Source organism: Callospermophilus lateralis, chromosome 18, assembly GCF_048772815.1.
Source record: "Callospermophilus lateralis isolate mCalLat2 chromosome 18, mCalLat2.hap1, whole genome shotgun sequence".
Taxonomy (NCBI): Eukaryota; Metazoa; Chordata; class Mammalia; order Rodentia; family Sciuridae; genus Callospermophilus; species Callospermophilus lateralis.
Window position 1 is genome coordinate 10193277 of NC_135322.1, and position 70178 is coordinate 10263454.

The following is a 70178-nucleotide window of genomic DNA, read 5'->3' on the forward strand; positions in this document are numbered from 1 at the left end:
GTCACTTACAAAGCAGGCACCAGTCAGGTCTCAGAACAGGGACAACCCAAAATAGAAAAAAAAATGTCCCTTTACAGGCTTTAAGAAACTAGATCTAAGGTTCAGTTCAAGGCCCATTTCCTACTGAGCAGTGGTGACTTCCTGTGTTGACTAAGCAGAGAGGAGACCAGGGAACTTTCTGGCTCCAGCCGTCGTGGACTCTTGGCATGCTGCAGCTGGGAGACGGAAACCTTGAGCCTTGTGCATCCCTGCTTTCTGCACAGCCCACTTGGCCCTGTTCTGTGAAAGCAAAGGCATCTGGGGCCTGTGCACAGAGCCCCCTTAAGGAGACTGCTCTAGCTGAGCAGAAACCCTTGTAGGACCTGGAGAGACGGGGCAACCTGAATGCCCTGCACGTTCCTACTGGGGAAAGAAGAGCAGAAAAATAACTTGGAGGTCTAGTTTATTGGCAACTTAGGATGCAAAGTATTTTATTTTTAAACACCTAAAATTTGAAGACAAGAAGCCTAGGTTAAATAATGAGGTTCCCAAAGCTGAGTGTGCTCACTTGGAGCTCCATTTTTCTGCTTGAAATACAAAAACAACCCCTAAAGCTCCCAGGTGGAACACAAGTGCCCCATGGCCTGTGACTGGGTGAGCTCACGAGTCTCAGTTGGCGACATCCCTTTTTCTCCTTGGCCAGGGCTTGGAAAGCTCGACGCAGGGTCCTGGTCTACTCGGCCGACCCGCTCCCGAACGTCTCCTCGGAGGCGTCACCATGTACAGGAAGCCATCCTCGTCCTTCTCCCTCTCGTACACCTCCGACACGGGCGTGGACACGCTCATCTTCACCAAGAGGAAGAAGGCCGGGTTTGCGTTGAGGTGCAGGCGCCTCCTGATTATCTTGATGAGCTCGCTCATGTTGACGTGGTCGGGCACAAGGAACTTGGTCTTGTCCAGCACAGGCAGCTGCTTCTCACCCTTGTATCTTTCTATTATCACCGGGATCTTGGTGGGATGCTGCTCACCAATGAGTTGCGCGTCTTCTACTTTTTGTTCGAAGGTGCGGCGCTGCTTGAAGGTCTTCTCCGACGGCATGATGCTGGAGGTCCCGGGCTTGGCGGCTGGGGTCCAACTCTGGCGACGGCGACCCGCATTCTTATTAGTATTCTGTTCTGAGCTCCCACCAGAATTGCCCAGTGAGCTGTATTTATTACATTCTAGACTTTTTCTAGCCTGCTCCTCAAAATTTCCAAACTCTTCCTGCAACCAAAGGCTCTTCCACATCATTGGGAATATAGCAATAGCAAAGATCATCCCAGTTTGAGGTACAAATTTTCTGTTAGCTTTCTGTTGCCATAACAAATATCTAAGACAGCCAACTTACAAAGAAAAAAAAAGGGTATGTTTGCTTGAAAGTTTTAGAGATATCATAACACAACTGGTTGGTTCCATTGTTTGGGGGCTTGTGGTGAGATAACACATTATGGCAGAGAAAAACTGTTCTCCTCAGAGCTGGGATGTGAAAGAAAAAGACACTAGAGTCCCACCATTCCCTTTAGGACCATGCCCCAATGATCTCCCACTGGCACCAGCTGTTAAATGTTCCACCACTTCTCAATAATGCCAAACTGGGGTCAAGCCTTTACTACATCGGCCTTTGGGAAACATTCCAGATTCAAACTATAGATGCAGGACAGAGGCACATTTGTGTACGTGCTGTGCAGGTGGAGTTGGAGGATCAGCCTCACTTCCTTCCTGGAGCCTTAGGACTCACAACAAACTTCTTTTGGATGTCAAATGCCCAGGACAGCAGGATTCAGTGTGTCACCACGTGGGAATCCAAGGAGGTCTCCAAGAACAGAAGACCCCTCTACTCAAAAAGAAGCTGTTGCTGTATGGGGATCTGAGGTGGTCTCCAGGAATGAAGGAGACCTCTGCTAGGACCCTCCATGTCTAGGACCACAATCCAAAGAATTGAAGGACACATCAGGCATGAGTCACACAGCAAGGGAAGCTTGAAAAGGAAGTTCCCAGAGACCCAAGTGCTCAGAGGTGGAGATTTTGGGAAGTGATTACAGCACTGAACCTTGATACACATCTTGAAAATCAGGATCAGGTTCTTGCTTCCCTGGTGTTGAAGATTAAACACCTGAGAAATGCTGGGTCAAGCTCAGAAAGTAAGTTTTCTTTAAGAAACAGAACAGAGAGAGACAGACAGATAGAAACACAGACTCCTCTGGAGAGGAGGGGACCCAGAGCTGGTGCTGGAGGGATTGGGGGTGTTCTACCCCTTTTAGATTGTAGATTTTCTTTCTTCTCATGCCCCCTCCTCCTCTTATCATGCCTACATGACCAAAAGGTGGGGAAGGGCTGTCCAGGGGGTGCTCATTAGCAACACCTTGCACTGAAAGAAACAATTCCCTGGAGGCAGAGGTAACCTTGGTAACAAGTTGTGAGGAGGGGGAAGTGCTCTGGAGGTATTAGCATTTTATTTCCTTTTGAATTAGCCCCCCAACTTTCCAACCCAATCATCCATTACCTACACTATCTGTTCTTTGCCCTGGTCTCAACATCATCAGTGTTAGTCCACTGATAGCTGAATGGACTACTGGGAGGTGGAACCCAGTTGGAGGAAGTAGGTTCCTAGGGTCATGCCCCAGAAGAGTTTGTCTTCTCTCTGGCCCCTTCCTCTCTTTTTCTGCTTCCATGATGTCGTGAGCTGAGAGCTTTCCTCGACCGCACCCTTCCATAGCTGCCTTGGAGCCAACTGTGTACTGAATCCTCCGAAACTATGAGTCAAAATAAATCTTTCCTCCTCTAAGTTGTTTCTGTCAGATATTTTGGTCACAGTAATACAAAGCTGGTGAACACAATGACAACTTTTTTTTTTCTTTTAAGACTCCAAGGCATGTGAGTGCTTTTATTTCGATGGAAAACACCAGGTAAGTAGTTCAAGAGGAACCTAGAGGGAAACTTCTAAAGTGTAAGTAGTGAAGAGAGTCAGCTCAGCAAGCCAGCTCCTGGCTGTGGTCTCATTCATTCATCAAATATTTACTGAGTATCTGTGCTGTTTCTGTCACTGGACTGGTCCATAAAAATGGACTGGGCACCATTCCTTCAAGGACTCACCATCTAGAGGGAGCTACAGAAGTCATGGAAATAAATACAGGATAAACTATATCATTTCCAACAGGGAAGTTATGTTCCAAATTGAATCATGTGCAATGAAAGTTTACTATAGCAAGTCCTTGAAGCTGTCACCAAGGAAAAACCTAAATAAACCCTATAGTTTCACTCTTTAAGTAAATTGTTTGTCTCACTAACTTAAAAATCACTAATTTTGGAGGTGACACAGCCAAGCAATACATTATCAGTCTCCCACTAGTTTGCAGTAGATCACTCCCTGGACATGTGGGTCACCATGCTGATGGTCGCCTAGGCCATGCTTCAGGCACTGGAAGTCCACTCTTGTTGAAAACACTGACTCATCACTTGGACCTAAAGATGCCCCATGTTGACTGGAACAGGATGAAGGACTTGGCATCTCTATCTTCACACCATGTCTGTCTCCTTTGTTGCCTTAACTTTTGGGTCAGATTCTACTTGGACCCATTAAATGTTTGAGAAATGTTTTTTGTCCAAAACTATAATGTAGAATTAACTTGATCTAAACTTTCTTTCTCTCCACTCCCTTCCCCTCTTCATAGAAAAAGACACCCGCTACCATAACGAAAAACACAACAATGAGAGAAGTGAAAATAGGTAGCAGCCAAATTCCAGGAAACTCTCTGCCTGTTCCCAGAAAAGAAAAAAACTATTCCTGCTCTTTCTCAGCCCATCACTGTTCCTATCCTACATCTGTAGCCCTCAATCCCCTGGAGTGGAGAAACTGATTTGTGAGCAAAGCTCCCTCTTCATTTTTAATCACTGAATAAAGGCTTCCTCCCTGCCAAAGACAGGATTGAACCCAGCGGGGGCTAATCATCAAGCCACATCCCAGCCCTTTACATTTTTATTTTGAGAGACAGAGTCTTGCCAAATTGTTTAGAGCCTTGCTAAGTTGCTGAGTCTGGACTTGAACTTGCAATTCAGCCTGCCTCAAAATCTGCCTCAGCCTCCCAAGTCATTAGGATTACAGGTGCACACCACCATGCCAGGTTGAATAAGGCCTTCCCTTCCCCACAACACTCATCTCTCAGACATTGGTCTTTCCAAAGAATGAACCTCTCAACCTGGAATCTTTATTCCCCTTCCTTGAATGCAGCATAATTAATTTTGTAGGTCAGAAGCACAGCTCAGGAGGCTGAGGCAAGAGGACCACAAGTTCAAGGCCAGCCTGGACAACTTAGTGAGACCCTTTCTTGAAGGATAAGGGAAAAACAACCCCCAGGGAGAAAAGTAGAACAATGGGTCCCAGGGAAAGAAGGAAAATAATGGGCTCTGGACTTTCACTATTTCCCAGCAACAACGGCTCTGAAGCTCCTGACTTCCTGTTCTACACCTGTCTCCCTGATGCCCAACCAACAGGCTCTGGCCTTGACTAAGTGTCTCTGATTAAGGCTGAGTACACCTTGAGCCATGATGATTAAGTCTCTCTTAATTCTACAGAAATCAGACCTCTATTGTAACCAGGTGCCATTTCCTCCTGAAAATGTGCCCCTCTGCTGGTTAATAAAGCAATGCTGGTCTGTTGAGGTCTGTCTCTATTTCTTTTGCTTTTGCTTTCACTTCTCAAGAAATAATAATAATAATAATAATTTTAAAAAGGGATGAGGGTGTGAGTCAGTGGCTAAGCACCCCTGAGTTCAATCCCTGGTACCAAAAGGAAAAGTCAGAGATGGAGAAGGAAAGGGCAAAGATGACAAAGAAGCAGAGGCATATTATCTCTCTCTTTCTCTCTCTCTCCCTCTCTCTCTCTCTCTCTCTCTCTCTCTCTCTCTCTCCCCTACCCCTACCCCATCTCTCTCTTAAAGAGAGAAAAAATACAATTAAAAACTTGGATGAACCTCAAATGTCAGGAAAGGCACATGAAAACAATTCTTAAAATCAAACAGAAGTGGACAAAATAAAATAAAATGTGACAAATCAAATTTTCAAGTAGCACTTTTGGGTCAAGGTCAGGAGCTGTGACTGAGATGTCCTGAGAGGTCGCTGTGTGGACCCAAGTACAGAAACAACCCCCCAAACCCCTAGCGTGGCTGATCTGGTGGCTCAGGCTGCGGTGCTGCACAGTCGGGCTGCCCTGGCTCGTGGGAACCCGTCTTGTGTTTGGAACTCCCAAATTTGGAGAAAGAAAGATTAAAAGAGCAAGCTAGATCATTTCAGCAAAAATAGGTACACAAGGTAGGCACAGGTGTTTGTGCCTGTAATCCCAGCAACTCAGGAGGCTGAAGTAGGAGGATCACAAGTTCAATGCCAGCTTCAGCAACTTAAAGTCCTAAACAGTTTCCACATATCCTCACTCTGCTTCTTCTAACTTTTAAAAATATTTTTAGTTGTAGATGGACACAATACCTTTGTTTTATTTCTTTATTTGTATGCTGTGCTAAGGAGAGACCCAGTGCCTCACACATGCTAGGAAAGCACTCTACCACTGACCCACAACTCCAGCCCATGCTTCTTCTAATTTTACCATGTCATCTAACCATGCTATGTTTATCAAAACTCTAAAATTAATATCTGAAACTAAACTACAAAGTTTATTCAGAACTTTACCAGTTTTTCCAATAATTTCCTTCTTCTATTGAATCCAGGATGCACATTTCATTTAGGTTTCATCTCTCCTTTACCTCCTCCAACTTGTAACAATTTCTTGATCTTTCCTTGTTTTTCATGACTTGGCACTTTTGGGGGGGCGTGTACTGGGGTTTGGACTCAGGGGCACTCACCACTGAACAATACCCCTAGTCTTATTTTGTATTTTATTTAGAAACAGGGTCTCACTGAGTTGCTTAGTGCCTTTCCATTGCTGAGGTGGCTTTTAACTAGCGATCCTCCACTCTCAGCCTCCCTAGCCACTGGGATTACAGGCGTGGCCCAGGGAGCCTGTCGAGCTTTACATTTTTGCAGAGTACACTGTTACAGATTTTTTTTCCTGTTCTGTTCCATCGAAAGGACACTAAAGTTTATTCAACCTGTTGGAGAGGATTAAGAATAAGCCAAAGTCAATAGAGACTTGTATTGATCACTGAAATATCCACTTGACTCCAGGACTGTGTTTCTATGGCTGAATGACACTTATATCTTATTCATTGGCCTGCTGAACTGTTCCTTTTTCAGAAACATAAACACTATCCAAAATTTTTCTGACATCCTTGCTTTTCACTGTTGTGGCTTGCTGAATTAAAGCCGCTGAATTTGAAACAAGTTCAATATCACTTTCTTCAAGGATTAATTCATCTTTCTGAGCTTAAGACACTGAACAAGCAACACCTGTCCTCATCCAAACCATGCAGATGTATTTGTCACCCAAGAAATTTCAGATTTCGGAGGAAATCCTGTTTCTGGCTGCTCTGTGACACGAAACCAAGAAAGAAGACAGGCAGCTTCTCCACAGGGTCCTGCCTACCCAGAATAGAATATCTCAGAGAGTGGGAGAAGACCCCATACGGTGGATTTTCACAGAAATCACCTGCGACCACTGTGCAGATTTCAGAGCCTCTGGGCTCAAGTAAGTCTCCAGACTTTGGACCCAAAGCCCACAGTTCTAGCTCACAAGCGGCTCACAAGCAGCTTAGCAGAACCACCTATCAGCACCTCTGCAGACTCCAGACTGTACTACGCTCCCATGCAGGTCACACGGCTGCTATCTATACGCAGAACAAGGCCATCGCTCAGCTCCCCCCACATCACCAGACACCCCAGCGCTGGAAGCAGACTGACTCCATCTTGGAAAACCTTTCTCAACATTTTGTGGTGGGCCTGGCTATCAGAATGGATCTCCATTTGGGCAAGTACCTAATTTCTAATCCCACACCCCTCCCCAAAGGTGAGAACTTGGCACAGTGGCCACCCAACACAAGAACAGCTCTCAGTTGGACAGAAGTGCAGTGCGCACATGGTGCCATCCACCTGGTGTGAGCCTGGGGGTGAGAGGTCCCGCAGTTGGGACCTGATAAGTAAGAGAGGGGAGGGGACTAAAGTCTGGAGCATAACAGAGAGACCAGGATCTGGGAAATCTCCAGGCAAGAGAGGGAGACGATACCGGGGGCTCAAGTCAGAGGAGTGGTCACAAAAAAAGACCCATGAGATGCATTTTCCCTTCTGGGAATGGTGAGCGGTACTCCCCACTTCCAGATGCTCCACAACAGGTCCAGTCTTCTCACCTGGTTACCTACACCATTCTGAGGGCAGAGACACCAGCTTAAAACAGACAACTCCACCTACTGGATGAGAAGAGAAGTAGGAAAAGAGAGATCTTGGAACCCTACAAGAGCACTACAAATCTATAGGGTAAAAACAATAATACACCAGATCCATGAAGCTGGAAAGGAAGACACATGAGCAACATAAAAAGACAAAGGAAGAAAATACCACAAACAAATCAAGACAACACATCATTAGAAGCATTGGCAGATACAGCAGAAAAAAATGACAGAAAGATTTCAGGATATACATGGTTAAAATGTTTTGGGATCTCAAAGAAGACATAAGAGAATAAATACAGGCAGTGAAAGATCACTTCAACAATGAGCTACATACACAAATCCAAGAGGCAAAAGATCACCTCAACAGGGAGACAGAGGTTCTACAAAAAACCAAACAGAAATCCTTGAAATGAAAAAAATAATAAACCAAATTAAAAACTCAAATGAAAGCATCACAAACAGAGTAGACCACTTAGAAGGTAGGACATCAGACAATGAAGATCAAATAAATCATCTTGAAAACAACATAGACCACACAGTGAAAATGATAAAAAACCACAAGCAGAACATTCAAGAAATATGGGATAACATAAAAAGACCAAATTTAAGAGTTATTGAGATAGAGGAAGGCACAGAGGTGCAAACCAAAGGAATGAACAATCTAGTCAACAAAATAATATCAGAAAACTTTCCAAACATAAAGAATGAATTGGAAATCCAAACTCAGGAAACCTACAGGACACTGAGTATACAAAATTACAACAGATCCACACCAAGGCACATTATAATGAAAATGCCCAACACAGAGAATAAGGAGAGAATTTTAAAAGCCACAATCAGATTATATATAAGGGAAAACCAATTAGGATAATGGCAGATTTTTCAACACAGACCCTGAAAGCTAGAAGATCCTGGAACAACATATATCAAACTCTGAAAGATAATGAGTGCCAACCAAGAATCTTCTATCCAGCAAAATTAAGCCTTATATTTGAAGATGAAATAAAAACCTTCCATGATAAACAAAAGTTAAAAAAAAATTATAGCTAGAAAACTGGCACTATAAGACATCCTAGGCAAAATATTTCATGAAGAGGAAATGAAAAACAGCAATGAAAATCAGCAGAGAGAGGTAGTACACTAAAGAAAAAACTAATCAAAGAGGAAAACCAACTCAAGTAAAATAACAAAAATAAACAAATATGGCTGGAAATACAAACCATGTCTCAATAGTAACCCTGAATGTTAATGGCTTAAACTCACCAATCAAAAGACATAGGCTAGCAGATTGGATTTAAAAAAAAAGATCCAACAAGATGCTGCCTCCAGGAAGCTCGTCTGATAGGAAAAGACATACACAGACTGAAGGTGAAAGGTTAGGAAAAATCATACCACTCACATGGACTACAAAAGCAAGCAGGGGTCTCCATACTCATATCAAATAAAGTAGACTTCAAGCCAAAGTTAATCAAATGGGATAAAGAAGGACACTCATACTGCTCAAGGGAACCATATACCAATGCCGCAGTCTGGCTGGGCACAATTCAGGAGCCACTTGTCAAAAGAAACAAACTTTATTTTTAGAACACACACACCACACCACACAGCTCTTCAGGGAAACCTTCAGAGCCCAACTGCCACCACCGGCCTCCCACAAGCCTCTCCACCTCCCCCACTCCTCCTGCTCTTGAGGCCGATTGACTGGGTCGGGTGGGCGGAGCCAAAAAAGTCCCCTAATGAGCAGCTCCATGGTCTGAAAGGGCAGGGAAACAGCCCAATGAGCATCACTGCAGAGGAGCCAATCAGTTGGCAGCTAGAAGTTTGCTGGAGCCTCTGTGAGCCAATCATCAGCTGGCAGCTGGAAGTTTGCTGGGCCCCTTTCGGCTGTAGCTCTCAACATCTCCCCCTCTCTGTTTAAACAACAAGCATGTGGCTTAGGGACTGTGCCTGCCTTAGGTTGTCCAATAGTACATATGGTTCTTACCCATCATCGGATGAGCTGACCTCAAGGCGTCAGCCTCCTGACTTAGGTTGGTACCATTGCAATTGGATCTTACCCATCATTGACTATCAGTCCAGCATATAGCCACACCTGTGGATAGGTCTTTGTACCAGCGGTGGGGTGAGGTTCTTTGCCTCACCTCTGTTGGCCCCCAAATTTTAGCTGAACGACCATGACAAGCAGAAGGGAGGAAGATACACCAAGCCAATTGATGGCTCCTTTTGGAAAAATTATACCACCAATGACACCATCAGCAAAAATACCCCAACACTACCACAAGTTGCTGCACCAACAGATAGTTCACAATGCATACAAGTGAGTTCACAATGCATACAAGTGATACATAGTCCAGGCAAGTTCTGCAAGCAGTTCAGTGATGGCTATTGCAGAAGCTGTAGATTGGTTTTATCTTTGTCTTCACCGGCACTGGGATGAAGATAGGAATTCTGGCAATAATGGCTAAAGAAAAAAAAAATATGTAACATTCCAGAAGGCACTAAAAGAAAATAATTTTTCTGAACAATTTACATTATCTTGAACAGAATTATTAAATATAATGAAAAGGAAAGGTGAAAGTAAACAAACAGATCTGTTAACCTCCTTTTTTGTTCACATATTAAAACAATCTTCAACAGCTGTTTACCCAATTTAAATTAAACCATTTAAATCACGTGAATAAAAAAAAATATTTGGATACATTTTTTCATGAGCGCTCATCATATATGATATATGGACATATGTACATACAAACATACAACACAAAACACAAGTGTGCACACATAATATAATACATACAACACATAACATAATAGTAAAGGCCTTATAACTTTTTACAGGTGAAATCTCCACTGCAATGTTTAAAAACTCTATAGTCAAAAAATAGAACTGATCAGCAAAACATTAACCTAGGTCTGTATGAGCTCAAAAAAAAAAAAAAAAAAAAAAAACAATAGAACTTCATGATGTGGGAAAGGGTAATAATAAAATAGATATTGAAAAAAGCATCCTGGTTCTGTCGCAGATGTAAGGATAGCCAAACTGGAGTTTTGGATATTAGCCATTATGGATTTGAGCCAAATCATCTTCTTTTTGGTCTGTAGAAATCACTTTAGTTAATCTATATGGAATCCAAATCGGCTGCTGTTCTCCCTGTGGAAACACATAAACAGACCCCCAACTCCAGACAATCACTGGGTCAGGACCTTAGTTAATTTCTCTGGAATCCAAATCAGCCCCCTGTCCATTTTTTGGCAATGGAGCCCGATGCCTTTCTCCACGATATCGTGGATAGACACCTGGTCCTTGTTCTTTTTTTGATAATGGAGTACCCTCTATGGTGTTTTGAGAACGGCATTCATTAGCCCAATGTCTCCCTCTATGGCATCGTGGGCAAATACCCGGTATTCTACTCCTTTGATACCTAGTTTTGTTAAACCCTCCTCCTATGGGGCAATTCCTTTTAAAATGTCCTGTTTGTTCACAATTGTAGCATGTTTTTGGCCTGGCATCTAAAACCTGTTGTACTACAGCTGCCATGACTTGCCCTTGTTCATTAATGTCTCTACATAATTTAATATATGTGTTTAAATCTTCATGTTTCCATGGTCTAATGACTTCTCTGCACCAACGATTCGCTTGCTCATAAGCCAGTTGTTTTATTAATGGCATTGCTTGTTCTGTATTCCCAAAAACTCTGGTAGCTGTTTGAATAAGCCTATCTACAAATTCAGCGTAAGGTTCATTAGCTCCTTGTATTACCTTAGATAATTGACCTTGTAAACCTCCATGTCCTTGTAAAGTCTTTCATGCCCTAACCACATCTACAGCAATTTGTATGTATACGCCAGGATCATATGCAATTTGTTGCTGCTGATCCTCATAAGGTCCCTTTCCTAACAACATATCTAGATTTCTCTGAGGATAACCAGCTGCTGCATTTCGCCTAGCCGACTCCTTGCAAAATTCCTCATTGGCAACCCTCCATAACAGATATTGTCCTCCATTTAGCACAGCTTTACACATATTAGCCCAATCTGCTGGCGTCATGTTCAAGTTGGTAATGGATTCGACCAAGCTTACAGTGAAGGGTGCTTGAGGACCATAGGCTGTTACAGCCTCTTTTAGCTGCTTCACTTTTTTGAAATTTAAAGCATGGTGAATTCGCTGCCCTCCTGCCTGCTCAAATACAGGGCATGTTAATATTTGAGATTCCATCTCAGGATCCCAACTATCAACTGCGGGGGTTGGGGGCCTCCCAGCATATGGAGGTGGTGCTGTTGGGTTGGACACTTATGCCCTCTGGTGATAGAAAGGTGTTAGTAGCAGTCTCCTGTTGTAACTTTTCCCCTGATGGCTTTTTCTGCTCTAAACTTTCTTCCTCTGTCTGACTAGCTCGAGAGACCTTCTCTTTTCCTTGAATCTTTTCCTCTGTCTGACTAATTTGAGAGACCTTCTCTTTTACTTGAATCTTTTCCTCTGAATGACTAACTTGAGAGACTTTCTCTTTTACTTGAATCAATATGTCTTCTCCTTCCGCTACCATTGTCCAAACTGAAGGCTTTGGACTAAGCAAACAAGATACGAACGTCCACAATGGCAATGTGCCAACTGGCAGAATCCCTGGGCTTTTCTTTTCTATTCTTTTTAAATCTTCACCATGATGGTTCTATTGTGATATATTTAACAACTCCTCCTTAAAAAGCCATGGGCTACATTTTTGTATTGTATCAACGTATGCCCTGACTGCTCTTGATTTTACTGGGATGCCTCTTCCTCTAACAGTTTACTTAACACTCTTTCGGTTGGTTTTTTACTAATTTCTGATCCCATATTTCCACTATAATACAACCCAACAAGATAACGCCAAACAAAACCAAGACAGAATGAAACAAAAATGGAACAACACAAAATCATTATATCAGCCTTTCTATCCTCCTGAAATGTCCATCCGTCCTTTCTCCCTATCTGTTCCTCAGACGCAAATAGTTTTTTCTCAGATGTGAGCGGTTTTTCTTCCGTCTCACTCATCTCCAGGGACAGGCAACTTAAAACAAAAGCGAAACAAAACAAAAGAAGAATCTTAAAGTGGCTACCCATCCTCTCTCCCTGCCCTCAGGGGCGAGCAGTTTATTTTATCACTTACCCTCAGTCGCTCCCCATGCGGCCCACCAAATGCCACAGTCTGGCTGGGCACAATTCAGGAGCCACTTGTCAAAAGAAATGAACTTTATTTTTAGAACCACACACCAAACCACACAGCTCTTCAGGAAAACCTTCAGAGCCCAACTGCCACCACCAGCTTCCCACAAGCCTCTCCACCTCCTCCACTCCTCCTGCTCTTGAGGCCAATTGGCTGGGTCGCGTGGGCAGAGCCAAAAAAGTCCCCCAATGAGCAGCTCCATGGTCTGAAAGGGCGGGGAAACAGCCCAATGAGCATCACCACAGAGGAGTCAATCAGTTGGCAGCTAGAAGTTTGCTGGGGCCGCTGTGAGCCAATCATCAGCTGGCAGCTGGAAGTTTGCTGGCAGCTGGAAGTTTGCTGGGGCCCCTTCAGCTGTGGCTCTCAACACACCAACAAGACATAACAATCATAAATACATATGCCCCAAACAATGGTGCAGCTATGTTCATCAAACAAACTCTTCTCAAGTTCAAGAGTCAAATAGACCACAACACAATAATCTTGGGTGACTTTAACAAACCTCTCTCACCACTGGATAGATCTTCCAAATAAAAGTTGAATAAAGAAACTATAGAACTCAATAATACAATCAATAACTTAGACTTAACTGACATATATAGAATATTTCAACCTGCATCAAGCAGATACACTTTCTTCTCAGCAGCACATGGATCCTTCTCTAAAATAGACCATATACTATGACATAAAGCAAATCTTAACAAACACAAAAAAGTAGAGATACTATCATGCATTTTATCAGATAATAATGGAATGAAACTGGAAATCAACAACAAAATAAAAATAAAAATTTCTCCACCACCTGGAGACTAAACAATATGATACTGAATGAACAATGGGTCACAGAAGACATCAAGGAGGAGATTAAAAAATTCTTAGAAGTAAATGAGAACACAGACACAACATATCAAAATCTCTGGGACACTATTAAAGCAGTATGGAGATTCCTTGAAAATCTGGGAATGGAACCACCATTTGACCCAGCTATCCCTCTCCTTGGACTATACCCAAAGGACTTAAAATCAGCATACTACATGGACACAGCCACATCAATGTTTTTAGCAGCACAATTCACAATAGCTAAACTGTGGAACCAACCTAGATGCCCTTCAGTAGATGAGTAGCTAAAATAAATGTGGCATATATACACAATGAAATTTTACTCCGCAAAAAAAGAGAATAAAATCATGGCATTTGCAGGTAAATGGATGGCTTTGGAGAAGATAATGCTAAGTGAAGTTAGCCAATCCCAAAAAAACAAACATCAAATGTTTTCTCTGATATAAGGAGGCTGACTTATAGTGAGGTAGGGAAGGGGGACATGGGAGGAATAAATGAATTCTAGATAGGGCAGAGGATGGTACATGTATGAAGACACGAATTGGGTTTCAACCTACTTTATATACAAACAGAGATAGGAAAAATTGTGGTATATATGTGTAATAAGAATTGTAATGCAAAAAAGTACATGTATAAAGATGTGGATTGTCATGAACATACTTTATATACAAAGATATGAAAAATTATGCTCTATATGTATAATAAGAATTGTAATACATTCCACTGCCATGTATTTTAAAAAAATAAAAGCACTTTAAAAAAAACAGCAAATGACACTAAAAATAATAATAATAAAATAAAACGTGATAACACACACAAAAAAAAAGAAAAAAGAAATTTCAGATTTCAACAAGAGACCCATTCTCCCTGATAACAATGTTGATGGGGAAGTAAGCATACACAGACCTCATCTTGTAACGGAAGCCCAGTGTAACACCCTTGATCAGGTTCTGACTACTCATCACGAAAACAATGACCAATCCTTTCTATTTCCCCACCATTTGTCAACCCATAATCTCTTCTTTTTCTTTCCAAGGAGGCTGAGTTCTACATTGATATAATTAAACCACTCCAGAGGGTTCCTCTTCGGCCCTTCACAATAACTGTGTGTCCCTTCAAAGACATGTGGACATTTTCTGGAATGTCAACAGTCTGATTGCTGAAAACGGTTTTCATTTTCACAGTAGACGCAGCAAAGAGCCAGAGTGGTTTTTGTTGTTGTTGTTGCTGTTTTGGTAGCAGGGATTGAACCCAGGGGCACTTAACCACTGAGCCACATCCCAGCTCTTTTTTTATTTTTTATTTTGAAGCAAAGTTGCTTAGAGCCTCACTAAATTGCTGAGGCTGGCTTTGAACTGGAGATCCTCCTGCCTCAGCGTCCTGAGCAGTTGAGATTACATGCATGCACCACCACGCCCGGCACAGAATGTATTTTGTAGAATAGCTCATAATTGAAGTTTGTCTGATAATTTCCCAATGAGACTGGAATTGTGCATTAGAGAGAAAACATGAAAAATCTAAAGTGTCATTTTCCTCTGTCGTATCAAGCTACACAGACAGCATCAACATCAGTTGGCATGTCACCTTGATGGCTTGGTTAATGTGCCAGTTAAGCCTACTATTTCTTTTCCCTTTTCATACTCTAATTTTTGAAGTTAGTCCTTGAATAAACAAACAATAGCTCAGCTAGCATTCAGGAGCCTGCATTGGACCCCAGCACCACAAAAGCAAATAACAGTAAAACTGACAAAAACAGCAGATCTGGGGACTTTAAGAAATAAAGCTAAGTCTGGGTGTAGCTCAGGGGCAGAGGGCCATGGGCAAGCCCCCGGCTCAACCCACAGTGCCCCCACCCACTGAAAGGAAAAAACCCACAGATACTCCAAATCACCAGAATCAGGAGAAGCTGATTGCGGTCTCCACCGAATACGTCTCCTCCTCCCAGTGTCCCCATTTCCACCCTTGTCTACTTAATTTTGCTGTCTAGGACTCTGGGTGGTTGCAATGAAGCACAAAGTAGCTCAAAATAAGGCTTCCTCAGAGGAAGGAGCTGCCTTGGAGGAAGACTCGGAGCCCAGGCTGCAGTGGTTAGTCCCCACCCCCACCCCCCCCCTTCTGCCTCAGTTTTGGTCTCATTCATTTTTCCAAAGAAGGTTTCTCTGAGTGCCCAGCCCTGTGGAGGGCAGTTCTGGGGACACAGCCATGACCAAGGTACTACTGGCTCTGTCCTCAGGGGGCACTTATGGGGGAAGACAAACTGGTCCCCAGACAGTGATAGGCTAGAGTGCTCAGGACTGGGATGGAGGAGGCATATGGAGGGGGGTGGGGGCAGCCTGAAGACCAGGAGGGCTTCCTGGAGGACAGGAGGGGTCTTCCCAGCTGATGTTTGAAGAACAGCAGGAAGGAGTGGGCAGGAGCATTTCACACAGGAGGAACACACATGCGGTAACCCAGAATGGACAGGAAGTGGGGAGTGTCTTCTGAAGCTCAGGTATGACCATGGTCCCCCACTTGAAAACCTTCTTTGGCTCCCCAGTGGCCTGCTTAGCACAAAATCCAAAGTCTTCAGCTTGACATTCATTCATTTGTTCGTTTGTTCAACATTCACCTCTGTAAGCTGACAGTGGGTGTTACCCAGGACCTGTGCAGGGGACAGAGCAGTAACAGAAATCCCAGCCCAGACCTGGATACATTAGAATTGGGGACAGGGAGAAGGAATCACAATTACAAGCCCCCAACCCCTGTGGAGAAAGGCGGGCGAGCAGGCAGATGCACGCAGACCAAGATTCTTCACAGGCACCCAGGAGACTTGGACAGACACTGGTTTAAACCCCAGCTGTGACCTTGTATCACTTGAGCCAAGTGACATCAGCTACCAAGCCTCAATTTCCTCATCTGGGAAACAGGAATAATTTTCTCCCTTTATAACCTCTCCCTGACTCCCACACCCTGGTCCCCTTGATGACCCCTGAACACACTAGCCAAGTGCCAAACCCAGGGCCTCTGCAAGGCTCCTCTCTCATGCCCTTTAAGATTCTCCCTGGGGCCAGGGCTATAGTTCAGGGGTTGAGCATTTGCATACCATGTATGAGGCACTTGGTTCAATCTATAGCACCACATATAAATAAATTAAATAAAAATATTTTTAAAAAATTCTCCTCCAATGTCACCTCCTCCAAGAGGCCTCCCCCATCCACCCTATCATCCTATTCCTCTTTATTTTTATTCATTGATTTACTGGGTACTGGAGGTTGAATTTAGGGGCACTTGACCACTGAGCCTATTTTATACTTTTTTTAAATACAGGTCTCACTGAGTTGCTTAGTGACTCGCCATTACTGAGGCTGACTTTAAACTTACAATCCTCCTATCTCAGCCCCCAAGTCACTCAGTCAGCCTTCCAAGCTGCAGAGATTGCAGGTAAGTGCCACTGCACCCCGCCCACCCCCCTTTATTTTTCCTCCATAGCTCAGCCTATTTTTCTGCATCTGTCTATATTATTTGCTATTTAACTGAACTCTGAGGGGGCAGGGATTTTTGCCCATATTCATGGGTGCATCTTCAGCACCTCTAAAAATGCTAGACACACATCAGGTATTCAGTAATTATTTGTTGAACGAGCAAATATTTTCCCACCTCTCTGAGCCCCACAATCTCCATCTCTCCACTTACAGCTCTTCAGTGAACTGTTATGAGAGAATTAAAAATAATTAAAAATGACAGCCCAGGGGCTGGGGCTCAGTGGTAGAGCACTTGCCTAGCACGTGTGAGGCGCTGGGTTCGATCCTCAGCACCACATACAAATAAATAAATAATATAAAGAGATTGTGTCCAGGTATAACTAAAAAATTAAAAATAATAATTAAAAAAAAAGCAGCCAAGCAATCCCAGGGACTCAGGAGGCTGAGGCAGGGGGATGACAAATTCAAGGCCAGTCTGGGAAATTTAGCGAGACTTTGTAACAAACTTAAAATAATAATAATGACTGGATGTAGCTTAGCGGGCAGTGCCCTTGGGTTCAACCTCCAGTATTCAACAATAAAATAAGTGAGCGCTCACTGTGTACCTGTTCTAGTGTCTTCACCTGTGTTGGGTGTCATCCTCGGGCGGTCTCCTAACAGGGGCTCTACAATAATCTTCCTTTTTGTGAAATGGGGGAAACAGACCACTGGGCTGGCATCACTTGCCCACAGCCACACAGTGGAGGCGGCAGAGCCAGGAGGGGACCCAGCCCCATGGCTGCAGCGGCCACCCATGGTCCCCACCCCGTGTAACACCTTACTCTCGTTTTCTCCCTTCTGCAGCTGCAGGTCTCCCGATTCACTGTGTGAAGTGTCCCTCCTCTCTCTACAGCCCTGGGATAAGACAAAAGGGATGAGACCCGCGAAGTGGCACACACACCTGTAATCCCTGAGCTCCCCAGGCTCAGAGGAGGGTCACAAATTCAAAGCCAGCCTCAGCAACTGAGCAAGACCCTGTCTCTAAACAAAACAGAAAAAAGACTGGGGATGTGGCTCACGGTTAAGCACCCCTGGGTTCAATCCTCAGTACAAAAAAAAGAAAAAAGAAAGAAAGAGTGAAGGAAATGGATGACTGCCATCAATGAGAAAGTTCTTTTCTTGGCCTCAGTTTTTTCCTCTGTAGGATGGGACTATTACAGCACCACAAGTTTGTCACAATGAGACTGCACAGGCCAGCCACAGGGACAAGGACAATAACGATCGTGATCACCTTTGGGGTCTTCATCTCCCTGTCTGGGTCTCTGCAAGTCTCCCCCTCCTTTTAGGATTTCTAACCTCAGCCCCTCCCACGCCTCTCTGAACCCTAGGGGCTATTTTCAGCTGGCGTCAGGCCCAGAGCAAACTCAAGTAAACAGACAGCGTGGGCGGCCGGCAGTGGGCGACTCTGGACCGGGGCGCAGTCAGCAGTAAACACCTGGCTGATGAGTTTCTGGCCAGGACCCTCTGGGTTCCCAGAGCTGCGGGCCCAGCAGAAAGAGCACTGTGGAGAGGCTGGTCCAATTAACTCCCCCAGAAAAACATCGGAGAGGGAGGCAGGGCAGAGGACCCCCAGAACAGAGTCTGGAAGTAAACAATCAGGGGGGAAGAAATGGAAGAGAAAGGGGGGTGGGGGAGGAAACCCACGGGGAGGGCCCGGAAAATGGGATTCTCCAGTCTGTGCCCTTGTTCAGGGGAGTCGGGACCTCAAACCTGCCCCCCACCTTCCATCAGTCTTCCCAGCACAGCTTCAGTAATGGTCACTGGGTCGCAGGGTCCAGGCCCTAGGCACCAGGTAGCTCAACCCTGAGTTGAAGAGGCCACTGCTATGACCTTAAACTGAGTGCTTGGCATGGGGCACCCATGCCTGTCTGGGTCCCCTTCATTCTTCCACACTGCAGACCATGGTCGCTTCCTTCAAGGACATCCATCAGTGACCAACAGCTCTCCTTTCTCTCGGTAAAAGCTGTGTGGCTCAGATACCACCCGCTCCCTGGTGTCCCACCTCAGTCTCTGCCTGTAGGTGGCAGGACCCTCCAAGCTCTGCTGCTGTCCCTTGATGACTTACATTTGGCTCACAGCAGGCACCCAGGGGACAGGAGGATGCCTGGGTTTGGGGACAGACAGCTCTGGCTGCACCCCATCACTTACTGACCATGTATGACTTGGGACAAGCTCTCTGTGCAATGGGACTTTTAATAGACCCTCCTTCCCAGGGTCTGGGGAAGGGGTGTTCAAAGAGAGCCCTGGGCATGGGACTGGCCCTGAGGAGACCTTCAGCAAGGGAGTCCCTAGGCTTATTGCATTAATTGTGTCTGAGTCAAAATCATTGCCTTTCATGAGCACCTGGCCCAGGCCAGGCTCTGTGCAGTCCATGCTCTGGGGCAGGTGCTGACATCATCTTGGAACAACACACGAGGAAACTGAGGCTGGACAGAGTTAAATAACCAGCTGTTCAGAGCTGCAGGGAGTAGCCAGGGTTGCACCTGGGCCTGCTTCCTGAGCACTTATTGATGATGCTCTCTGTCCCCTCTCCAAACTATGGGAAATTTGTGCTCAACTCACGGCCAGGGTCCTCTGCCCCTTCTAACATCAATTCCCAGTGTCTCTGGAGGTAAGACATAGTTGTCAATCCCAACTCTGCCTCTTCCCTACTGTGTGACCTTAAGTACATTCTTTAACCTCACAGTCTCTTTTTCTCCTTTATAAAATGTAAATAATTGTTGTCACCTCCTTGACATTCAAAGAGATCATGTGCTCTGAGCACTGAAGCATGTGCCCAATAAATATTCCTTGACTAAGTGTCTCCTTGACTAAGGGTCTGGAGGTGTGGCTCAGTGGTAAAGTGCATGCTTAGCATGGGCAAGGCCCTATGTTCAATCTCCAGCACACATATTCACAAGCACACGCACACACACACACACACACACACACGAAGTATTTGAAAATGTAACTCAGTGGTCTACTACTTGCCTAGCATGCTCAAGGCCCTGGGTTTCATTCCCAGCATAGCAAGAGGGGAAAGTGGCTTCCACTTTAGGATTGATAAAAAGGTTTAAGAAGGACTTGCTTTGGAGTTCCCCAGGCCCACTCCTGCCAATTGCATGCTGTGTGACCATGGGCCAATGAGATTCCCTTTCAGAGCCTCAGTCAGCATCCATAAAACAAGATCATGACTGTGGCCCTCATGGAAATATTGTGAGGACTAAGTCAGATCATGCAGGTGACTGTGCCGCCCAGTGTCTGGCTCACAGTAAGGGACAGTTATAAAGAATAGCAATGGGGGGCTGGGGATGTGGCTCAAGCGGTAGCGCGCTCGCCTGACATGCGTGCGGCCCGGGTTCGATCCTCAGCACCACGTACAAACAAAAGATGTTGTGCCCGCCGATAACTAAAAAATAAATATTAAAATTCTCTCTCTCTACCTCTCTCTCTCTTAAAAAAAAAAAAAAAGTCTATCTTTCCTTCCTTCCTTTCTTAAAAAAAAAAAAAAAAAAAAAGAATAGCAATGGCTCTGGAGTATTCAGAGGGAGCACCCTCCAGCCTTGGAGAAAGGAGGATGGCGAGGGCATTTAAAACCATATATCCTAATTGAACAGACAGGGAAACTGAGGCCCAGGGAGTGGAAGGGCCTTTGCAGAGGACTCACAGCACCTTGGAGGCAGCAGGACCTGTAAATGACCTCCTTCTGGACCTCCTTGGGAGACCAGAGTCAAATGGGGGTCATAGGCAGGAGTGGGCCCTTTAAATACTAAGCTCCACCTTTGCTTAGAAGGGGCTCTGGAGAGTATAAAAGGGGGTGCGGCTCCTTTGCTCCACAAAACACTGCTGCTCCTGCCCACAGGTCCTCAGGCCCAGCCCCCCTCCAGCCGGCCCCTGCCATGGAGCTGCCACCCTTTGACATGTGGAAGGACTACCTCAACCTGAACCAGGTGGTGCTGACTCTGACCCAGAGCAGGAGCCAGAGGCTGGAGGCAGAGGAGCTTGAGGAGCAGGGACCTGGCCCCCAGCTGGGGCAGGATCAGGGGCTGGGGACTGCCCTCTGCAACTTCTGCAAGCACAACGGGGAGTCCCGCCACGTCTACTCCTCACACCAGCTGAAGACAGCCGAGGGCGTGGTGCTGTGTCCCATCCTGAGGCACTACGTGTGTCCCCTGTGTGGCGCCACCGGGGGCCAGGCCCACACTCTCAAGTATTGCCCTCTCAATGGCAACCAGCAGTCCCTCTACCGCCGCAGTGGACGCAACTCAGCCGGCCGCAAGGTCAAGCGCTGAGGACCATGAGGTGCCCACCGCCCGCACCCCGCACCCCTCCGGATCAGTCCCACCCAGTCCCTCCACCCTCCCTCCCACTCCCACAGCCCTGGGATCCCTGGACCCCGCACTCCATCCCTGCTGGATCCCCAAATAACGGAGGCTGCTGGCAGCCAGGCCGGGCATCCCAGGGCTTCTGGTGCGCAGGAGCCCTGCGCTGAGCACTCCCGCCCCCATGGCTGTCTCTGGGCCACAGGTCACAGAACTTCTGTCCTTCTGGGGCCTGCTGGTAGCACTAGCCCTGCTCCTTTGACTTCTCAGCCCCAGGCCTGGGGGAACCCCGGATCCCTGGCCCCACAGGACCCCGTGTGCTTCTCCAAGCTGGCCTCAGAATTTGGAGTGGGTGACAAGCTGGCCCGAGGCTCCCACCGAGAACTTGAGAATGGGCGCTGGCTCCACACCCACCTTCCCTGGTCCTTCAGCACCTGCAGACCCACGGAGGCAGCAGGGACCACGCTGTTCATTCCTCCCTGCCTTCAGGGTCCCAGGTCAGGAGCCCAGACAGGGGACCGGACCACACTGGAGGGAGCCTGTGTCTTCCCAGGCTACCCGAGTGCGGCCTTGTGGTGAGTGGACACTCTCCAGCTCCCTTGTTGTTCTGCCTTCTTTAACCCATTTCACTCTGCTGCTGTCCCCAACTCCAGTTCCCCCCGCATGACCTTCCCGCAGTGAGATGCATCTCCCTGCCACCTCCTCCCCATGCCGAAATCATGAGAGGTGACTTTTTCATCCTCCAACAGTTAAATTTGCGAAGCTCCCACAGGAAAGAGTCTGCGTGCCTGGATGGGAATGGCAACTACCTAGATTTTGTTTTATTTTAGTAATATTTTTTTAGTTGTAGATGGACATAATACCTTTATTTATTTATTTTTATGTGGTGCTGAGGGTGGAACCCAGGGCCTCCCACATGCCAGGCAAGTGCAAGGGGAAAGAGAGAGAGAGAGAGAGAGAGAGAGAGAGAGAGAGCGCCCTGGTCACATTTTAAGTTGGTTGCTTATTTATTTATTAATTATTTATTTATTTTACACAAATGCAGCCCAACAAATTGATTGCTTTTGGACTCAGAATGGAGGGCCTGGGCATTGAGCTTTGGTGAATAAAGGTCCTTTTGACTTGTCCTTGAAGTCCTTGTGTTTCTGCCTTGTCTCCTGGCCCTGCCCTTGGAGATGGGGAAGGGTGCCCAGGAGCTGTATTTGCCCCAAATCCCAGGAAACAGCAGGTGGGGTGGGAAGGGATGCAGGGCTCCTCTCCAGCCCTGTCCACAGGTGTCCAGTTCCCAGGTTCCTCCACAGCCTCCACCTTGACCTCATATTCCCTTTCCATGCCCTGTCCATGGATTCCCATCCCACCCTGCAAGACTTGACTTTTGGGTAGTTCTGGAGAAGTATTGGAAAATATGGTCCCTCCCAGGAAACACACACACCAGCATAAAATTCTGCGTGTAGTATCACGGGGTTTTTATTCCATTGTTGCACAATTATTTATTGAGTACCTCTTAGGTGCCACTGTTCTGGGCACTGGGGAAACAGTGGGATCAAAATAGACAAGGTCCCTGCCCTCGTGGAGCTGACATTCTAGTGGAGGGTGCTAAAGTAATGTTTAGAGGGTGAGAAGCCCAGTGAAGGACAACAAGGTTGGGTAGCAGAGGGAGAGTGGAAGAGGCTGGTGGTCAGGGGGGTGACATCTGAACAGAGTCCAAATGAAAGGTGGGACCAACAGAGTATCTGGAGGAGGGCATTCCTGGCAGAGGGAGAGCAAGTTCAAAGGTCCTGAGGTGGCACTGGGAACCTGGTGTGTTTGCAGAATGTGCAGGAAGCTGGCTAGGACAGAAGATCAGAGAGGAGGAGAGTTCAGGATGTCGCCAACCCTGGGGAGAACCTGGCCTTTAGTGTTCATTCTCAAGATGCTTAAATCCACCCGTAGACTCTGTGGATTCTTCATCCAGACACTGGTTACAGGGAGAACCAAAGACCTCAGCTAAGTCCTCCACTCACAGCTCCTCTGAATACGCAGCTCTGCCCCCAGGAGCCTGACTCCCAGGTGGAACCAAACAGTGGGGGAAAATAAAAGAAGCCCCAGTTCAGAGCTGGGGTGCCAGCATGGCAGGCAGGGGGAGTCCTACACAAGAGCACCCAGCAGGGGTCCTGCTGTTCCTGCTCTGCCCACTGGAAGAAGGGCACCCCTTTCTGATTCACATCTAGGGTGCATCAGACAGAGGCCGATGGCCTCTCAACTGAGTGACAGTTTAAAGGGACAGAATCTGTGACCAAGTATGGGCAGCAGTTATGGAAAGCAATGGATGGTGTCCTCAGTACTCAGGAGAACTACTTAGTACTCAGTACTCAGTACTCGGGAGAACTACTCATGCTCAGTTCTCAAGAAAATGCTCAGAATTGGAGGGGTGTAGATCTGGAAAAGTGAGAGAGGGCAGATGCTGAGTCAGCTGGGGAAGTGGAGGATACAGTGTCTGGGGACATCCAAGGTGAAGTTCCTGAAGGCTACTGGACACCCTGGGGGCTCAGAGGCAAGGGCTGGAAACAGATAAATCACGATCATCAAATTTTTCATTAATGAATTGAGTCATTTATTCAACAGCTAATAAGTGTCAGAACTAGAACTAAGGACGCTCAGGGAGCTGAGGAACCAAGGCCCTAGCCTCTGCCCCCACACTCCCAGGGAGCCTGCAGCCCAGCAATTTGTCTCCTAGGGCTGCTGTCACAAAGTGCCACAAGCCCAGTGGTTCCAAACAAAGGAAATGGCCAGGCACAGTGGCGCATCCATCATCCCAGAGACTACAGTTCAAGGCCAGCTCAGCAACTTTGGGAGACCCTCAGCAACTTAGTGAGACCCTGTCTTAAAAGAAAAAAGAAAAAGGGCTGGAGATGTAGCTCAGCAGTGGAGTGCCCTTGGGGTCAATTTCCAGTGGAAGAAAGAAGAAACCAACAAACAAATGGACGCCTGGGTCCCGGAGGCGGGGCTCCTGAGGTCAGGATGTGGCAGGACCTCGCCCCAGCAGAGGACCTTGCTGGAGGCCTCCAGCTCCCACGAGCCCTGGCCCTTCCCTGGCTTGAGGCTGCACTGCTCCCGCCTCTGCCTCTCAGCCCTCTGCCCCTGAGCACCTCTGTCCTCTTCCTACAAGGACACTCATCATGTGGGATCAAGGGCCCACCCTACTGCAGCATGACCTCACCTCAACTAAGGACATCTCCAATGACCTATTTTCAGAGAAGGTCACATACTGAAGGGCTGGGGGTTGGGACACAAGCAGCAACAGCCATTACACTCAGTGAGCAGCCCACAACCACCACATCCTAGGTGAAACCACACCTTCATCTGGTTCTTGGGCTAGGGACCTGGGTGTCCCCTATACTTCCCCTCCCCTCCCCTCCCCTCCCCTCCCAGTGCTCTGAATCCTGCCTCTCAAACCGTCTCTCCAGTTCATTCCCAACCATGCCACTGTCTGCCCTGATCTAGTCTCTCCCTTCCCTGTCCCCAGGTCCCTCCTCACCCCTGCCCCAGATGTCCCCTGACTGCCCACTCCTCTGGCTCTCTCCTGACACTCAGCCCCTGTCCTTCCCTGCTCAACCCTGCTTACAGCTCATGTTCAACCTTCTTTAAAACATTGCCCACAATGCCCTGTGGGGACCCTGATCTCATGACACATGGCGGGACCTCACCTAAAATCAGCTGGCCACTGCTCACAAAAGCAGGACCAGAGAAACACACCCCAGGGCCTGCCTCACTCCAGTTTCATCACCAGCAATCTCAGGTTGGCTCTACTTGTCAACATTTCCCCGTCCCCAATGAGACCCTGAAGACTCCCAAGTTTATATCTCTTGTCCCCTAAGCCAGCATCTCCCTGTCACCCGTGACCCAGCTTCCTGCTCTACTGAGACCACAACAGAGAATGTTCTGTCTCCTGACCCTACAGCTCTCCACATGCCTGCAGCAGCCCTGCATCCCCTCCCCTGCCGCTGCAGGACCCAGGCCCCTTAGTCCCCTTCCACTTGTGCTCTGGGTCCCACCTGCCTCAATCTCCTGTTTTATGGCACAGAAACATACTGTCAGATTTCCTTTATTAAATAAGCCTGATGTGACCCCAAACTCCCTTCCAGATATGACCCATGTCTCTGCTTGAATGCTAGAGAGGACCGTCTTCACTAAACCTTCTCCTGAACACACTCAATTAGCCATCACCCTCACCACACCACCCAAAATGCTTTCCCCCCACTTCAGCACTGGGGATTGACCCCAGGGGTGCTCTACCACCACTGAGCTCCAATCCCAGTCTTCCTTTTTGTTTTTTAATTTTGAGACAGGGTCTTGCTAGCCTCAAACTTGTCATCCTCCTGCCTCAGCGTCCTGAGTAAATGGTTACAGGAGTGCATCACTGTGCCCAGCAAAAGTGCTCTTTCAAGACTAGACAATGATCCCAGTGACTTGGGAAGCTGAGACATGAGGATCTTGAATTCAAAGCCAGCCTCAACAAAAGCGAGGTGCTAAGCAACTCAGTGAGACCCTGTCTCTAAATAAAATGCAAACAGGGCTGGAGATGTGGCTCAGTGATTGAGTGCTACTGAGTTCAATCCCAGGTACACCCCTAAAAAAAAAAAAAAAAAAAAAAAAGGACTGTACAACTAGACTGATGATACAGCTCAGTGGAAAAGCACTTCCCTAGATTGTGTGTGGACCGGATTTTGATCCCAGCACTACAAATGAATAAAGACAGATCACTGACAATCTCCATATCTGCTAGCTCCGGTAGACAGTTCTCAGTTTACACTGGGCTTGGCCTCTGGGCAGCATTTGGCACCCTGAGTCTTTCCCTCATCCTCGAATTCACCCTTCACTTGGCCTCTGGGCCACCACACAGCCCTGCTCCTCCCTGGTACCTTTGCTGATTCCTGCCCTTACCTTCCAAGTAGGAATGTGCAGCCTCAGGCTTCAGAACTCTTCTCTATCTACACCGGTTTCCTTAGGAACCCCTCTTAGTCACACATAATTAAATGTCACTTGCTCACTGACGACTACCAAATTTATATCTCAAGCCTGGGTGTTGGTCCCCAAGTCCAGACTCAAATATCTAACATTCACACTTAACAGCAACTTGTAGAAGGCAGTTCTCCCCCTCAATGAGGAGGAAGAAAGAGACAGTGTTTCTCACCTGTGTTCCCATGTTGCTCAGAAAACAGCTGACAGATGGTGGCCAGGTGAGTCAAAAGCCACCCCCTTCCTGCCTCCGACCCCAGCTCCCCAGAGTGAACCGCAGGCTTTGATAGAAGAATGATCCATTCAGAATCTGCGCTGCCCACAGTCGTTTGATGTGGGCTGTTGCCTGGCACCTCTCTCCCTCTCTGTTTTCTTTTTGAAGGTGTGTCCTTGGTACAGGGGGTAGACCAGATGTCATTTAGCAGCTGTTAGTGTGATATGTAAGTTTCACCACTTTAATCAACTACATGTGTTCCCTCCCCTGTACTCTGTCCAGGAGCCCACAGATGAGGGGCAGCCCTGATGCAGGCAACAGCCCTGTGGGAGAGGAACTGTCACTAAGTCCCAATGCACAGATGGGGAAACCAGCCTCTTGTACTTGCAGACACACCGGCCTCCTCTCCTCCGTGCCTCTGCTCGCGCGGGGCCATCTGCTGGAGCAGCCTCCACTCCTCACCCTGCCCCTGAGGGACTGAAATACTGTGGACAGCAGCATCAACCCGGTAACCCTCGGCTCTTGGTATTTCACACTGTGGTCCTCACCACTGTTGACAGGAGCAGACTGCTCCCTCGGGGAGGCGGACCCTCTGCAAAATCACAGAAGGCGCACTGCCAGGCCGAGGCTGCTCTCTGCACCAGCGGGTGTTGGACAGAGCTGCGGGGAGGACAGTGCCTACGGCGCGCTCTGGCGGTGGAAGAAGGAACTGCAGGGAACCACGAGGCTTCTTTTCCCCAGAGCCAAGCCCAAGCCCAGGGTCAGAATTGATGATAGAGCCTCCCTGGGACCTTGTCACCTGCCACTACCACGCTAACCGCGCCATTCACGTGAAATGTAGCGTATTTGTTTGAACACTTACTAGTTTTTTTCATTTATTGCCTGTCTTCCCCACTGCTACCTGTGAGTACAGAAACTTCAATAAGTAATGGAATGGAATAGAAGTCACATCAATTCTGCCTTTAGACTCAAGCCTGAGTGTCCCCCACAGAGCAAGGAGTCCTTACCAGCAAGGAGATAAGCCCGTCCCGTTTCTGTTTCCTTCCTCCCTCCCTCGCTTCCTTCCTTCCTTGTTTTTTAATGTGGTGCTGAGAATCCGACCCAGTGCCTCACAGTCCTAGGCAAACACTCCACCATTAAGCCACAACCCCAGCCCCAGTCCCTTTCTGGATCTGCAGATCCCGGAATTGCCCATACAGACAGCCCCAAGCCTCCTTCCAGAACCTGCACCAGCCTCTTCCCCGAATCTGTGATGGAAGAGGGTCAGGTGTGATTCCTAAACCCAAAGGGCACCTGTCACTGGGGCTATGCCCAGAACTGGTGCAAGTTGTGGTGTGCCCAGGAGCCCCTCACCTCCACTGTGGGGAAGGATGCCAAGGATTTAGGGACAAAGAGGACTGCAAGTTGGGAGCCAGCAGCTGCCTCTGGGCAAAATTTTAAATTGTCTAAGAATTCTAAATGCCAACAAGTTCTTCTAGCCTCTGGCTCTTCTAAGGAACTGAAAAGGGTGCTGCCTACAGTGGGGGGCTGGGAGCACCTGGGAAGAGAGATTACCTGAGTTAGCTCAGGTGAGGGCAGGTGAGAGGGCAGTTCTCCCCCTCAATGAGGAGGAAGAAAGAAACGGTGTTTCTCACCTGTGTTCCCACATTGCTCAGAAAAGAGCTGACAGATGGTGGCCAGGTGAGTCAACAAAAGCTACCCCAGCTCCAGAGTGAGCCACAGGCTTTGATAGAAGAGTGATCCATTCAGAATCTGCGCTGTCCAGTCGTTTGATGTGGGCTGTTGTCTGGCACCTGTGTTTTGTCTTTTTGAAGGTGTGTTGGTGCAGGGGGTAGATCAGATGTCGTTTAGCAGCTGTTAGCTTGATGTGTAAGTGTCACCACTTTAATCAATTACATGTGTTCCCTCCCTGTACTCTTGTCCAGGAGCCCACAGATGAGAGGCAGCCCTGATGCAGGCAACAGTCCTGTGGGGGAGGGACTGTCGCTAAGTCCCAATGCACAGATGGGGAAACTGAGAACAGATCTGTGTGTGTGACTCACCTGCACAAATCACCACCTAGGATGTGCACTAGGGACCGGGGATATGATGGTGAGGGGGAAATGGCCATCCCCTCTTTGTCTTTAACTGGGACAGTGATACATCTGGGACTATCTGAGACAGTCAAACTTGACCAATGACCCAGAATAGGTATTCATAGCTTCCTCCTTTGCTCTCAGAGTTGGCATTTGGACAATAAATTAAATGATGGCCCTATGTATAGACCTCATTAGACACTAGGAAAGATAGAAATTGACCAAAGAAGAAAACAGGCAAATAAAAAGCTACAGTTGTGATAAAAGTAAGAGAGGAAGTGGTGTGGAGAAAACAGAGGGATTTTTTTCCTACTCTGACATACTGGAAAGGAGCATGTCCCCTTCAGGAGGGAACATGGAAGGAACATAGGTCACAACTAGGATGGGGGAGGAGGAGGAGAGCTTAGGGACATCAAAAAAAAATCAAGATGCCACTTTGTAGTTAAATGTCATCTTCATTTAATATTATTTCTATCATTTCTTTTTTTTTTTACTTTTTTTTTTTGAGAGAGAGAGAGAGAGAGAGAGAGAGAGAATTTTTCTTAATATTTATTTTTTAGTCTCGGCGGACACAACATCTCTGCTTGTATGTGGTGCTGAGGATCGAACCCGGGCCGCACGCATGCCAGGCAAGCGCGCTACCGCTGGAGCCACATCCCCAGCCCTTCTATCATTTCTGATACAACAAAGAAAACAAATGTTTTTACCAACTCCGGGAGAATCTGAGTTCTCACATGAGCTAAACTAATGACAACATGTGAGGTAAAGGCAGCTGGTGGGCTAGAGATTTTAAAATTCAACTTTCTAAAACATACAGGAAGCAAATCTAATTTCCTCTCAACAAAAACATACACAGTAATATAGACTCAGGATTAAATGCAATATATAAAAATTACCCATTGAAGCTGCAGTAAATGCCTATAAGGCATGCTTCCTTTTAGGCTGGCAGAATACAGAATAAATCAAACTCTTTAACAAGGGGAGACTTCACCCCACCTGGCTCATGTTCATATTCTTAGGACCCATGAGGAATCTGATATGCTAACGTCCCTGTCTTTTTACAAAAAGCTAGCTCAGTGTTTTGTAATCTTAAAGTTGAGGTACAAAGTTCCTGATTTCTCAAGTTTCCCCTATTTAGAATTTGTACAGGGTATGTACAAAGTCCCCGTGGTTACAGGGCAGACCACATATATTCAAGTGTAACAAGGACAGGATGGCTGGGGGTCTCAGGCACGGCTGCGGTAAGAGCAGTCTATGCTGTCAGTCATGGCAAAGAGCTCCGGATTTATCCTACAGATCCTGAGAAATCACAAGAGAGTGTGAGACATTTTGAAAATGACTTTCAGAAAAGACTTGACCAGATCTGAACTTTGGCCTCATAGGGCAAGAGTGCATACTGGGAGATCATTGAGGAGCAGGGAGAGAAATACAAGTGAGAGGAGATGGTGACTAGACAGAGTGGAGGAAGTGGAACATACAGAAGCAGTCCAATGCCTAAGATATTTGGAGGAAACAGCAATGTGACTTGGAGGAGGATTGTATATTCATTCAACCATCCAGTAACTATTTGTTGAGCACCTGCTATGTGCAGGGTATTGTGTTAGGTGCTAAAGGTACAAAAGGAGAAAGAATAGAAATTGATCAAGGAAGGTGCTATGGTTTCTGTAACAGATAGATGCTGATATTATTCCCTTGTATAGGGACCCCTGAAAGAAGACTAATTTGAAGGAGAATATCTCCAGTCATCATCTGCTGGAGGTGGTGGGATGTCAAGTAGGCAGGTGGACATACAGATCCAGAACTCAGCTGAGGCTAGACATAAAAATCTCACAGTTGCAGGGTGTGATGGCACATGCCTGCAATCCCAGCAGATCAGGAGGCTGGGACAGGAGGACCTCGAGTCCAAGACCAGCCTCAGCAACTTAGTGAGGCCCTAAGCAAGTTAGTGAGACCCTGTCTCCAAAAAAGGGGGAGGGGGGATTGGGATATGGCTCAGTGGTAAAGCACCCCTGGGTTAAATCTCTCAGTACCAAAAAAATTAAAAATAAATAAAATAAACCTTAGAGTCATCTGCATCTCAGTGGTAGCTGAAGTCAGAATGTAGATAAGATCCCCCTGCAGCAGAAGAAGAGTATATGATCCAGGGCAGAAAAAAAGTCTGAAAAAAAGGAAAAAAAAAAAAAAAAAAAAGACCACACAGAAGTCGAAGGAAAACCAAGACAGTCTTGCATCACAGAAACTAGAGAAGTGACCATTTCAAGAAGGAGGGGGTCAAATATGTGAAATGTTGCCCAAGGTCATCCTGCTAATAAGTGGGAGGAATGAAATTTAAAACCAAGTCCAGCTATATAATAATGATGCTGGAGTAAATGGTCAGCCATTTAGAAACAAAGTTAGACCCCTACCTCACACCACATGGAAACATAAATGAGAGCAGAGTTCTAAAGGTAAAATGCAGAATAACAATATTTTTTAAAACAGAAAAAGTTTTATAATCATGATGTGAAAAGTCTTCTTAAGATAGGAAACATAGAAATCATAAAAGAAATTTGATTTTTAAAACAGACTGGAGGAAAAGATTTGACAGACAACCCAATAGAAAAATTATTAAGAGATGAATAGACAGTTCATAAAACATGGATACGAACAGCCAGAAATACATTAAAAAGACAAATGCCTCTCTAATGTGGAAGAAAATGCAAATAAACTTTGAGATATCATTCCTTGGATTGGTAAAGCATGTATTTCCGTTGCTGGGGAAAAGAAATACAAAACCCTTTTTGGAGATGGCATTGGCAGTATCTATGGAACTTTTACATGTGTTCTATTTGTTGATTTAGATGCTCATACATGGGGGGATTCACTTCGTGAAAATTAATTAGCATGTGCAATCAATTCTATTAATTCTATTAAATCTGTAAAAAGTGCATTTATACATTTTTCTATAAGTATATTATTCTTTATTGCTTCTAAAAAGAACCGAGACACATAAAACACACATATTTGATAACTCAGTAATCTTAGTGATGGTATTCTTTGTTTCACAAATTGATAACAAAAAGACAACCAGATTTTTTTAATGGGCAATGAATATAAACAGGTATTGACAGAAGGGCAAATCCAAAGGGACAGCACACAGAAAACTCCTCAATCTCCTGGTTGGTCATAAAAATGTCAGTTGAAGTTCCAAAGGGATATCACTTTGTGTCTATAAATTTGAGAAATAATAGCACCTGCTTTAAGGGTGGGGATGAGAAAGCACCGATACATCAATGGTGGAAATGTGAATTGCTAATAGTCTTTGGGGGAAAGCAATGTAGTAAAATCTATTAAATATGTACTTTTGATTTAACAAGTCTGTCTTTATAATATTTATAAATGCTCAGTGTATAGGGACACTGAACAGCACAACGTGGAAAAAGGACCAGAGAACCTTCCAAAAAAGAGTACATCAACAGTGCTGCACTACACCAGGAAATACTGTGCAACTCTAGGAGGAATTCATGAACAATGGCCACTTTGCCCTGGAGGATACACGTGAAATACCAGGTGACAAAAGGTAAACAGAGGCTGGGCGTGGTGGCACATACCTATAATCCCAGCAACTGGGGAAGCTGAGGCAGGAGGATCACAAGCTCAAAGAGCAGCTCAGGAACTTAGCCAGACCCTGTGTCAAATTAAAATTTTAAAAAGGGCTCAGGATGTGGCTTAGTGGGTAGCACTCCTGGGTTCAATCTCCAGCACCACAAAAAGGAGGGGGGAAGCTGATGCATCTGATTTTGATTTGGTTGGTTTTGATGCCCTTATATAAGCTTACAGGAAGTAGAATTGATTAAGAACCCTATATCTGGAGGCAGGAAGCTGGGGGCCACCATCTCCTCCCTGGGTGTGGTAACCTGCACTCCTGTTTCCTCACCTGTAAAAGATGGTAAAATAATATGTACCTCACAAGCCTCTTGTGAGCATGGGACAATATCTGTGGTGCTTAGAGTTGTCGTGCTTAGAGCTGCCTGGTGTGTCATTTTGGTGCTATCATGACTGTGAATATAATTTACATGAGCATGGAAAATGTGCAGGAAAAAGTGCACCCTCATCTCTCATTGGGGACCTCAGGTGCAGAGCTGGAGGGGGCAATTAACCTTTGCAGAATTCAATTTGTTACAACTAGTGTGTTTCTTGAAAGGTTTTTTTTGTTTTTTGTTTTTTGTTTTTTTTTTAATATGGGGACTGGGGGTTGAACGCAGAGACCCTCTACCACTGACTGAGCCTTTTTATTTTAAAAGCCCCAGGCCTTTTTATTTTGCTTTGAGACAGGGTCTCGCCAACTTGCTGAGGCTAGCCTCAGACATAATTGCCTCAGCGCCCCCAAGTTGCTGGGATTACAGACGGCACTTTTTAAACTTTTTAAGGATTCATTAAAGTGGAAGGAAAACAGGAAGAGGAAGCCAGACAGTCTGCCCATGTGCTCCAGGGAAGGCCTGGGAAAGGAGATGCGGGCAGGGCAGGAGCCTGGGGAAAGCCCTCTGCCCCACAGGAGATCTGAAGCCACTCAGAGGCCAAGGCAAGCGGCTGCTGCTTTCTGGATTCAGTTGACTCCTCTCCAGGATGGAGCTCCCAGTGGCACCCATGAAAGGCATGGTGCCTACTACCAAGGGCAGACCTGAGTAGTCCCAGTGATGTTTATGTGTCACTGTGTGCCAGACACCCAAGAGCCCTATCCTGCTCAACCCAGTTAATTCCTCCCCAATACTCTGCGCTGAGACCCTCACCTTATCATCCCCACATTGCAGCTGGGGAAACTGAAACACAGAAAGATTATGTCACTTGCCAGGGCTCACACACCAGAAAATGCCCAGAATTCCAAGGCGGGCAGCTTGGTCCTGAATTCTAGTTCGGGACCACTGGGCTCTAGGGACTGCCTGTATGTTTTGTTAATTTTCCCTCTTCCAACCTCATTTTATTCAGCTGTGACCATTACTCACCTCTTTGGATGGCTGCAAGGGTTAAATGCGCCTTGGGCCTGTGAGAAGCATTTTTTTAAAATGGGAACCTTTGTTAGCTCAGGCTTGCAAAAAGGAGATGGGCCAAGGCCCTGGGCCCCTCTCCATCCTGTGCAAGTTCCTGGTAAGTTATCCAATACCCGCCCCTAGCGAAGCGCCCAGGGCTCTGCGCCCATCCCCATCTGACCCAGATTCACCGCTGGACCACACCGCATCCTGTGGGGCCCTACCAAAGGAGGAAGTTGGAAACTGGGGTCCCGCGTGATTGACCCAGGAAGTCCTGCAGGGGTGTGAGGCAAGCACTTCCCAGCTGCTGTGCTCCAGCAGATAAAGGTGGCCCGCCCGCTGCCAGGTCCTAGCCCGCTCTGCGCGCCCCGCCCGCCATGTCCCGCCCCTGTGCGCTGCTCGCCTGGGCCCTCCTCGCCCTCCTCGGACTAGGAGCAGCTCAAAATAAAGAAACCCCAGCCTGCTGCGGCCCCATCGTGCCCCGGAGTGAGTGGGGGGCCCGGCCGTCGGAGTGCTCCCAGCCCCTGAAACAGCCTGTGCGCTACGTGGTGATATCGCACACTGCAGGCAGCAACTGCGACACCCCGGTCTCCTGCCGGCAGCAGGCCCAGAACGTACAGCACTACCACGTCAGCACGAGGCGCTGGTGCGACGTGGCGTACAAGTGAGTGCGCAGGGAGGCAAGGCTGAACCCGGACCGTAGGGGACAGGGGTGCAGTCGTGAGCCCACGGACCTGGTTATAGATCTGGTCCTGGAGCCACCTGGCTGACACCTCCGCAGCTGACTGGAACTCGCAGGGGTTGTGGTTTCTCCCAGGGTCACCACCCAGGACTGGACAGGTGCAGACAGCAGCAGATGTCTGAGGACCTCAGGTCCTGGCTTTGATGGGGCAGACAGACTGTCTCACGCACCAGAGATCCTCTCCACCTCCTCCAAGGAATCCCTTCACAATGACTGGCGCCTTGTCAGGAGGCTGGAGTGTAAGGCCAGGCTGGGCTTAGTGCTGCCTGAGACCGGGAGCAGGTCCCTCCCAGCCAGGACAGGTCCTCTCCCCTTCAGCCCCCCTCTCTGTAGTGAACTGGCCTTGGGCCTGATGCTCGGGAAGTACTTAGCATGTCGCAAGAGCCCAAAACCCATGTGCTATGAACATTAAGCACCTACTGTGGTCTGTCTTGTGCAAAAGCTGGAGCCAGACTCCCCAGGGGCCCCTTCAGAAGGCTGGCTGGAGGAAAGGACCTGAGAGGATGGCTCTGGGATGGGGGGCTGGGGGAAGCTGCAGGGGGAACAGGGGCAAATGCTTTGAAGCCCAGTGAGCAGATTACACCTGAATGGCAGAATGGCGGGACACTGGAAGGGGCCTGGTGGGCCAGTGAGGACTTTGGTTTTTACTCTGAGAGGGAACCACGGAGGGGAGGGGGTGTTCTGAAAAGCAGGAGCCTAGTCAGGCTGCCTCTGGCGGCTGTGGGGAGAAGACCATCCTGGAGTGAGAACAGAAACAGGGCAGGGGGTGGGGTAAGCAGCTATGAGAGGTGGGCATGACCCCCAGCTCTCTTAACAGGGAAGGGTCTCATACAAGGGCTCCCAGAGAGGGAACATTGGAACCTCTAGATTCTCAGGCCAAGGTGAGCACCGTAATCACCTGCAGAACTTCCTGGGAATGCGGATTCTCAGGCCCCTCCCTGGAGCCTACTCCAATAGATGCCACTCAGAAGTTTAGGAGCCACAAGGGTATCCCCAGCCCTTCCCACTTGAGATTTTATCATCTGAATGCTCCAGCTTCAAGGTTTTGTTTCCAAGGATCAGGGGCTTCGATCCTAAGTATTTCTGAGGTCAGGAAGCTAAGCCAGGGCTATAGCCTCTGGTCTAAACGGCCCTTTGCAAATGCACACACTGACACCTGCTCCTCAGATTTGAAGATTCAGCATCTGATTCTGAGGTTCTGAATGCCCCCTCCCTTGCCACATCACCTTCTCTCTCAGCCTAGCTCCCCACCTGGAAATCGGGCTCTTGACTGTACCCACCTGACAAGGGTGGCTGAGGTTTAAATTAGATGCATCCAGGCAATACACACACAGAGCCCCAGCACAGGGCCAGCGCCAGGGTTGTGACAGAACCATCACGGGCCCAGTCCCCACAGCATCATCATTTCTAGTCTCTGCAAAGGCAGATTCTGTGAGATGGCTTCATAAGGGGCAGATCCAGGAGTTGGATTCAGAAGTTCCAACATTCTGTGTATCATGTGATACACAGTCATCATTCAGTGACTCTGTGACCCAGAGAGCTGAGTCCGAAGATAATGCAGTTCCAAGGTGTGACCTTCCAGTTAATTTCCTGGTGCCGGTCAGACTTGCTCAGTCAAGACATGTTGAATGAGTGAATCTTTAGGATCTGCTGCCAGGATTGGAAACCCCAAAGAAGCAGATGTGATCCCAACCCTTGAGCCCCTGATTCCGAGGGGCAAGTGCCTATAGGGGCAGGACCCTGTGAAAATCACGTGGCTTTCTAAGTCTTTGCTCTTCGGCTTAATGTGGCAAAGACACCTCAGAGGGTGGTCTTGTGAGGGTTCAGCAAAGTAAGGGTTCAACAAATCCAAAAGGCAGGCAGGAAGAACAAGGAATAAGACCATGAGGATGGGCATCCTGGAGACCCAAGCAAAACTCTGGCTCTGCCTGACTGTGACCTTGGACAGGAGTGCCCACTCCCCCAAATCTCTTTATAATGTGGGGTGGCAGTGACCCATGGATTGTATGGGAATTAAAAAAAAAAAAAAAAGGTACACGCAGAGCTGTGCTTGGCATGTGGCAGGGGCCACAGTGATTGTTCTTGTGGAAAACTAATTGGAGGGGGTGCTGGAAATTGCACGTGCTGTGGCAGGAACAGGGTAGGATGAATGGAGGAGGGAAGCCCTTCCTCCTCATCAAGTCTGACCACCCCACGCAGCTTTCTGATTGGAGAAGATGGGCTCGTATATGAGGGCCGCGGCTGGAACATCAAGGGAGAACACACAGGCCCCACCTGGAACCCCATTTCCATTGGCATCACCTTCATGGGCAACTACATGGGTGAGTCACTGTCCAGAGGCTGGCATGGGCTCAGGGAATGGGGCAGCAGGTGGAAGGCGGCTGAGAGGTTCTGCCACTTACAAGGTCTGTGACCTCGGGTAAAGGATTCCATTTCCTGAGCCTCATCTCCTCCTTGAGTAACAATGGGAGCCGCAGGGTGGGAAGGAGGAGTAGCTGATCTACACACCCAGTCCAGATGTGGGTGCTGGCTATCAGCATGGGCAGAACACAGAGGAGGGAGAATAAGCAAAAATGATTAGGGCAGCCAGTGCTTGCTAAGGCTTCTAGGGATGTTCCTTGGGTTTTCCATAAAGTAGCTGCCATTACCATCTCCTTTCATGAAGGAGCAAACAGGCCAGAGAGGGCCCGATTCACCCTACCTCGTACTATACTACTTCTGTCCTTCAAGGAAGCCCCAGACTAACTTCTGCATCTATCCTTCCAGAGCGAGTGCCCCCACCACGGGCCATCCGGGCAGCCCAGAGTCTGATGGCCTGTGGTGTGGCTATAGGAGCCCTGAGACCTGACTATGAGATCAAAGGACACCGGGATGTGCAGCAGACATTCTCTCCAGGTGACCAGCTCTATGCAATCATCCAGAACTGGCCACACTACCGCGAGTGAGGCCCTGCTTGTCAGCCCCCTGCCCCATGCCTCTCTCCCCAAGAGCTGGGAAAACCCCTGCCTCCTCCTCCTCCAATAAAGATGCAGCTTGAGAGGCTGAGGCAGGAGGATCACAAGTTCAAGACCAGCCTGGGCAACTTAATGAGATCCTGTCTCAAAATAAAATAAAAAGGCCTGGGGATATAGCTCAGTGGGAGAACACCCCTAGGTTCAATCCCCAGTACCTCCACATATATAAATAAATAAATGCAACTCCAACTGTGTTCCTGAACTGGCCCCCCCACATGCCCTGCTCCTCCCTCCCACGAGGTCCCAGCATCACCCTTCCTCCCAGCACTCTGTCCTTGATGGTGCTCAGAACCCAGAGGCCCCGACCCTGAACCAAGACCCCGGAGATCCCAGCTCGGAAGCAATATCACAGCTCAGAACCCAGAGGTCTCAGGTCAGAGCCCAGGAATCAGCACCAAGTAGGTTCAGATGTCACCACCAGCAGCTCAGGGGGCTTCCCAGGCAGTGGACCATGCTGCAAGACACCCCTTCCCCACCACACCACCAAAGACATCCTGTGCAGAACATCCTGCACAGGAGCTGGACAGCTTGCTCCCACTCCTCAGGTCTCCCCTTGCATTGCTTGAGAGAAGGTAGAAGTTCTTCCTGAGCTTGAGCCCCCATCTGCCTCCAGACATGCCCAGAAATACCCACAGATCCCAATTACACACCCATCCTCCCCCTTTCTCATTACTCCACCCCCACCCTTCAGTCATAAGTTGAGGGGTCCCAAGGACAAACAAGTTTATTTACAAAACACACATACCCTATCTCCCAGCATGCACTGCCTGGAGAGTGGGTGGGGTCAGGGCTTCACAAACCTAAGACCTCAGGAGCACCTGGAGGGGTGGAGCCTGGGTGGGGCTGGAAGGCCACCCTGGCCCTACCCCACACCATACCCACTGGTGAATGGCGGTGGAGGGGTAGTACCACCTCTCCATGGTCATGACCGGGTGTCTAGTCGGTTCATGTATTCTTGCAAGGCCTTCAGGCGGGCATCTATTTCAGCCATATCAGCCGCCTGGTGGTCCGAGCTGTACTCTGTGAGAGCAGGCATGGGTAGGGGGGGCTATGAAGGGCCTGCAGCCAGAGGGAGCTCAGGGCCCATGCGCTGCCCTCAGTCCCTTCCCTGCAGGATCTGGGGCTGGTGCGCTCACCTTTGATGGGGACCCAGCCCCCTGAATTGGCCAGGCGTCTCCGATGATTGCTGTGTTCCTGAGAGGTGCACTTCTGGTGATGGGAAAACAAGAAAGCAACAAAGGGGATCAGGCACCTTCCCTCTGTTCTTGCCCCCACCCCAACCCAAATATCACTGGAATTTCTAAACCCAAGGACCTCAGGGGAAATAAGGGCTGACACCTACTGGGCACCAAAATATCCTCCTGTGTCATCACAAGGACCCTTTAAGGGAACCATCCTTGAATAAGAAAGTTCAACCCAGAGATAAGTAATGAGTATTTCCAGTCATTCAGGTAGAAAGAGCCAGGTGTGAAGACCTGGCAATTTGGGCCTAGATCCTGTATCCCCCACTATTTCTCTCCAATCCCACAGTGGCAAAACACCCTGTTTTTAGAGACCTTTCAGAATCACCTCTGCAACCTGATCCCAAGGAGGGAATCATGGGAAACTGGGACAGCTGGCTGCCAGGAGCTTAATGCTAATCACCTCTCCTACTCCAAGGCCTGGGAGAGACACTCACCATATTGGACGCACTCCACGGTGTAGGGCTGGGTGGTTTCCCACGGCCGCGGCGAAGGCTGAGAGAGGAAGGTAATCAAGGACCAACGTGGGGTCCTTGCTACAACCCACCTGCTCCGCCTTTGAAGTTTTAAGAACCACCACCCCCCAGCCTCCATCACCCAATTTCCCTGCAAAAGAAGGTTTCCAGTCTCCCCAAACACCCTTTCGAGATGATCCTACCAGGATCCAAGTTTTACCCTCTGGAGAGTGACTCAGAGAAATCTTCGAACTCGCTGCAGGAGCTGGCAGAGGAGCAGCGGCTGCGGAAACTGTCCACTAGAGCGAGAGGCAGGTGTGAGTCCCCTGCGATCGCCAGCCCCGCCCCGCCCGCCCCCAGCTCCAGGCCGGTTACCCGAGGAGCTGCGGTTCCGGGAGCGGTTAGCTGCGTCCCCACGGCCAGTCACGGCAGCTGGGGGCCGGGTCTGACGAGACCATGAGATGGAAGGGCCATCCCCGCTCCCTCCACTACCCAATCGGTTCCGCTGCTGCTGCTGTTGCCTGAAAAAAAAACGAAGAGGAGACGCCCCGCTGTGCGCCCAACTAATGCAGGAAGGGCGTCGCTGCGCTCCGAGGAGTCGCTGCCAGAGCCGATGATCCACCAGAGGTAACTTGTCCTGGGAGAGGAAAAAGATGCGGGGACCCAGACCAAGTGGAGGGTGCGGGGAGGGAACAAGTAAGCAGTTCAGTAAGGGGCCAGGAGAGGAGGTGGGGTCAGGTGAGAAGTGGGAACGGGGAAGGGGAAGAGGAGACATGCTGCAGGTGACAGGAGACGGAGGCTGACAGGAGGCGGGGACACCAGTGGCAAGAGAGCAAGCACAGGTTAGGGAACCAGTACCGGAGGGGAATAAGGGCAGGGAAGAGAGAATGCGCACTAACTTCATTCTGATCTCTTTCTGCTTCTTCTCCTTTGCTTTCACAAAGGCCGTGGGGTCGAAACGGGTCACACGACCACCTAGGACAGTGTGGGCAAGTGGGGAGAGGAGACTGAATCAGGCTCTCGCAACGGTAGTCGGTTCCGCCTCCCCCCAAGGCAGGGCAGGGCAGGGCAGGGCAGGGCAGGGCAGGATGGGTGGAGAGAGACCTGTGGGCGAAGGCGAGGGCCGGGCAGGTCGGCCTCGACCTCGGATCCCACGGCCGCTCTCCCGGGATGAGGAACGGGCGGCGGCGCGGCCACGAGACGTGGAGCGCTCCCGGGACGATGAAGCCCGGCCTTCCCGGGCTGGGGGAGGCACCGCGGGTGAAGACCGCCTCCTGAGAGCACAGGATGGGCTATTAGTTTCCGCAGGCCAAGACAACCCCAGCCTTTCTCTGAATCCCCAGGCCTATCCCCACCAATTCCTGCAAGTTCACGCTGACCCACCGGGCACTCTCCGCCGCGCTCCGCCTCTCCCAACCCCACAGACTCCTGTCACTTCCCTACATAACATTCACGACTCTTTTTCCCAGGCCCCCCACAGACCCCCGAAAACCCTTCCCAATATTCTTCCACCCACCCCTATAAATGCTGGCACTATCTTCCTGATCCCACAGGTGAGCCACACCTGGTCGCTCCGCACAATCCCTTGGCCCTTCCCCTCAAGTCCTGCCCATCTCCCCACAGGCCCCGCCCACCACTTCCACTAGTATTACGAATCCCTCCCTAAGCCCCACGTTTAGGGCCCTCCTACCCGACAAGCCACGCCCACCGCCAGACCCCTGGCTGAGGTCCCTCACCCCCTTTTGTACAAGGCCAGCTCGCAGTTCAGCGTCTTCAGCCGGGATCTCAGGCTCCGCTCCGACGCCTTCACCTCCTCGAGCTGCAGGAAGTGGAGGGGAGCGGCGTGGTCCAGGATGAGGCCAGCGTCCGCGCCCTGCGGGCCATACCCGCCGGCCACCCGGCCCCCTCACCTCCTTAGCCAGGCGGCGGCAGTCCTGGCTGCGGCGGCCGGCTCCCCTGTGACCCAGGCCGCGCTCCTGCCGCAGCTCTAGCTCCAGGCCGCGCACCAGCCCGCGCAGCGCCTCTGCCTCCTGGCGCGCCGCCCGCCCGGCCATCGCCTCCTCACGAGACCGGCCCAGCTGTGCTTCCAGCTCCCGCTTCTCAGATGCCAGGCGAGACACCCTGCGGGGAGCAGGTGGCGAGGGCTGAAGGCGCACGGCCCCTCCAATCCTGCTTCTCCACCGGGGCTGGGCATGGCCAAACCTTTCACCTCCCCACCAAGTGGGAACGGGATCCCATCAGTCCCAGCTGCCCCCCGGGTGGAGTGGTTAAGGTGGTTATCTCCGGGGGAAGGGACACAGTCACATCACCCTCATTCATCCCACGAGACAGGCACGACCCCATCTCTCACACACACACTCATGAGGGGTGGGAACATGGTGTTTGCGTTCTGATTTTTAAAGATTTCATCCGTCTGGCCATCTCTACACCATGAAAGCCTGGCCCTGAGTCCTTACTCTGGCCTCCAGGCCCTTCCCAGCCAGGTCTTCCCGCTGCCTCTCACCAGAGGATTTTATGAAATGCAAATCTGACCAGGTCACTACGATCAGATCAAAACGCCTCTTTGAGAAAATGACATATACATAAGGCTCTTTGTTGTGACTCTACTTATAACAGAGAAAAGAGTAGAAATAACCAAAAAGCCCATCAACAGAACCAGCTGAATTTCTGTGGTACTTCCAGTCAGAGTGCCAACAACTGTGGAAAGGAATGAATGAGGAGGACCTGTCTTCTGTCCCCAGGTGGTCACCAGGATACATTGTAAATCAGCACAGAAGAGTGTGTTGGGCAAGTCCCTTTTTATAAAAGAACATAATTATAAATTACAGATATGTTCATATTTTCAAAATAGAATAACTAAAAAGCTTTAAAATGGGGAAGGACTAGCTGGGGATGTAGCCGTGATAAAAGTACTTACCTAGCAAGTGTGGGCCCTGGGTTCAATCCCCAGCACCATAAAAAAAAAGCAGGGGGAGGAGGATTGATTACCCGTGGAAAAAGGAGGAAGAATAGGGATAGAAACTGGACCTCTCTGAATGGAACCCCCTTTTTCACTCTGACTCTGGAACTATGAAAATATTGTATATAAAGAGTTACAAGCTCTGTTGCCCAAGCTGGCCTTAAACTCCTGGGTCATTTCAACATGAAGGGTTCCTACTGGCCAAAGACAAGACATTATCTACATCACAAAGAATAAATGCAGGGCTGGGGTTGTGGCTCAGTGGTTGTGGCTCACTTGCCTAGCATGTGTGAGGCACTGGGTTCGATTCTCAGCACCACATATAAATAAATGAATAAAATAAAGGTCTATCAACATCTAAAAAAAAAACATTTTAAAAAAGAATAAATGCAATGAATGAATCTGTGGCAGGCTAAATAGTGCCCCCCTCCCTGAAAAAAAAGATATCCCCGTCCTTTTCCCTGGAACCTGTGACTCTTAGCTGATATGGCAACAAGGCACTTACGAGTCTGATAAATTAAGGATCTTGAGATGAGATTTTCCTGGTTTATCAGGGTAGACCCTAAATGTAATCCCAAGTATCCTGATTCAGAATCAGAGAAATGAGACACAGAAGAGGAAAGGACAGTGTGACCACAGGCAGAGACTGGAGTGAGGTGGTCATAAGCCAAAGAATTTCAGCAGACAGCAGAAGCTGGAAGAGGCAACAGAGTCCCCCAGTGTCTCTGGAGGGAGCCCAGCCCTGCCGATGTCTTGACCTCAGTCCAGTGAAAGTGGTTTCAGAACTCTGGCCTCCAGAACTGGGAGACAACAAATTTCGGTGTTTTAAAGCCACCAATTTTGTGGAACTTTGTCACAGAAACCATAGGAAACCAACACAAGATCAATTAAGTTGAAGTTCACAGAGTTTATAATGATACAAGAACAAAACTCACTGATCTCCATGGTGAATGAGAAGGAACCAATACGTTATTCTGATGAAAGTTAAATAAAAGAAAGAGTTAAGCATTAATCATGCCTTTCCTGTACAAAATGTACCTGGGGGAAACCAAAAGAGAGAATGTTTTTCTTTATTGAAAACCTGAAGCTAACAAAAGCAGAAAGAACTATGGAATTAGATCACCACTTATGATCCTGTAGTGAAAAATCAATCCAGCCAACAATCATCAATATCTGTCAAAGCTACACATTAACTCCGTTGTTCTCACTCTGCCTGAAAACTAAAATCAATTAGGAAGATGAAACATTCAGATGACCACATTTTTGGCAAAATGTTGACGTTCCCCTTTGCGATCCAAAAGGCTGGGGCGCCACCTTGTGGCCATTCTGGAAAGTGCATGTGCACACACAACCGTACCCAGGAAAGAACTGAAGCTTCTCCTGCTTCCCACCCTGGCCTCCCCACTGTGGCTTTCCTCCCTCCCCATCCAGCTGTGCACGGCCACAGGTCTCCCCGCCCCATAAGCTCCCATTCCTGGCAAAAGAGAGGACCAATCTGCTCTGTGAGCACTTGGCGCTCAGTCCTGGGCTAGCAGCTGTCAACAGGGCACACCAGCCGGGAGGAAGGGCTTGGCACTGGCTGCCTCTCTGAGGTCTAGCCTGGCCGCATCACTCACTGTGTGACCTGGGGAAAGTCCCCTAACTTCTCTGGGACTCTGTAAAGTGAGAACGACAGCAGTGCCCACCTGCCTACCTCATAGGGCAGCTTTGAGAATAAAATTAATTCCCCACAAAGCCTTGAGCAGGGTCCCTGGCACGCAGTAAATGCGCAGTAGACATAGTCTCTGGTACTATTATTCTTATTATTACATCATGTTTCCACCAGCACCAGGACTGCACGCGCTGTTCCCTCTGTCTAGAACACTCTTGCCCAACTCCTCCTAACCCACCCCAAAGCCAGTCAGGCCCTGCCCTCCTCACCCCATCTCTGCTTCGGGAGACAGCCTGGGTGGCCATGTGATTAGCATTCACTTGCGCTGGGCTGGGTACCACATGAGGGGCAGGGAGGGGCAGAGACACCTGGTGAAGGTGGACTTAAGTGACGCTCGGCCTGCCTGCACACCTGCCGCTTCCTCTGCCAACAGGAGGGACGAGGACCCCCTTCAGGACCAGCCCCACCCACTCTGAGCCTTCAGTGTCCACAGACAGCTCTGCCTCCCTCACTGGCTGGAAGTCCAAGAGGGAAAGGCCAGTTTGTCGTGGTCACCCCTGTGCCCCCAGCACCACCCAGCACAAGGCAGGGTCACAGGAGAGCTCAGGATGAACAGGATGGATGAGAGATGGCACGGAGGCCCCAGCCCCCACCCCCAGCCCTGGCCTCCCACCCCTCCCAGACTCACTGCTCCCGCAGGTGCCAGATCTCAGTCTCCCGGGAGTCCCGAGCATCCTGGCCGTCCAGCCCTCGGAGGCGGCCCAGCTCCTCCTTCAGTGAGCGGATGATGCCCTGCAGGACCACAGGGTCTGGCTTGCCCTGGTACGGAAGGGGCAGCGGGTAGTGAATCCTGAGGAGGGGGATTAGAACCAGGGCATCTCAGAGGCTGAGCAGCTGCCTGAGGGTGAAACCAGGTTCTGAGAGCCAGAGTCAAAACACAACCCATGCCCCATGCCCTGCCCTGCCCCAGGCCCCTTGTACCAGCTACCCCTAGGGGCCTCTTCCACACACTTCTGAGACCACAGGGACTAGGCCCTGGAGCAGTGTCAGGCAACTTCTTGTTGCACACTGCTGGCAGAGAGGACATGTGACCAGCCAAGCAGTCCTAATTCAGACTCCACAGAGAGAGGTTCCGGTTGCCTGAGCTGGTCACAGTCACCCCTTGGCTGAGGAAAAGGACTGCAGGTTGGTTAACTGCCCCGCCGTCTACAATTCACAGAGGACTGGCCCCTTCCCTCTAGAACATCCGGCAGCCATTACCAAGAGGGGCAGACACTGCCCTCAGCTACTCCAGAATCATTCCCAGTTCCCTTCTCCCTGTCAGAACAGCTACAAAGCCATACACTCACTTTCCCAGCAATCCTCTACAAATGGCCAAATATTATGGGAAATCTGTTAGGAGTCTTGAGGCCATATTTTTGTTTTCCTGATAAACCAGCAGATTCAATTAGCAAACTCAGCGCTGTCCCTTTTCTCCCTGCTTTAATACAGACGTAATGCCTGGAGATACAGCAGCTATTTTGTGACTATAAGAGATAAATATGAGGTCAAAATGCCAATACCTTAAGAATGACAAAGGAAAAAATAAAACAAAAACAGCCTGAGTTCCTAATGGAACTGTTGATTGGCAGTCATCTAGACATTTTGTTATGTGATAAACTATTGCTTGTTGAAAGCATTGGCAATGGAGCCAAGCACAATGGTGTATGCCTGTAATCCCAGTGATTTGGGAGGCTGAGGCAGGAGGATGGCAAGTTTGAAGCCAGCCTCAGCAACTTAGAGAGACCCTGCCTCAAAATTAAATTAGAAGGGCTACAGAAGTAAGCAGTGGTAAAGCAACCCTGGGTTCAATCCTCAGTATCTTGAAATAAATAAACAAACACTAGTAATGGTTATTCGGCTACTTGTAGCCAAACACAATAATAAATAATGTAAACCCAACACCCAAGACTCCGAAGGCAAAGCATAAATAACACCCCCGCATGATCCAGGCTCCAAGGGGTTCTTCCCCCAGCCCTGCCTGCCGGCCCCTTGTGCCCACCTGTCAAACTCCACAGAATAGATAAGGATCAGGTAGCGCTTGGAGTTGAGCTGGTTCGATCTGGGGGCCAAGGTGCTCGGGCGCCCCCCCAGCTTGCGGTTCCGCAGGGACTCCAGGTCTGTGTAGGTCAGAAGGTCTAGGGTGACCGATTCACTGCTCTATTGGAGAGGAAGGAAGAAGCTGCCCCAGGGCTGGCAGGGCCACCCCAGAGCACACAACCCACACTCCCAGGACCACCTCTCCCCAGGCAGCTGGACTACCCTGTGCTGAGGCTGCCGGACAGGATCTGGGCATGCTGATCTGGGCATGCGCACAGGACAGGACTGGCGAAAGAAGCTACAAAGAACCTTCATACTCAACCCCTGGGGGTGGCTTAGGTCTGTGGCTCTCTCCGTGTTGTCTGCAGGACCTGGGGGCCCTCCAGGGAGCCCATGAGGCCAAAACTCTTTTCATAATGATGCAAAGACTTGGTGTGCTTTCTATTTCTTCTGGGTTGATATTCATGCTAATGATGCAAAGGTAACGGTGGCTTTGGGAAACTGCTGCCACCTTGGCGAAATCAAACCAGCTGCACCAGCAGTCCCCAGCTTCTCCATGCCAGGCAGCCTCATCGGGCTGGGATGAGGAGGAAGAAATCAGCAAGCGAACCAACAAATTCAACACAAGAGGTGAAACAGGAACGTTCATATGGAAGCAGTGAAACTGCTCCATTTGTTGACCTGAGACCCCCAAGTGCTGGTCTCTTCACTCTTTTGTACAAGAAATCGGGCAGGAGCCACCAGGTGCCCCTGCTGCATACCCAAGCCTGACAGTGGCCTGCGGAAAGCCCTTGTGCAACCACGTTTCAAACCAAATAAGCCACTTTTTCATGGAATAGTATTTTTACTTGAAAGAATTGACAGACAAAACTATGGTTCTTCAGAGCTGGGCACTTGGCAGGCATTTTTTCCAAAATGAACACAGTGAGCCTCTCTGCAAGGAAAACAGTATCCGAGTTGGTTGCCAATGATAAACTTCAAGCTTTGCACTTGGAATTCGAATTAGAATTTTGGAAATTTTGCCCTTGCACTGTGCTTGAGGGCTTTTCCCTGTTCCAAGACTCAGCCTGTGAGATCAGTGGGGATATTACTGAATGTCACTCCTGGCTTTCGATCATGAAATGGGTCAACATTTGAAAGGTCTGTGCAACTCAATGAAGCAATATTTTCCAAATGACCAATGTGTGATATTACAAACTCACTTAAAAAGCCATGCAGAGTACAAGATGCACCCTGGGGTTTGCTGCGGGAAGAGGGCCTTTGGTTTGGGTTTTCTTTATTCTGCAGTGCTGGAAACCAAACCAGGGCCTTGCACATGCTGCTTGAGCACTCTGCTCCTGAGCTCCAGCCCCAGCCTCAATTAACAGGTCTGAATCTTTTTAAAGCAACAACACAAGTTCGCTGATGAGATTTCAGATTCCACACTGCAACTAACCTTCAAGAAACTACACTTGTCCAGTTTTAGTGTAAACAAAGATGAATAATCACAACTATTTGAAAAAGCTATTAAAATACTACCTTTTCTGACTATGTACCTGTGTAAGGCAGGATTTTTCTATATATTCTTCAACCAAAACATAGCACAAAAGACTAAATACAGGAGCATGTGAGAATCCAAAATTTTCTATCATGAAGCCAGACATTAAACAGATTTGCAAAAATGTAATTTTTCTTTTAGAAAATTTATTTTTCATTAAAATGATATTTAGGTTAACATAAAGGTTTGCTATTGCTATTTCTAAATGAACTCATAAACTCCTTTAAATTTGTTTTAATCCCTAATATGGTAAATAAATATTAATAGATAGAATCTATATAAACAAAAGCTCTTTAGTGTCCTCCACAGTTTTTAAGAGTATAAAGGGGTCATAAGACCAAACAGTTTGAGAACCACAGGGTTATATACATCATGATGCATGCGTACAATATTAAGCAACCACTAACAAGGATGATAAATTCAAAAGTTGATAATAATAAAAAACTGTATCTGTATACCTGTTATGATTAGCCAACATTTTACATATAGTAACTCATCATCTTCACAATATTATGAAATGGGAACTACTATTATTCCCAGTTTATAGGCATTGAGGGGGAAGTGACTGGCTGAGTTCCCATCTAGGAAGTGGCAATAATAAGTCTGAATTCAAAGAAAAATGTTACAGTCTGGACGGAGAATAAAAAGGGAATTATAAAGGACTCTGAGTCATGCTCAAATATCTTCACAGTTTTATGAGGGCATATTTTATCTGTAATCAGAGAAACAATATGGTTCATAATTTTTAAAAATATCTAAATACCCTCTGTATCCTAAGTTATAACCTGCTTTTGTTCTCCCATTAATACTTTTAATTACTTGACATTATAAATTTTTTTCAACTGTCTGTCTCTCCCACTAGAATGTCAGCAGCAGAGACCTGGTCTCCTGGGTTCACTGCTCTACCTCCAGTGCCTGCAACAGTGCCGGGCACCCTGTAGATGCTCAGCAAACGAAATGAACAGACTATTAAACTCTCTGATGGGACTAAATTCCAATGAAATATTGTTGGATCTTTTAAAGGTTGGTTGTAAGCCAGGCATGGTGGCACATGCCTGTGATCCCAGCAGCTTGGGCAGAAGGATTGTGAGTTCGAAGCCAACCTCAGCAACTTAACGAGGCCCTAAGCAACTCAGTGAGACCCTGTCTCTAATAAAATATACAAAAAGGGCTGGGATATGGCTCAGTAATTAAGTGTCTCTGGGTTCAATCCACAGTACCAAAAAAAAAAAAAAAAGTTGGTTGTAGAATACCTTGGAAAATATATCCACTCGTTGTCAATTACAGATCTGCCAACACAGAGGTGGGGGAAGGGGAAAGAAATGAAGAAATGGCTGGGGCGACTTTCACCAGAATATTAACAAAGGTGCGTACTAGTAGCAGAATGGTTTTCTTCTTTATATTTCTGTAATCTGAATTTTCTACATAACTATACTTAGAATCAGAAAATCCACTTAAATTGAGAAAGAAAAAGCCCAATCCCCTCAATGAAGGAGACAAAGGGTCACACAAACATCACATGGGCCTCTACCCCAGAACCAACCCCTAACCCTCAATGCCTGGTCCCTACCTGGGTGAGGGCCGACTCCAGCATGTTACAGAAGATGTTGAACTGTTTGAAGTTCCCTGTCTTATGAGTCAAATCTTCAATGACTGGGTGGGGGGAAGAAAAAGTCCCTCTTGGTATCTGACCACTTGCCCAACCCAAGGGTAATACATCCTAGCCCTCAGACTCTACCCAGTTTGGGTGCCTCTGGCCTAGGGCATGAGACCTCCCCACCTTGGGAGCTCTGGTCAGATAGAAGAGGCAGGCAGGCAGAACTAGGGGGAACCTCATCTTTTAGGGAAAGCTGGCCCTAGGGGATGGGAGGTGAGCCCACCCCAGGGAGGCACACTCACAGCTGGCATCAAACTCGCCACGCCACTGGTCGGCTGTCATCCGGTCCTCCACCTCCAGCTCCAGCACCTGCCCAGAAACCACCACCCGCACAGCATGCTCCACACCCCGGAAGACGTAGTCCACCTGAAGGCCAGCAGGCTGGTCCATGGCCAGGGTCACTGGAGAGAGGGATGAGACAAGAGACCCAGAGGGGCTGAGAGGTCAGACTTTTGAGCTGAAGACCATTCCTATCCTGGGTTCACCACTTACCAGCTGCACCTTGGGAAAATGAGTTCACTTCTCTCTGAGCCTCAGTTTCCTCATCTGGAAAAGGAGTGTAACTGTGGCCCCTACCTCACAGAGTTAGCATGAGGATTCAACTGAACAACATACATAAAAGCTCCAAGAACTCTGTCCTCACACTACTGTGCCCAACGCAGGCTGGCTAGCAGGAGTGGGTGACACCCACAGGTAGGCCAGTCAGGACCTGTACTACTGATTATTACTTATTCATTTATTCAGCAAACATTTGTGGAGAAAAATTAAACTGGAGAGGGAAATAGGGAATATTGGGGTTGGGCAGGTCAGAGAAGGCCACTCAGAGTAGGTGACAATTGAGCAGAGACCTGACCAGGTGAGGGAGCCAGAAAATGTATGGAGAAAATGTATCACATCCAAGGAATAGCCACTTCCATATGTCATACATGATATACTGAAAATATTAACACCGATTTAATAATTGATTTTATTAATTAGTCTATTATAAGCATAAATGCCTTCTCCTAGCCAACAGAGCTACTACTCTTATGTTAGGTCAACAAAGAGCTAGCTGGAGGAGACTCCCAGGCCTCTGCCCTCCACCCGGGAGTCCTCAGGGTGGTTCAGATTGGGGGCCTGGGCTGCCTGAGTTCCCATCCAGGTCCCGCCTGCACATAAGCAAGTTAATTACTCTCTCCATGAGTCAGAATCCCAGCTACGAAGCAAGTGGCATCCTGGATGATGGGGATGTGATAAGAACCCAGGCTGTATCCATGCCCTGCAGGCCAGACAGTCAGATATATAAAAATGCCAGTGGTGGAGTATGGGGCCATTGATGGGGAAGGGGTTGCTCTGTAGCCAGGAGAGGCCTCTCTGAGCAAAGGTCAAGGGAAGGAAAGGAGGGAGGGAGGGAGACGGCTATCACTGTCCAGGCAGAGGGAAAGGCCCCTGTGAGATGTTCCTGGTCTGTTCAGCAGGAAAGCTGGCAGTCTGCAAGAGAACGAACAGGGGAGGGGGCTGAATGATGAGATCTGAGATGTCACAGGTGGCCAGATGATGATCACACAGGCAAGCCTACAGCTAGAAGCTGTAGAAGCACCGCCTCCTTGGACTGGTGGGAGGATTAAATGAGTGAAGTGTGTTGAAATCATTGGCAAAATTCAGCAGCGCCTGACACATAGCACACATTCCATGCATACTAACACTGCCATCATCTTGCTATTATTATCTTATTGTTGTTTCTGAGCATCAAAGGGACCATACAGATAAGACAAGTCCATTCCTTAGTTCCCCCAGAATACAGGAACTAAGCAAGAAAAGGGGCTCTAATTGTGAGTACCACTGCTGCTCCAGAGTCAGAGTCACCAACCCAGACCCTGTGGACCCCTCCCATGCCTGGTATCCTCTCCCCACCACCTCTAGTCCTCACATTTCCCCAGGAAGTTCTTCCTAGAGTCTAATATCAGACAAGACATTGTTGGGGGAAAGATGAACCCTGAAATTCTAGGCCAGTGAACCTTTTTAGAGTCCTTGTCTTTTGAGAATCCAATGAAATTTCTGAACCCTGCCCAGATAAACAAATAGGCCCACAAATTTTTACAGATAATTTCAGAGGCTCCCAGAATACCACAGCCTAGGCCCAGCCATTGATCCCCTATCCCAGAGGTCCAAGGACAACTGCCTGGACCCCAGAGGTCCTAAAAAGCACCTCTCTGTCTCTAGATCTGAGCTCTTAACTTTATTTGGGGGAAGGATCTCTAGTGCTTTTTGTAAAGGCTCATGATATCTGGGAGTCTCTTTCCCCAGAAAGCTCAGAATTCAGATATTGTGCTTTTATTTTCTGGAGGTTCAAGTATTGGACTAAAAATCCCTGATCTCCCTGCAAGCAGATCGCTGCACATTTCAACAGATTCCTCATTTTCTGACCCTTAATTCCGTGCCTGGCAGCGCAGGCCCCACCCCATTGGGAGTACAGGACCCCACCCTCAGGCCCCGCCCACATACCCCGCCCCTCAGATTCCACCAGCCAATCAGCGGGCGCGCCATCCACGTTACCAAGGCACCGGAGGTTACTAAGGCGTTGGAGGAACCCGCGGAACACCTAAGAAGCCACGCAGCATCACCGCCCCCACTCGTGACACCTAAGAGGAAGGGGTCCACCACACGCCATCCCTACCGCCAACCCGGCCCTGCCCTCCTTTCCCCACTCTACCACATAAGCCCCCATCCTTACCCCGCGACAGCAGCGGCCCCTCTCCATGCTCAACTGATGTCTTTAGCTCCCATCCAGTCACCTCGGTCCCAGTCATTCAGCCTGGGAACAATCTGCCTGAATCCAACTCTCCCTTACACCACACACGTGCCTCCCCGATGCCCATCTCCTCTGGGAAGGAAAGTGTCCTTGGCGGCTGACGGCAAACATCTCACACTTCTGCCAGCTCGACCCTCACTCCCTAGATGACCACCGGATTCTAGCTCCGCTTCCCCTTCTCTCTGCAGAATCTCGCTGCCTCCACGTCCCAGCCCTGCCCCCTTGTGCTGTTCCCCAGAAACCAGTCCCCTCTCCCCTCCAAAGTCTCCTATTTGCATCCGTCTCTCACTGATTGGGGGGTGGGGGAAGCTGTCACACTGCTTCTCCCTACACCCGTCCCCCCATCTTCCTAGGGTTCCCCACATATTCCATCAGAATTCTCCCCCCAAAAAATTATTCCGCCAGGATTCTGCCCGCATATTTATTCAAGGTAACCCCACTTTTAGCCTGTATTCCATCGTCCCATATTTCCCTGGATTCCTCCCAAATTGTATATAAAGCCCCCTCTCCACTGCACACACATTTCCCCTCTCTTCCCTTCGGAGAGCCTTCCCAGAACACCCCCGCCCCCACTTACGGGATTCCACGGCCCTAAGCAATGCCCCCCTCCAGCCCCACCCTATCCCTCTACCTGCAGCTTCCATCTTCGCTGTGTGACCAGTGGCCCATCCTGATTGTTGATTTCATTCCAGTCCCAAGGTTCTCCCAGCTCCTCTTCTCTGCCTCAGCCTCCTGACCCTGCATCCCAGCAGCGCGTTCCAGGCCCCGCCCTCACCAACTCATGACGTCACCCCCCCCAACCCTGCACGTGTGTGGGCACCCCAGCACCCCATTCTGGCCCACACTCCTGACCCCAGTGTTCAGGGCTCGTGACATCAAACCTCCAGCTCATTAAACACTTGATTTCCCAGTCCCCAGCCCTCCCTTCACTAAGGTGACCCCTTCTCCTTTCCAGTGTTACATCACCGCTCCTGGCTCCTCCTCCCAACTGCACTACCCGGCTGGCAGACTTCACAGCCCTCACCCAGGGTAGGAGCTGCGAGCCCTTCTCACTGGCTCCCCAAAGACAAATCCACACCACCACTCCCCACACCAAACATGGGCAAACCCTAACCCCGGGCAGCCGCTCGTCCCTCCATGGCTGTTGGCCCACCCTCTGCAGCCCCTGTGACCACCACATATCCCAGCCCAGCCGTGGCCTCACTGGCTTCTCCAATGCAGAGTACCCCCCATCCCTCACACACCTGTGGCCTGGCCTGGATGACACCCCTCTCCCCTATTCTGAATTCCCTTCCCCTTCAACCCTGCATTCCCCCAAACACAAAGCCTTCCACTGCCCCCTGGAATATATAAAAACAAAAGTCCTTTAGTGCACCCCACAGCCCCCAGCGCCTCCCAGGGTGTCCATACTCCTCTTGCACTGTCCTTCAAATGCGTGCTTATAACCCAAGGACTCCCTTAATTCTCTGGCAGGTTTTATAACCATCCCCATTTTAGAGCATAAAGCTGAGGCTTGCTTTCCACTCCACAGCGAGGGAGCATTCGTACCCTACTCATAGTCCAGCTGCCCTTCCCTGACCACCTGCCCTTTCCTCCCAGAACTCTGCCCCTGTCTCAGCCCTAACCTAAATGTGGCCTCATGTATAAGCATGGTACCTGCTGCAGGCTGGGGATTCCTGGGTTCGGATCCCAGCTCCTCCCTTACCCAGTGTAATCTTGAGCAAGGCACTTGTCATCTCTGGGCCTTTCCCCATCAACACAGGGAGATAAGCACTCCTGTCTCACTGGATTGTGGAGATTGTTTGTTAATGCATTCAGGGTGTGTCAGGTGCCTGACACTGGATGTTACCAATATGATCCACTGATTAATTGACAGACCAGAGTGTCATTTTGATCAATCTTACATTATCAGTACCCTGGCATGGCATAGATTAGGGAATGCTTGTCAATTTGATGGGAGATGCCAGGGAACAGGTCAGAGGCACTGTGGATACAGCCCAGATCTTCTCCCCTCAGCTCACTCCCAATCACTGTCCTGGACTCAGTTCCAAGTCCCTCTCGTGTGGAAGCCCTCCCCGACTCCCAGGTTAAGTCAGGGGCTGTCCTGATAACCAGTATCCCACCATCCCAGTCCTAGCCCTGCCCAGCAGGGGAATCAGCCTAAGAGAAGGAGCTTGATGTTGAGTGAAGCAGCCTTCTCCAGCCCAGGTTCTGAACAGGCCTCACAGCATTTCTCCAAAGGAGCTGAGGACTGTAGGGCATCAGCATGACCTCAGGCCCTTATGGAAATGCAGGCTCCTGGGTCTGGTCCCCACCCGCAGAAACACAATCTCTAGGGTGGGCCCAGGAATCTGAATTTCCTATAAGCTCCTTCAGACACTTAGGTTGTTAAGACTCTCTGCCCTTAGGCACCCGACATGCTCAGTCTGTTACCCCACTCCCACCACCAGACAGAAGACCCTCTCAGTTCAGCAACTCTGCCCCATACCCAGGGAGACCAGAGGAAGGGTGCTAATGGTGGCATCATAGAAGTAACACTGTTCACACATCTACATGCTCTTCCAGGGGCCACCCAGAGCCAAACACTCTAATGAGCAGGTCTGAGAAGCCCAATGAACATAGACAAATTATCGCTATCACACAGTGGTAAGTGTTATACAGAAAAACAAAGCCCGGTATAGGGCCAGGAAGTGACAGGAGCTTTCTTAGCTTAAGTGGTGAGCAGGGTCTGTCTATGAGGTTGACATCTGAATAGAGACCTGAAGGAGGGGAGGGAGAAGCCATGTACACATGGGGCAGGGAGCCTGATCCAGATGGAGGGAATGGCAAGCACAAAGGCCCTGAGGTGGCAATGTATTTGCTATGTCCAAAGGACAGTAAGGAAGCCAGGGTGGCTGCAGTAGTGGGGCAGGGGATCTGGGAATGATGGGAATTGAGGGGAGGGTGGAGGAGGAAGCTGGATTGCTTGGAGACCTGGTGGGGACTTTTGCTGAATGAAGTGTGAGCCAGAGGGGCCCTGAACAGGAATGACATGATCTGACATTTGTTTCAACAGGATCCCTTGTCTTTGGGGGTCAAGGACAGATTCAGGGAGCCCAGTGAGGATGCCACTGCAACAGAGCAGGGAAAGCCAAAGATGGCTTGCACCACAGGGGCAGTGAAGGTCGCCAGTGACCTGGTTGGATCCCATCCAGACTCCAATGATGGGTGGACCGTGTATGTGGGTGAGAGAAAAGGGAGGAGTGACAGGCAACTTCAAAGGTGACATCAGCTGGGTTTGGAGGCTGAAGGGGATAAACAACAAGTTTGTTTGGGCCAAGTTCCAGTCTGGACGTAAGCTATACCTTCAAGTAAAGCACAGTGGGCCCTGGAGTCCAGGGCAAAGGTCCAGACTGGAAAAAAGACAGCTGGGAGTTATCACTGGGTAAAGAGAGTGAGGCTACTAGGTGAGGAGACAGGTCCTTCTCAGGATGATGAAACTAAACAACTTGCCAAAATCATGTGATGTTCAGGGTCAGCAGCAAAACCCAAGATTCAAACTCCAGCAACCAGACGCCAGAACTCAATCTTAACCACTGGGAGGGCTTGTTAGGAAGTGTAAGAGTTCATGCAGGGGCTCGGTGCAGCTCAGTGATAGAGCACTTGCCTAGCGCGTGCAACACCCTGGATTCCATCCCCAGAACAATCGGGAAAATAAGTTAATACAACATAGTAAACGCTACATGTGATATGCTTCACATGTCACCAAAGCACACTCAGATCCCTGGAGGTTCCCTCTCCCTCAACGTTGTTTCTTCGCAAGCCCTCCACCCAAAGTTTCTAACCCACCACAGGGAACCGGTCCGCCCGCCCATCCACTCCGCGCTGGAATAATGCTCTGCCTTCAAACCTCTCATTAAATCGCAACGCTGTATTACAAGGGGATCTCTAAATCCCACCATCTGCCGTCTCCTGCATTACAATCCCCCTTTAAAGACCCTCCTATGAAACACCCACCCCCGACTCACCTACTAACCTCTGCCCCACAACCCCTCATTCAACAGCCCACCCGGGTTAAAGGGCACCCCCTGCCGATTCCCACACTGCCGGGTCAGCTGCCCGCCGCAATCCCCTCTCCCCAGAGAACCCCTCCCTCGCGAGATCGCCGCCCCAGTCCGCGCACCCGCCGCGCCCGGCGCCTCTCACCTTCTCCGCGGACACCCCTCCTCGCGAGCGGTTCAACTGCCGAAGCACAGGCCCCGCCCCAGGATCCGGCCCTCTCACTTCTGATTGGTCCTAGCTTACCCGCAATCAAATTTCCATTAGTCAATAAGGGCATCAATCACTCTGTCCCGCCCCAGAAGAGAACCCTTCCACTCAAAGCTTATGATTGGTTAACTTCGAAAAGGTGTTCCTAAATGAGTTTTGGGAGAACCCCCCATCGTCTGTCTCATCCCTAATCATTACTGGTTAATGCTACAGCCAATCATATAAAAGGGTTGTTCCCCGAAGTAGGGTCAAGGGAGGATCCCGGAAGTAGCCTCTTGGTTCCGCCCCCCACGCCTGTGGAGGGGTAGGCCGCGCCCACGTGAAGGGGAGGACTTGTAGGGTCGCTTGTGCATGCGCACTGGAAGGTCTTGGCCGCGGTCCGGAAGCTGCAGGAGGGTTTCTAGCGTCTAGATGGATTGTTGTTTCTGATCGCTCAAAGGGGTTAGTACATCCCGGGCATGCACTAACCACCTTGCAGGCCTTGGCTTATTTAAAGTTTATAACAACCCAGCAAAGTCAGGTTAAATGACTTCCATTTAACCACCAAGGTAACAGGCTCAGAGAGGTGTAGCTACTATCCCGGACCGCAGAGTTTGTGAGTGATCCCTATTTCAAGCCAGCGAGTCACCAAGAGGGAGGATTCAGCTCATATAATTGAGGGGGTGGGCCCTCTTTAAAAGAATACAAAATCACAAACTGGATAGGAATATGAAAATTAACTTAGAAGGTGAAATAATAACAAATTAAAGAGAGCTGAGAAATAGCACAAACATTGCAAAATCCCAAAGGGTAATGTAACGTTTTTGTTAACTTACTGCCTGACGCACCTCTGACATGTTTTCTAATTTTTGAGCTGCATACACACTTCATAATATCCTTATGTACAGTGGAAAGAGAAAAATTAATTGCCTCTTACTTGGCTGATGGAGCTTTTGTTATTATTCCTTATAATTTAGAAAAAAAATCCCAGCTTCACAAATCTGTTGGTGATCTCATCTGAATTTTTTGGAAAACTTTCATAAAGTTTCATTCGTATGTTAGCTACGTAGTTTAGAAAATGTTTTCACAGACTATCTTCTGGCTCAGTCATTTCAATTCTTGACTCACTTCTCTTACACAAGAGCTTCTAGGTAAGCCACCAAAGGACACATTCATGCCACACTAGACTCTGGCTTAGCACCTCGTGTTTGTTTTCTAAATGGTACTAAACATTGAACCCAGGGCATTCTGCCACTGAGAAACATCCTCATATTCCCCCCCACCCTCTTTTTTTTTTTTTTTTTAATAAATTTTGAAAGGGCTTCTTGCTAAATAGCTGAGACTGGCCTTGAACTTGCAATCCTCCTGCCTCAGCCTCCCAAGTTGCAGGGATTACAAGCATGGGCCACATGCCTGACTCCTAATACGTTATTGAAGCATTCTTAGAAGCTATTCCTACACCAGAATGAGCTACATGATTCAAGTAACTGCCCAAGGCTATTCCAACACCATTCATGGCAAAAGGATGCACAACCAAGGGGAAGTATTCTTGGGGAAAGACAGTGGTCTTAACCAATTGAACTTTAAATACTTCCCCTTTGCAAATTTTACAAGAACATCAGGCTGTAGGAAGGGTCTAAACAAGTCAGGTGCCCTGAAACTTGGATAAGCTTTACTATAAAGCTACCCCTAAATGCCAGTAATCATGCATTTATTGAGTGTTTACTATGTGCCAGGGACTAGTGTCAGAGAAAAGCATAATACCAGTCCTGATATTGCCACCAACTGGTCATGGAGCCCTTTTTCCTCTCTAGGTATATGAGTTTTCTAGCCTGTAAATTGAATATTGCTAAAAATCTAACATTGAGGGTTATTACGTATCCAAGATATAAAGTTCACAAAATAGTCCAGTTAAAACCTTGGTCTCTGCTGTCAGAGAAATGCAGATTAGGATCTAGACCCTCCTCTGACCAGTTATGGGATGTCTCACAAGTCACCGCTGTCCTGTGAAATTTCCTTTCTTCGTCTGTAGGTGGATTTTGATTCATTTATTCATCAAACATTTCTTGGCACCTGCTATGTTCCAGGCACTTTCTGGGTGGTGGAAATGCATGCTTAGTGAACAAACAGAAAAAGTCCATCCCTAGTAATAGGGAGACAAATAAAAACAATAAATAAATGTCAGGTGGTAAGTGCTACAAAGAAAACAAAGAGGACAGGATGGTTGGGGAAGGTGACTCAGAGGAGCTGACTGAGAGCAGAGATCTAAAGGAAGTGAATGAATGACCAACAGAGAATGATGTTGTAACCCAGCAACTCCATTTCTAGATCTATCCCCAAGAAAATTGAAAACAGATGTTCAAATAATTATTGTAAATGGCAACACTATTTACAATGGCTAAAATGTGGAAACAACCCAAGAGTCCCTGAATAAATAAACACAATGTGGTATATCCCTACAATGGAATAGTATTCAGCCATAAAAAGGAATGAAGAACTGATACACACTATAGCATGGATGAAGACACTATGCTAAGTGAAAGAAACCGGACCCAAGGTGCGACATAGTCTATGATTCAGAATAGACGAGTCCAGAGAGACAGAAAAATAGATTAGTGATGCCAGGCACTGGCAGGAAGAAGGAGCAGGGAGTCACCGTTAATGGGTGTGGGGGTCTCCTTTGAGATGATGATGACGTTTTAGAACTAAATAAGAAGGGACAATTGGACAGCATTGTGGACGTGCTATCATACACTTCAAAATGGTTAATTTTGTGTTATGTGGATTTTGACTTGATAAAAAAAAATTAAGCAAAAGATAAAGGAATAATTCGAGTGAGAGATGATGGGGGTTTTTCCGAGGGCGGCAGCCGTGGAGGAGGTGGTGACAGTGGTTAGAATCTGCATATATTCTGCAGGTAGGGCTGACAGGATTTGCTGATGGATTGGGTGTTGGGAGAGAGAAAGAAAGAGAGGAGTCAAAAAGGATTCCGAAGTTCCTGATCAGAGAAGCAGCTGCCAAGAGGAGGTTTCCATATTTGGAAGCTCGATGAATGGGGGGTGGAGCGTGGGGATCGGGAGGTTGACTTTGGACCTGTGGAGGTGCCCAATGGCTTTCCAGGTGGGAACACGGAGGGAAGAGGTGAACAGATGGGTCTGGATTCTGGGGGAGGTCCAGCTTAGAGAGTGGATATGGACAGAGAGACAGGCAGACAGACATATCCAGGAGTTCATCACCAAAGGAGAGAAGAGGACCAAGCCCAGCCCTCAGACCCTGCAGTATTTAAAGACCCTGAGGATGAAGAGGAAACCAGAGAGAAAACTGCAAAGGACCAGCCACTGAGTGGAGAGGGGAATCAGGAGAAAGGGGTGTCCTGGGTGCCAGGGAGGAAGATAAACCAAGACGCATGTGACCCTTAGGATGTGGGAGTGCTCAAGTGATATCAGGGTAGATCGTTGGACAGTCGGATTGAGCCACGTGGAGGTCACTGACAACCTCCTTGAGAGTGGATTTGGCCAAGTGGCGGAGCCAAAGCCTGCTTGGAGGTGTCTCAAGAGATTGGGAGAAGAGGAATGGAAGACATTAGAAGACACCTTTTCTGAGAGTTTTGTTGTAAAGGGCAGCAGGACACTGGAGCTGGAGCTAGACACAGAGGGCTGAAGACACATGCTCGTATTAGAACCTGTTTGTTTATTTGGTACCAGGGATTGAACCCAGGGGTGCTTAACTACTGAGTCACATCCCCAGCTCTTTTTATTTTTGATTTCGAGACAAGGTCACACTAAGTTGCATAGGACTTTGCTAAATTGCTGAGGCTGGCCTCCAAATCATGATCCTCCTGCCTCAGCCCCCCTTGAGTCACTGGGACTACAGATCTGCACCTGCTGTGTCCAGCTACAATTTGTTTTTATACTAATGAGAATGATCCAGGAAACAGGGACAACTGCTGGTGCAGGAGAGATGTCTCTGGGCACACGAGTGCACACAGTCACCTTGGCCAAGTGACTCCCCACTTGGCAGCAGGGCAGGCAGACAATAGCCCCAGATGCAAGCTGGTGTGGGGGGAACCTGGGGAGGTTTTCCGACTGATGGCTTCTCCTCTCTCTGGGAACTGGGAGCAGGGTCAAGGATGAGAGGGAGGATGGCAGGAGGCGGAGGTGCAGGTGTGAAATACATTTGCAGGAGGGTGGGGGGAAGGGGGAGGGCCAGGCAGCCCCAGGCTGGGGTCAGGTGTGAGGTTATGGTGAGCCCCCTCTCACTGTGAGCTCTTCTCCAGCCGCATTCAGCAGGTGCACAGTGAGTGGAGAGTTCAGCAAACTGTTTGGAGCCCACAAAAAAAAAAAAAAAAAAAAAAAGCCTGGGAATGGTACAAGGTAGCCGGAAATGATGGAAAGGAACGCAGCAGTGATAATCAGAAGTTCCTGGATCTGGGAAACTGGACTCTGGAAGTCCAACCCTGTCACTTTATAGATAGTGAAACAGGCTCAGAAGAAGTCCCTTCCAAGTTTTATACTGATTTTTTTATGTAAGATGCTATCATCATCATCATCATCATCATCATCATCATGCTTTTAAAATGTCCTGGATGATGCTGGATGTGGTGGTGCACACTTGTAGTCCCAGCTGCTCAGGAGGCTGAGGCAGGAGGATCGCTGACTTGTAGTCCCAGCTACTCAGGAGGCTGAGGCAGAAGGATCGCTGGAGCCCATGAGTTCAGATTACCTTCTAATTTGTTCATCCGAATCCCGCACAGAATTTCTCTTCCAAGGTTGGACTTGTGTCCTCTTGAACACATTTTGATGTTCCTTCTAACACCATCCAGAGGTAACCCTCTCAACTAGAAAAAAAAAAAAAATGTTGTCATTAACCAGCATCCCATAAACATTTGTATTTGGACTGATTGTGTTTCTTTGAAATTCACTCACTCTTTCATTCATTCCTTTGTATGGAGGTCCTGGGAATCCAACCTGGGCATAATGCATTCCAGGAAAAGTCTCCACCGCTCAGCCCCATCCCCAGACCTGGGAGGTTAGCAGTTCTAGGTAAAGAAGTTTCCAGCTCCCCAACAGTGCTAAACCCAGGAGAGACCACAGCCTGGGCTACAGAGCAAGGCACTGACTCAACAACAACAATAACAAAATGCCAGGTGGGTGGTGCACACCTGTAATCCCAGCACCTCGGGAGGCTGTGACAGGAGGATCCTGAGTTTAAAGCCAGCCTCAGCAACTCAGTGAGACTTTGTCTCTAAATAAAATACAAAAATAGGGCTGGGGATGTGGCTCAGTGGTTGAATGCTGCTGAGTTCAATCTCCAGTACCAAAAATAAAATAAAATAACAAAAATGTTTCAATAGCTCAACTCATTATATAATTTGCATAGGCAATCTGCAAACATGCCCCCAACCCCTCTGAGTCACTGTGTTGCAGCTAATTGCAGCAGCTGTGATAATAGAGAGCACTCAGTAAGCTCTAGGTGTTTTCCTGAACGGTCTCTGAGAGGCAATGAGCCTGTCAGCCTGCGTTTGAATCTCAGTTCTGCTTCCGACAGGCAACTTCTCCATGTGTCAGTATTCTCATCTGAAAAATGGGGCAGTAACAGCAGCAGATCCTCCTAGTGTTACTGTGAGGAATAAACGAGTCGACACATGTAAAGTGCTTGGCACAGTGCCTACCGTGCAGCAAGCACCTGACAGACGGTGTTATTATCACTGCAGTGCATTACAAAAGCCTGAAAGGGAGGTACCAGTATGATCCCTTTTCTACTGTAAGAGGGAGTAAAATATTAAAGTGTTAGTATTCAAAGTCTTGCATAGAGCCGGGCGCAGGGGTGCAAACCTGTAATTCCAGCGACTCAGGGGGCTGAGGCAGGAGGATCCCAAGTTGGAGATCAGCCTCAGCAACTTAGTGAGCCCCTTGACAACTTGGTGAGAACCTGTCTCAAAATAAAGTAAAATAAAATAAAATAAAAGGGCTGGGGATGTGGCTCAGTGGTGAAGCACCCCTGGGTTCAATGTCCTCCCCACCCCACCCCCAAAAAGAAGCCTTAAGCAAATGCACACACATGCACACGCACGAACCTGTTAATTTTCAATAATTCTAGGTATTGATGAGGACTAAATAAAGAATGCCTGATGAGCCAGGAGCGGTGGTGCACCCCTGTAATCCCAGTGACTCTGGAGGCTGAGGCAGGAGGATTGCAAGTTCAAAGCCAACCTCAGCAACTTTAGCGAAGCCCTAAGCAACTTAGTAAGACCCTGACTCAAAATAAAAGATAAAAAGGGCGGGGTGTGTGGCTCAGTGGATATGTGCCCCTGGGTTCAATCCCTGGTACAAAAAAAAAAAAAATTCTGATGACCGAATTATCCCGCTCTGCAAACAGCTTATGAATGAGGTAGGGATGATGTACCGCTGAAATGTGTGTAGTAATTTAGGTAGTTAAGGCGTTGGAAGGAACTAGATCTCTATTATCAGAACTGGAGAGGTGGCATGTGGAATGCACATGGAATACTACACAACAGTATAAAGAGGGATAAGGTAATATGGGGTATGGTGCTCAGTAACCATCCAATGCTGCATGCTTTTAGATGCCAACTTGCAGCAATTCTATGAAAAGGGGACTATGATTTAAAACTCTCATTTTACAAATGAAGAAACTGAAGCCCAGAGAGGTTAAGTAACTCGCCCAAGGTCATTCAGCTGGTAATCAGTGGGACAGGAACTTGAACCTAGGCAGTCTCTCCAGAGTCTAGAAAATTCACTCATCCTGAACTGAAAACAAGCATAGGCAAAGGGACACATCTCCAAAGGTGAAGAGAAAAAGAGAGAGAAAATGAAGTTTGTGTCTTGGTGACATTTTCTTATAAATATAGAACACATACAGCAAAACTAAAATAATGCATAAGGCATGGATTTTTTTTTTTTTTTTTTTTTTGGTACCAGGGATTGAAGTCAAGGACACTTAACCACTGAGCCACATCCCCCATCTCCAGCCCTTTATTTTTTTTTTTAATAAATTGTGTTTTTTTTTTTTTTAGAGAGAGAGAGAGAGAGAGAATTTCAGTATTTATTTTTTAGTTTTCGGTGGACACAACATCTTTGTCTGTATGTGGTGCTGAGGATCGAACCTGGGCCGCACGCATGCCAGGCGAGCGCGCTACCGCTTGAGCCACATCCCCAGCCCCTCCAGCCCTTTATTTTTTGAGACAGAGTCTCACAAAGTTACTGAGGCTGGTCTTGAACTTGTGGTCCTCCTGGCTCAGCTGCCCGAGTTGCTGGGATTACAGATATGCACCACTGTGCCCTGAATAAATTTTTTTTTGGAGGGGAGTGGTACAAGGGATTGAAGCTAGGGGCACTTAACCACTGAGCCACATCCCCCAACCCTTTTTTATATTTTATTTAGAGACAGGGCCTCTCTGAATTGCTTAGGGCTTCGCTAAATTGCTGAGGCTGACTTTGAACTTGTGATCCTTGTGCCTCAGCCTCTAGAGCTGCTGGGATTACCAGTATGTGCCATCATGACCGGCCCCTTCATGGATCTTAATAAAAGAATAGAAGAAAGATTGGAAAGCCAAAGATTAAGCACATTAGAGTGGATGCCTACAGGGGACGGATGAAGGGCAGGAATTACTAAAATTAAATTCAACCAAAGATGATCGCACAGGAGCAGCACAAGTTCTCACACTAGCGGTTCTAAGCAAAGGAAGCATCAAAATCTCCAAGGAAGGAGGGGATCATGGGGTAAGGGAGGTGCCGGGGCTGATGGGGGTGGTGCCTGAGAAAGAGGCAGTCCTTACGGCCAGACTGCCGGGGCCAAAGCCCAGCTCTGCTTCAATTTCCCTCTTGAATTAGCCCCCTTGTCGCTGAGTTTCCCTGTCCACACTATGTGTGAAGTCACACTATTTGGAAAGATACACAGAAAGCTCCTTCCTCCACAAACAGAAGGCAAGAGGCAGAGCAAGGTGCGGCTTATCATCAAGACACCTGCACTATGGTGTTCTTGTAGAGCTCTCCACGATAGTCAAGGTGTCAGCCCGGGTGTCCGTCAGCAAATGAACAGGCACAGGAAATAGGGTACATATGTACCATGGAATATTATTCAGTGGTTTTAAAAAAGAATGAAATTCTGAAAATATGTATATACACACACACACACACACACACACAGTGGAATATTATTCAGTGACTTAAAAAGAATTAAATCCTGTTCTCAGAAGTTTAAAAAGTTCGTCTGGAAGAAGAAGAGAGTAGAATAGTGATTACTAGAGACTGAGAGGGGAAGGGGATTGGGGAGAGAAGGAGATTGGATGACAGTTACCTGTTACACACACACACACACACACACACACACGCACACGCACACGCACAGACACACAGACACACAGATGGGGATTGAACCCAGGGATGCTCTACTACTGAGCCACAACCCTAGCCCTTTTTACTCTTTATTTTGAGGGATCAACCTCAAAAATGCTACATTGCTGAGGCTGGCCTCAAACTTGTGATCCTCCTGCCTCAGACTCCTGAGGCTGGGATTACAGGCGTATGCCACCATGCCCAGCTACCTGTTATATATTTTAAGGAGGATAGAAGACAGGAGTTCAAGGTCTCAGAACACAAAGAAATGATGAGGAGATGGCAGTGCTCATTATCCTGATTTGATCGTGACATACTGCATACATGTATTGGTTTATCACACTGTGCACCAGAAATGGGTACAATTATGGGTTAATTGAAAAGAGAAACGGCTGGAAGTGTAACTCAGTGGTGGGGCATTTAACTAGCATGTGTGAGGCCCTGGGTTTGACCCCCAGCACTAAAAGAAAGATGAGAGAGTGAGAGTGAGAGAGAGAGAGAGGAAAAGAAAAGAAGTTAAAGCAATATAAACTGCTTCTTGAAGTTTCTACAGAAACTCTCATTTTATTTCTTTTGAAGACAACACACACACCACAGTGTACAGTCTGACTTCCCCCTTGAAAAGGAAGCCCCTGGCTGCCATTTGGAAAGGGTAGACAAGGTCAAAGCAGGGAACTGAAGAAGAAGGCTCCTGAGAAAGTCCGGGTTGAGGCGGAAGGTGGTGGCCCGGGGGGTGTTGGTGGAGCTGGAGAGAAGGGACCAGATTCAGAGCCTTTAGGAGCAGCAGGGAGGACCCGCTGCGGGCAAGGGGAAGGGGTTTCAAGGGCAGCAGCAAGGTTTCTGGCCTGAGCAACCCAAAGAATTTGGAATGGATCCCAGAGGCAGGAGGGAGTCACAGGAAGAGGTTGAGGCTGGGGTGGGGGTGGGGACTGGGTCAGATGCCAAAATCACCAAGGTGGCAGCCAGCACCAGAAACCCGGGCCTGAGAGACAAGAGATGGGGATGATTCTAGGGCCAACTCAGTCCCCAGCACACTGTGGCTTCCTGGGCAAGGAAAAAACACTCTCTGGGCCTCAAGGTCCCTGTCCTACAAAAAGCCTGTTAGGAATAAGAGACCCCAAAGGCCTCTCAAAGCCAAGGCATTTTTGCTCCAAGTTCCTCTGCCTCAAACGTCCCCAGGACCAAGGAGACTCAGCCAGCATACAGCATGCAACCTCCTCTCCCCAGCCTCCTCCCCAAAGCCCGCCCTTGTACCCCTAGACAGGACACAGAAATGTCCCAGCCCAGAAGCCTGGAGGACAGTGACAAAACCAGGCAGTACCAGTTGAACACTTAGCCACACCAGACCCCAAGGAGCCCAACACCCCCATTTATAAATGGGGAAACTGAGGCTCTGGGAAGTGAGACAGCGGACGCTCCCGAGACAGCTTGGTCTCCAAGGTGGCTCCGCGCCTGCACCACTGTCTCCCATCTGGCCCAGCCGCAGCCCCCCTCACCTGGACAGCCCACATCACCTCCTGCCGGGTTCCTTCTGTCACTGCCCCACGCGTCAGAAGGATCTTGCCGTCTAAGTCAGCTCGTATCCTTCCTCGGCTCAAAAGCCTTCCATGGCTCCCGCTTAGAAGCAAATCTGTCTCCATGGTGTCACCAAGATAGCTGCTTCAGGTGTTGGCTTCTGGTCACATGCCCGCATCTCCCCAGCTCCGACTGGGACAGGGTGGGGGGTGGTCCAGGCAAAGGGGACTCCTCCCAGGAGCCTGCATTGGCCCCAGCCCAACTCCGAGTCTGCCCTCTCCTTCCCTTGCCCCTTGATGCCTAAGTCATTCCCTGCTTGGAATCCTCCGGAGACCACAGGACTGACTATGTCAACTCCACACCAGGGTTTTTCATACTGTTGGTCACAACCAGTTAGTGAGCTGTAAAATCAAACAGCATTTTTTAATAGAGGAGAAGAGATCAGCATCTGAGCATTCAGCGTAGACAGAGTATAGACCAAGGTAGAGAGGGAGCACCGTTCAGGTGAAACTTGGGTTTCAGTCACCGCAAATCAAAAGTTTGCAAAACCCTACGCTCCGCGGTCCTGCCTCTGCCTCTCCTAAATCCCGTGGACTGAGTGGATGGATGATATTAATAGCAGCTCAAATTTATCTCCTTGCTGAGACCTGTGCCAAGTGGCTTTGTGCGCTTCTGCTAGTGGACTGCGCACCACATCCCGAGCACGGCGATCCTTCCCTCTTGACAGATGGTGAGATTGAGGCTCGGACTGGAGGCAAACTATGCCTGAGGTCACCAGCTTGGGAAGGCCGGGCCTCCCACCCTCACAAGCCTCCTCCCTGAGCCTGAGCATGGGAAGCTTGCCCACTTGGCCTCTGGTCCCACCCCTCCTGTTCTGCTCCTGGCCGACTTGGAGCACTGCCCCGAGAACCCCATAGGTACAAGCTGCCTCATAGGTCCAACAGCCCACCCAGCAATAGCATTTCGATTCCCACTTTGCAGGCTAGAAAACTGAGGCCTTTTATCCCAAGATACAAAAGCTGAAAAGCGTTTCCAAGAATCTACCACTCCATCACCTTTCTCCAAACTCCCGCCTCTCAGAGGCAGGAGACAGAAATGGCTAAGAATGGGTCTTTGCCTGGGTTCAATCCCAAACTTCAGAACTTTATGGCTATGTGACTCCAGGCAAGCTCTGTGTGCCTCAGTTTCCTTTTCTGCAGAATGGGGTGATAGCAGCAACCTATCCACAGGCCATGCTTAAGTCTTCAATAAGTTAGAATATGTACAAAATTCTTAGAACAGTGGCCACCTCTCCCTTCAGTGGGGGAATCTTCCCAACAGCCTAATATAAATGGACTACTATCTGGTCCCCAACTTTGTCACAGAATAAGGAAGTCCCCTTGCCTTAGTTCACAAAGCTAGAAAGTGGGAAGATCAGAATTTGGTTGTAGATCTGTCTGGACTTTTAGTCACCAAGTCACAATAGCTCTTTAAGGAATATGAGTATCAACAGCAACATTTTCCAAATTAAGGAATGGAAGACTCAGAGAGGGTAAGAATATCCCCAAGTCACACAGCCTGTAAATGGCAGAGCCAGGATTCAAGTGCAATCTCGTGTGTGCCCAGGTGCAGGCTGACCTTCACTACGGTGAGCCCCTCCATTCAGCACTGATGGGGCAGGAGCGAAGAACAGGTGGAGGACTCCCTGTTCCAGCCTGATCTGGGTCTCTGGTGTCCTTGCCTCTGGACCCTGTCCAACGTAGGATGAGTGCTCCCCTGAAAGCCCTAGGATGGGGTAGTGAGGTGGGATAGACGAGGGCAGAGGGTGCAGCCCCCTTCCCCTGCCTCTGATTGGGGCCCTGCAATCCCCCAGGATTTGGTGCTTGGAAAGCTGACGTTGGGTTGCTATGGTGATGGGTTTGGGGCGGTTGCCATGGCAGCGGAACTAGCCTAGGTTTAAAAATATCTAGGAGGAGGTTTGTGTTTGTGTGTGAGTGTGAGTGCGTGACCAACCATGCTGTTGTGTGTGTCCAAACGGGAGGATTTGCAAGGGGTGGGTGGGGCCGGGGCTGCAGGCATGATGGGGGGGGGGATGCTGAGCCACACAGCACTCCATGTGTATCGTGTGGCCCGAGAGGTCCGATCATTGTGTATGTTAAGCTTAGGTATCTAAATTTGTGTGATCAAGGCGGTTCATCAGTCTATACAGCTCATGTCACTAACATGTATGTATGTCTTATGTAACATAGGCGATGCATGTCTATGGCTTTAATCACATCATATAACTTTTCAGGGCTTGTGGGGCCACGCATGGGATTGTGAATCTGAACGTGTGCACCTGGATATTAGGTGTGACTGCCTTGATATTAGATATGCATCTCTTTATCTGCGTGTGTTAGTGTATGATGTGGCTTTGGGTCCACATGACTGAATGTGTATTTGAGGTATGGGTGGGTGTGCGTGTGTGCGTGTGCGTGTGTGCGTGTGTGCGTGTGTGTGTGTGTGTGTGTATGCACGGTGGGTCCCCTGGGAGTTTTCATCCATCCATCAGTGAGCTTGTGTGAAACTGTGTCAAGTCCATGCACCTGTGTATCCACAGGTCCTGTGTATATGTGAGGGGGAACCTTCACCCCCAACTCCATGGACACTGGGATATGTACCTGTGTGGCATGAGTCTTCCCGCCTAAGAGGGCCTAAAGTGTAGATAGATCTCAGCCTGACCTCAGTACCTCCCTGCATCCCTCTCGCCTCTTCCCTGTCTCCATGACAACCAGCTCCTCGGCTCCCTCCAGGAAGATAGAGGGGGAGGATCCAGACTGCAGTGGACCACAACCCCCACCATCCCCCTTGGCTCTAGGGACAATGGGGGGGAGGGGACAGATGGGCGGCCACCCCATCCACCCCAGGCCATCTGCTCCCCCCCATTCTGGGGACCTGAGAGTGTAGCAAGGGAGGGGCAGGTGGGATGGAGCAGATCCCAGAGCCACAGACCCCCACAGCTGCCACAATTATTCTCACCCAGGCCCCCTCTGAGCCTAACCTTGCCTCTGGCCAAACAAGGAGGGAAGGAATCCTTGGAGACCAGGAATCTAGGAGAAGATAATTCATGTATCAGAAAACACAGACTACTATCAATGATCTCATTCCAAAGAAGAACCTGCTCCTTCCCATGACTTCAGGCTGCAAACTTAAGCTTGTCCTCTGTTCAAAATTCCAGTTTTCCCTCTGTCTAGCTGTGTGCCTCTGAACAAGTCACACTCCACGTCCAGAGACCTCCACTTTATCATCTGAAAAATCAGAATTTCGCACTAACCTGAATGGTAATACTCTTCAAGGGCCCAAACTTGGTCTTGTGCCCTGTTGGGTCCTGGAGTCTCAGTCCTTAGCAGCTGGCCCACAAGCACTGCCGATGGAAGCTGTGTACCAGCCTCAGGGCTACATGTTTTAACTCAGGCGCTTACTGAATTCAGTTCCCTGGGTCTATGTAGCAATCTCGTGTTGATTCTTCATGGGATAGACGCGAGGTTTGAAAGGGAAATCCCATGATGTCGGCGTTAGGGGACATTAAAAAATTAAATGTATTTTGACCAAGTGAGGTCAGGTCCCTTGGGTTCAGTTTCCTCATCTGTAAAATGGGAGTTATAAAAGTCCTTCACAATATTGTTTGCTCTGGGATTAAATGCGATAACGTCTGTGAAGTGCTTACTTAGAATCAGTCCTGGCACTTAATACGTGCTCAAGAAATGCTCATTAAAGGTGAGGGTGGAGAAGGCGTGGAGGAGCCCAGAGTCCTTATTATATCCTGGGGGGAAATCGGGTCCCTCGCTCCCCCGCTGTGATGGGCGTGGCTAACCCAGAGGGACGTGGCCCAGGCTTCAAGGGTGGACCAATGGGGGTGCCGAAGGGCGTGGCCCTGACCGGCATGGGCGTGACCTTGCGCGGGTGGGAGGGGCCAGGCCGCTGTGGGAGCCTCCGGGAAGAAGATGCTCGGGCCAGCAGCCACCGCCAGCCCAGTCGCCGCTGCCACCCGCGCCCGCCGCCCCCCGGGCCCCCACTAGCGGCCGCCTCCGCTTCCCACCTCCGGCCCCCCGCCCCGAGCAGGGCCTGGGGGGCTCGGCCCTCCGCCCCGGGTAGCAAAGAAGGGGGGATCCTGTCCCCCCAGTGGCGCGGCCAGTTCCCGGCCTCCGTGATCTTGAGAGAGACCCCACCCCTCAGTTCTCTCCGGGCTCTGTCGGAGACCCCCTCTGCCCTCCCATCCCGCTCACATCCGCTCTCCAAGCTCTGTCACCCCCCAGAACCAGCTCCCTCCCTCCTTCCCTCTCCGGGGTTCCCCCTCCCCCATCCCTCCGCCGCCCCCTCCCCCTCCCACATCCCCTTCCCTCCCCCTCCCCCGTCCCCCGTCCCCCGCCCCCCCACCATGAGGATGATGGCCGCCGGCGCGGTGCACGGCCTCTTCACGGCCTCCGCGGCCCCGCAGCCGCCGCCGCCCCCGC

At 48.8% G+C, this 70178-nt stretch overlaps 4 protein-coding genes and 2 pseudogenes across 11 annotated transcripts in view; 3 read left to right on the forward strand and 3 right to left on the reverse strand.

Annotated features, from left to right (window-relative positions):
* Positions 1 to 600: 600 nt before the first annotated feature.
* On the reverse strand, positions 601 to 1077 carry LOC143384003 (microtubule-associated protein 1 light chain 3 beta pseudogene; annotated as a pseudogene).
* Positions 1078 to 6226: 5149 nt separating this feature from the next.
* On the reverse strand, positions 6227 to 14566 carry LOC143383341 (large ribosomal subunit protein uL6-like; annotated as a pseudogene).
* Positions 14567 to 20768: 6202 nt separating this feature from the next.
* On the forward strand, positions 20769 to 21161 carry LOC143384517 (nanos homolog 2-like). Its single transcript, XM_076839640.1, has one exon. The coding sequence runs from the start codon at positions 20769 to 20771 to the stop codon at positions 21159 to 21161; it is 393 nt and encodes a 130-aa protein (XP_076695755.1).
* A 12627-nt stretch (positions 21162 to 33788) lies between these two features.
* Pglyrp1 (peptidoglycan recognition protein 1) lies at positions 33789 to 37299 on the forward strand. Its single transcript, XM_076839133.1, has 3 exons — positions 33789 to 34148; positions 36426 to 36547; positions 36993 to 37299. The coding sequence occupies exons 1-3, from the start codon at positions 33862 to 33864 to the stop codon at positions 37169 to 37171; spliced, it is 588 nt and encodes a 195-aa protein (XP_076695248.1). The 5' UTR covers positions 33789 to 33861; the 3' UTR covers positions 37172 to 37299.
* Positions 37300 to 37954: 655 nt separating this feature from the next.
* On the reverse strand, positions 37955 to 55836 carry Ccdc61 (coiled-coil domain containing 61). 8 transcript variants are annotated; one of them, XM_076837766.2, is made up of 15 exons: positions 52242 to 55703; positions 49312 to 49365; positions 49062 to 49220; positions 48733 to 48815; positions 45588 to 45745; positions 44235 to 44396; positions 40847 to 41057; positions 40673 to 40755; positions 40041 to 40210; positions 39836 to 39911; positions 39312 to 39457; positions 39157 to 39235; positions 38919 to 38976; positions 38377 to 38449; positions 37955 to 38260 (listed from the first exon to the last, which is right to left on the reverse strand). In XM_076837766.2, exons 1-15 carry the CDS (start codon positions 52252 to 52254, stop codon positions 38163 to 38165), a joined length of 1623 nt encoding a protein of 540 aa, XP_076693881.2. In that variant the 5' UTR covers positions 52255 to 55703; the 3' UTR covers positions 37955 to 38162. The 8 variants fall into 8 exon arrangements, with proteins under 8 accessions (XP_076693881.2, XP_076693883.2, XP_076693879.2 ...); XM_076837768.2 differs by having other exon boundaries at positions 49312 to 50289; XM_076837764.2 differs by lacking the exon at positions 49312 to 49365 and adding an exon at positions 51533 to 51613.
* A 13839-nt stretch (positions 55837 to 69675) lies between these two features.
* The window catches only part of Nova2 (NOVA alternative splicing regulator 2), a 20914-nt gene continuing 20411 nt past the window's right edge, over positions 69676 to 70178 (forward strand). Inside the window, exon 1 of the mRNA XM_076838367.2 lies at positions 69676 to 70178. This exon is cut by the window's right edge and continues 201 nt beyond it. Coding sequence (XP_076694482.1) covers positions 70103 to 70178 — 76 coding nt within the window. The 5' untranslated portion in view covers positions 69676 to 70102.

Excerpts from the sequence above, each read along its gene's own strand:
- LOC143384517 (XM_076839640.1), top strand. The coding sequence starts at position 20,769 with ATGGAGCTGCCACCCTTTGACATGTGGAAGGACTACCTCAACCTGAAC.
- Pglyrp1 (XM_076839133.1), top strand. The coding sequence starts at position 33,862 with ATGTCCCGCCCCTGTGCGCTGCTCGCCTGGGCCCTCCTCGCCCTCCTC. Across the intron at positions 34,149-36,425 it reads TGGTGCGACGTGGCGTACAA|CTTTCTGATTGGAGAAGATG; the intron begins GTGAGTGCGCAG and ends CACCCCACGCAG. Across the intron at positions 36,548-36,992 it reads CTTCATGGGCAACTACATGG|AGCGAGTGCCCCCACCACGG; the intron begins GTGAGTCACTGT and ends CTATCCTTCCAG.
- Ccdc61 (XM_076837764.2), bottom strand. The coding sequence starts at position 51,608 with ATGACTGGGACCGAGGTGACTGGATGGGAGCTAAAGACATCAGTTGAG. Across the intron at positions 49,221-51,532 it reads GGGGCCGCTGCTGTCGCGGG|TGACCCTGGCCATGGACCAG; the intron begins GTAAGGATGGGG and ends CCCTCTCTCCAG. Across the intron at positions 39,236-39,311 it reads CCGGAACCGCAGCTCCTCGG|TGGACAGTTTCCGCAGCCGC; the intron begins GTAACCGGCCTG and ends CTCTCGCTCTAG.